The 72,089-nt window shown below is 26.7% G+C and overlaps 3 protein-coding genes across 3 annotated transcripts; 2 read left to right on the top strand and 1 right to left on the bottom strand.

Annotated features, from left to right (window-relative positions):
- Positions 1-22,896: 22,896 nt before the first annotated feature.
- On the top strand, positions 22,897-24,331 carry LOC127285816 (uncharacterized). Its single transcript, XM_051312004.1, has 2 exons — positions 22,897-23,231; positions 23,441-24,331. The coding sequence occupies exons 1-2, from the start codon at positions 22,905-22,907 to the stop codon at positions 24,011-24,013; spliced, it is 900 nt and encodes a 299-aa protein (XP_051167961.1). The 5' UTR covers positions 22,897-22,904; the 3' UTR covers positions 24,014-24,331.
- A 7,895-nt stretch (positions 24,332-32,226) lies between these two features.
- On the bottom strand, positions 32,227-46,322 carry LOC127285817 (SPRY domain-containing protein 7). The gene is made up of 5 exons (XM_051312005.1): positions 46,170-46,322; positions 39,405-39,568; positions 38,681-38,958; positions 38,204-38,306; positions 32,227-35,288 (listed from the first exon to the last, which is right to left on the bottom strand). The coding sequence occupies exons 2-5, from the start codon at positions 39,505-39,507 to the stop codon at positions 35,191-35,193; spliced, it is 582 nt and encodes a 193-aa protein (XP_051167962.1). The 5' UTR covers positions 39,508-39,568; positions 46,170-46,322; the 3' UTR covers positions 32,227-35,190.
- A 5,702-nt stretch (positions 46,323-52,024) lies between these two features.
- On the top strand, positions 52,025-70,589 carry LOC127285815 (heparan-sulfate 6-O-sulfotransferase 2). The gene is made up of 4 exons (XM_051312003.1): positions 52,025-52,679; positions 61,572-61,972; positions 65,617-65,796; positions 69,738-70,589. The coding sequence occupies exons 1-4, from the start codon at positions 52,247-52,249 to the stop codon at positions 70,053-70,055; spliced, it is 1,332 nt and encodes a 443-aa protein (XP_051167960.1). The 5' UTR covers positions 52,025-52,246; the 3' UTR covers positions 70,056-70,589.
- Positions 70,590-72,089: the final 1,500 nt, after the last annotated feature.

Genomic DNA, 72,089 nt, shown 5'->3' with positions numbered 1-72,089 from the left:
CAATTATTAAATAAATAATAATAATAATAATAATAACTTTTAAAAAATAATAAAAAGAAAAAAAGAATTTTTTTAAATAATTGATTTTTAAAATTATTCAAATTTTTAATATTGGCTTATATTATTGGTTCTGCCAATAATTTGCCAATCATTGGCAAAATTTTTTGGAACATTGCCAATACTTCACGTAATGGTACAGTAATTCCATTTCCAATTCCACTCCTATATTCATTTCCACTTCCACTTTTTCTAATTTCGATTTCTACTTCAATTTCCACTTCTACTTTTTCAAATTTCCATTTCCACTTCCATATCCACTTCTACTTTTTCTCATTTCCACTTCCACATAAACTTTTTCTCATTTCCACATCCACTTCCACTTCCACATAAACTTTTCTAATTTCCACTTCCATATCCACTTTTTCGAATTTCGATTTCTACTTCAATTTCCACTTCCACTTTTACTAACTTCCATATCCACTTCCACTTTTTCTAATTTCCACATCCACTTCCACGTTTTCTAATTTACATTTCCACATTCACTTAAACTTTTTCTAATTTCCATTTCCATATCCACTTTTTCTAGTTTTCACTTCCACTTCCATATCCACCTTTTCTAATTTACTTTTCCACTTTAACTTTTTCTAATATCCATTTTATATGGAAGTGGAAATGGAAATTAGAAAAAGTGGAAGTGGAAATTGAAGTAGAAATGGAAATTAGGAAAAGTGGAAGTGGAAATTAGAAAAAGTGGAAATGGAAGTTAAAAAAAGTGGATGTGTATATTGAAGTGGAAAAGGAAAATAGAAAAAGTTTATGTGGAAGTGGATGTGGAAATTAGAAAAAGTGGAAGTGGAAATTGAAGTAGAAATCGAAATTAGAAAAAGTGGAAGTGGATATGGAAGTGGAAATGGAAATTAGAAAAGTTTATGTGGAAGTGGATGTGGAAATGTGAAAAAGTGGAAATGGATATGGAAGTGGAAATGGAAATTAGAAAAAGTGGAAGTGGAAATTGAAGTAGAAATCGAAATTAGAAAAAGTGGATGTGGAAGTGGAAATTAGAAAAAGTGGAAGTGGATGTGGAAATTAGAAAAAGTGGAAATGGAAATTAGAAGAAGTGGATGTGGAAGTTAGAAAAAGTGGAAGTGTATATGGAAGTGGAAATGGAAATTAGAAAAAGTTTATGTGGAAGTGGATGTGGAAATTAGAAAAAGTGGAAGTGGATATGGAAATGGAAATGGAAATTAGAAAAAGTGGAAGTGGAAATTGAAGTAGAAATCGAAATTAGAAAAAGTGGAAGTGGATGTGGAAGTGGAAATTAGAAAAAGTGGAAGTGGATTTTTAAGTGGAAATGGATATGGGAGTGGATCGGGATAAGTTAAAGGAATGACAAACATCACTACCTACTTCGAAGCCCACATTTGGAAATGTTTCTACTGTATCTACTGCTGCTAATACTACTGCTTCAACTGAGGATTTTAATATAACTCTAAAAATCTGTCATATAAACATTAATTCACTTAGGTCAAATATTAACTTGCTACGTTCTCATCTTGCACTGAATAAGTATGATATATTTGCACTTAGTGAAACATGGCTAACTTATGACATTGACAGTTGTGTTGTTAATCTTCCTGGTTTTAGTTTTATTCGAAGAGATAGATCATGTAAGAAAGGGGGTGGGGTGGCGATATATGTAAAACAAAATTTTAATTATAAGGTGATATTGTCTTCCCCTCAGGAATTTGATAATAAACCAGAATATGTTTTTATTGAACTCTCTAGTCAAAATGTTAAACCCTTATTTTTTGCTGTAGTTTATCGTAGACCTGGTGGTGAAGATCTTACTGATTTTGAGTATAATTTTAATAGATTTTATAATTTATATGATAATGTTCTAATTTGTGGTGATTTTAATTACGATCTCAGTAAACTATCAAATGATCCGACTTATATTAGAGATTTTTTTGAATGTTTTAATTTATTTATTGTACCGTACACTATAACGCATCATACTGCAAATTCAGAATCTTGGCTAGACTTGTGTGTAGTTGATGATGAGGATAAATTGGAGAAGTTTTCACAATCTAATGTTCCTTTTGTTGCTGGGCATGAACTTATATCTATATCTTATAAATGGAATTTTAACAAAAAATCATGCTCCGCCAAAAGTTATAGAAATTTGTCGCAAATTAATAATGACTTGTTTCTGTCCGCGTTGGATTCTGTTAACTGGTACGAATTTTATCAATTGCGCACTGTCGATGACAAACAATATTTTATATTTGATGCTCTTATTAAGGCATTAGATAAACATGCTCCTCTTCGTACAAGTGTAAAAAGGAAAAAAATATGCCCCTGGATGACGGAATTTATTAGTAACTTAATATGTCAAAGAGATTCTGCTTTTAGAGCTTGGAAGAGGGTTGGGGAAGAGTTGAAACGTAATAGGTATAGGGGGCTTAGAAATAGAGTAAAATTGTTGATGGGGGAGGCGCGTGATGAGTACAACGCTGGCAGGCTTGCGGAAGTTGATGATTCGAGAAAACTTTGTAGTGAACTTAGACGTATAGGTCTTGCAAAAAGCAAAAAGGATGATTCTCCACTAAATTTTCATGTAAATGAAATCAATGATTATTTCTTATCTGTTTGTGGAAACTCGTCCTTTAATGTAACGCCTCTATTTCTTTTGGATCTGTTTAAAGATGATGAGTTTGATGATAATCTTTTCTATTTCAAAGACATATGTCCTTCTATGCTGATGAGGGCTTTAAAAAGCATTAAAACAGAGGAACAAGGAATTGATGGTTTATCTATTAGTGCAATCATGAAGGTAATGCCGGCGTTGTTTTCTCACGTGCTTGATCTTTTCAATTTTTCCCTTCAAAGATCTATTTTTCCTAAAGAATGGAAAAGGGTTGTCATTAAGCCTGTGCCTAAGGTAAAGATACCGCAGCAGCCTGGTGATCACAGACCGGTGGCTATATTGTGTTCCTTGTCAAAGGCTTCGGAAAAAACTGTTCATTATCAATTGATTGAATTTATTGAATCTAATAATGTTTTGAATCCTTTTCAGTCTGTCTACAGAAAAGGATTTAGCACGCAAACTCTTTTGGTTGGTGCAACAGATGATATATGTAAAGCAATTGATCAAAAGATGGTAACAATAATTGTCTTCTTTGATTTTAGTAAGGCCTTTGACATGGTACCTCATACATTATTGCTCTTGAAACTTAAAACTTTTTCTCTGTCCAATTCTGTCTTAAAATGATTTGCTTCATACCTGTCTGGGAGACGGCAGGCTGTTGTGGGACAGAGTGGAGAATTGTCTGATTGGGGTTGTATTGGAACGGGGGTACCTCAGGGATCATTGCTTGGCCCTTTGTTGTTTAACCTTTTTACGAATGATTTGAGAGATGTTTTAAAATATTCTAAACACATGTACTTTGTGGATGATCTGCAAATTTATATTCATTCTAGTTTGGATGATTTAAAAGACAATCTTACTTTAATGAATGAAGATGTACAGTCAGTACTGAATTGGGCAACAGCAAATATTCTTAAAAGAAATTTTGACAAAACCTATTCTATGATAATTGGATCGACTTGGTACATAAATAATATAAATTTAAGTGATTACTCGTCAATTAAAATTGATAATATGATTGTTCCATTTGTTGATTCTGTTAGAAATTTGGGTGTCATTTTTAGACCAACTCTTTCTTGGGAGAAACAAGTTGGTAAAATCTGTAAGACTTTTGTTTATTGGTTGCCTCACACATGTTATTCTAAATTCTAAGAGACCTTTGTATTTGTATGAGAGATTTGTTTTTCGGGAGAATGTAACCTCGAGAGAAGTGAGGTGTCCTGAGTTACTTAGGGCACCAGTGTGCAGAACTGAAAGATATAAAAATTCCTTTATGGTAACTGCAGTTAATTTATGGAATTCTCTTCCTGGCTCTATTTCGACTATTGAAAGTCCAAAAACTTTTAAGCTTAAACTCTATGAATACTTATTTTTATTGGATGAGTAGAATCTCTTTGCGTAGAGTCTTGTCATTGATGACATTTTGTTTCTTTATCTGTGATAATATATATAATTTATTCGAATTTTGTTATTACTAAAAATCTACTGAATACTATCTTAATACCTGCTTATAAATTTTGTAATTTGAATGTACATTGTATTTGAATTGTTGTGCTCAAGGCTTGCCTAGGACAAAATAAAATAAATACTAAATACTAAATACTAATTACATTCATTATATCTGCTTATAGTATTAAGTGCTTTTGCACTAAAGGGCATATTCTTACTTTTTTATTTGTAAGCCCGTACATTGTAATTGAATAAATAAATAAATTATTGGGTGCCAATGGTTTTTTCATTGGTTCCCATCACTGGGCCAATTAATATGCCAATGGTTACTCGTGGCAGTTTCTTTTTGGGTATATATATATATAAATAAACCACTGATCTTGTTGATTATTGTGCAATCTTGCAGTAACCTTACACTGCAATTATTCGGTAACCTTACCATGCAATCTTTTAGTCAGGTGGGACATTTGAAACTTTGAGTAGGCTTGCGTCAAGTTTGCCGTGCAAGCTTGGCAATATTGCGTGGCAAGCTTGACGCAAGGTTGCTGCAAGCTTACGTGCTATTTGGGTAAGCAAAAGAATTGGGCGCGTATGGCGCGATAATTGTGTACTAGTATTTCATTAAGGGGGGGTACTTTATAGAAAGTCAAAAAATTTGTAAATTTCAGGAATTTTTTTCTCAACCCACATAGCACGGCTTCTTGCTGTGAGGTTACTGTAAGGATATATGTAGGGTTTTTAAGGTTACCGTATAAGCCTGCAGTAAACTTGAGGTTAACTTAAAACTTCCGCCTTACAGTAAGCTTACACAGTAAAGCTAAGGTAAGCTTACACAGTAAGGTCGTAGTATATTTACATGTTAAGGTTGTTGTAAGTTTCCCGTAAGGTTACAGTAAGGTTGCTGTAAGGTGAAAATATTTTCTTTCACAGTTGAGATCAGTCTGGAATACTATAAAAGCTGAGAGTCTAACGCAGAAGTAAAATAAACTTTGTTTTGTTTTCAGATGAGTTGCAGTATTATTATTTGATATTTAATCAAATAATTAATAATTTTTTATAAACTGCCGCCTGCATAAAGCAGCCAACTGAAAATAAAATCCTATATCCTTTCCTATATGTTAATCCATGTTAAATCTTAGATTGAAATTTCAGAATCTATATGAAATCTTATATGATTTCCTATGCTTTGATACCGGTCACTGTGTGCGAGGATGGTGACTGGGTCAAAGGGGAATATTTAGTAATGTAGAAGAATTATAATTTCTTATGCAAAAATTTGGTGGTCCTGAAAAGGACCGATTGTTGTAAGTGGGGGAGAGAGTGGGTCGGGAGATGAGCGTGAGTGCGATAGAGTAGCTCTCGAGTTACTCGATCCACCCGAGAGGTGAGACTATCACACAGGCGTAAAAATATAGATTGGGGCATCGATCCTCCAGGTCCTGGGAGAGGGTGATAGTCGAGACGGCGGTAGACACTAGAGTTTGGCAAGCCTTGACCCAACTGTCGTGCTGTCGTACGGATGGGTGAGTCCGATATAACACTACCTCGCCCAGAGGTCGTCGGGTAGACACGGAGGTGTCGTTCGCGACCGAATTCGGGGTTACGACGGCTAGGTCCAGATCCAGCGTCAAGACGGTGGCGCGTTTTCGGTTGTCCTCAACAGGGAACAGAGTACGTCGTGCTAAACTATATTTAGCACGAAGACGGCGGCGCAACCTCTGCACCTTGTGGATTAAAAGTATAAAAATAATATTATAAGAAAATTCATGAGAAAAAGAATTGGAAATAAGGACGCCGGACTGTTTTGGGTTTTCCCCAGTCTGCGTCACCGCTCGAAACGAGACAAGGTTTAGGCCTCTCCAAATGTTTCTTACCCGGGTTTATGATGTTTGTGTTACTTGCTTTTACCTTTTCAGGTAATGTTGGCAAACACAAACATCCAAACACGGAGTAAGTGGATATAACAGCTTAAATCTATTTGTTTTATCATTTGTAAGAATGAACATGAAATCGTATTCCATTTTCCATGTGGATTCCCATATGGTTTCCCATGTGGGGATTTTCAATAGGGCGAAAGAGGATTTGACATGGGAAAATTTTTCAAAAAAATGATAAGGGATTTCACATGTTGTTTGACATGGGATATAACGTGGGAAAATTTTTCAAAGAAATGATAAAGGGTTTCACATGGGAAATGACACGGGGTTTGACATGGGAAAATTTTTCAAAAAAATGATAAAGGATTTCACATGGGAAATGACATGGGAAAATTTTTCAAAAAAATGATAAAGAATTTCAATTAGTATTTAACATGGTATTTGACATGGAATCCCATGTGGTTTCCCATGTGGGGATTTTCAATAGGAAAAAGAAAAACAAATTAAGTTAAATTAAGTAAGATAATATGTACTTCTTGAAATTCTACAACGCACTTAGTTCCACTTGCATTGTAAACACATATCACTACATTGATGATGATGATAAATACGAGACAAAAAATTTGAATTTTCATAATCTGAAATAGAATTTTTAGGAAGTTAAAATAAATACTCTATTGTAAATTCCCATATGAGATCCCGTATAAGATCTCACTTATGGTTTCTCATATGAGATATTGCATGAGATCTCATATAGAATCCCACATAGCACCGAATATTTAATAAATATTTATTAAATATTTATTTTCCATGTTCGCAGTATTTAGAATAAAGGTTTAGTAAAGCTTCTGTAAATATTTAAATCTCCGCACTTGAGCAAATGTTTAGCGCGAACCTTGAGTGAAGCTTTAAATTAAATATTTGTTTAAGGTTCAGCTCGAACCTTGATTGAAGATTTAAATTAAATATTCGTTAAAGGTTCAGCTCGAACCTTGATTAAAGCTTGAAAAAAATATTCGTTAAATGTTCGCCCAGATAGCTGGATTTTAAAATTATCTAATCATAAAGTATTAATTGTATTAATAATAATAATAATATAATTAAAATAATTATATCTTTAATTTAAATCAGATTAATAAATAAATTGATTTAAGATATTTTAGTTTTCAAAAATGAAAAAAAAAAATAATTTCTTAAATTTAGGGACTCATACTTGATTAAATAATTTGTTAGAGACTTTAAATAAAGAAATTAGTTTTGAAAATAAATTTCGGGGGACCGGGGATCGAACACGGGTTCGACAAACGCAATACCTAACCAACCGAGCTATACGAGCAACTATGATTGGAAAAAAAAATCTTGCTCTTAAGCTACAAGTGATTTTATTGGTTTTGCGGAAAACGGCGAGATAATTTAAAATTGAATTTATTGTTTTGACAGTATATAACCAAGCAAAATTTATCTTAACCATCGAAACAATTTGTGCCGTTTTCCGCAAAACCAATAAAATCACTTGTAGATTAAGAGCAAGATTTTTTTTTTCCAATCATAGTTGCTCGTATAGCTCGGTTGGTTAGGTATTGCGTTTGCGTTCGTAGAACCCGTGTTCGATTCCCGGTCCCCACAAATTTATTTTCTAAACTAATTTCGTTATTTAAAGTCTCCAAAAAATTATTTAATCAAGTATGAGTCGCTAAATTTAAGAAATTATTTTTTTTTCATTTTTGAAAACTAAAATTTCTTAAATCAATTTATTTATTAATCTGATTTAAATTAAAGATATAATTATTTTAATTATATTATTATTATTAATACAATTAATACTTTATGATTAGATAATTTTAAAATCCAGCTATCTGTGCGAACATTTAACGAATATTTTTTTCAAGCTTTAATCAAGGTTCGAGCTGAACCTTTAACGAATATTTAATTTAAATCTTCAATCAAGGTTCGAGCTGAACCTTAAACAAATATTTAATTTAAAGCTTCACTCAAGGTTCGCGCTAAACATTTGCTTAAGTGCGGAGATTTAAATATTTACAGAAGCTTTACTAAACCTTTATTCTAAATACTGCGAACATGGAAAATAAATATTTATTAAATATTCGGTGCTATATGTGGGATGGGAATATGTAGTAGGGTAAGTCAGGGGGAGTTGGCCATAGTTTTTTTAAAAGCCTGTAATTATAAGAAGAAAGTGATTTATGTATTAACTTTTATTGCTAATTAAACATTGAACATTTAACTTACAAATAATAATAGAAATGATAGATTTTTTAAATGTAAACAATCTTAAAATTAATATTTTTTAAAAAACACGTTTGGACATCTCTCCCGGAATGTACGAGCGAGATGGCCAATACTATAAAATCATTCTCTAACTTTTCGCTTTATCAGAATTCTTAATTTAAAGTGATTAATGTCTTCTTTTCTTCTTCTGACCACATTTCGAACATTTTTCATTAAATTCAGTGCAATTTTCACGAAGCCAAAAGTGACAATCATTGCACTGAATCCAGTCTTCGATAAGCGCTCTCTGTTTGTCTGTCTCACCAACACTACAAGTCTACAAGGTATTTTTTTGAGATATCAGAGTGGTTTCCAATTTATTTTTGTTTCTTGAAAACTATCCCGGGTTACAAAATTGCGTATCACGTTAGGATTTTGAGTAAAGTGGGGGTAAAAGATTCCAAAACCCGTGTTTTTGAGGGTTTTCAGTATTTTTTTCTCCTAAACCTGACTTGATAAGAGACTTCTAGATAGGTTTAAATTAAAGCTTATATCTTACACTTTAAGACTCATATGCGTAAGGAAAAAAAATTTGAAATTTAAAAAACAAAAATTAGGTTCAAGTCACTTAAAAAGATTTTTGGGGTTTTTACCCACATTTTTTTCAAAATTTTAAATCTTTTTTTAATCCTGCGTAAATGAGTCTTAAAGTGTACGATGTATGTTTCAATTTAAGCATATATAGAAGTGTTTAGCACGTCTGGTTAAGGAATTAAAAAAAAAATGAAAACCCTCAAAAACACTGTTTTTGGAGACTTTACCTCCACTTTATTCAAAATCCTGATGTGATACGCAATTTTGGAACCCGGAATTGGGTTCAACATACAAAAATACATTGGAAACCACTCCGCTATATATAAAAAAAGTCTTATTTTGTATACCTGTGTTATGATTGTTTATAAACGTTTTTAAGATTTAATTACACAATAGTGATTATTTTATTTGATCATATTTAAATTTGAAAATCTTTGTTGGAGTTTCTTGTTGTAATATATGTCATAAAAAATGTAATTTGACACAGAATTAATGTTTTACTTTTTCAATATTTTTCGTGAAGTTTTTTCTTTTAATTGTATTTTGCCACAAAACAAAGCGAACTAATCTTTAATAAGCAATACCTAGCAGCAAATTCTATAAATAAATATTTGAATTGGCCATATCTGTCCCGCATGGCCAACTCCCCCGGACTTACCCTATAGTTATTTTCTAAATAAAATATAAGACTTATTTTAGGTTTTAAACATAATATATGTTTGTTTTATATAAAAAAAGCCAAAAATTTTGTCAGATTTTTCAAGTAATTAAATGAAAGTTTAAAGTTTTTTTTTTAAATTTTCAATATCACAGGTATAGAGGAGAGCCCAAGTAGCACGGAATATTGCTTGAATGTCAATGTGATATTAAGCGAGAATATTCTTGTGACATTTTGGCGATATCATAATGTCCGCTTCATGGGGACATTCCACTGTGATATTCCTGTGACATTCGCGTGATATTCGTATGATACGGAGGAAATATTCCCGTGAAATTCATGTAATATTGAGGGGATATCCCTGTGATATTGAGCGGAATATTCCTGTGATATTGAGAGAATATCGCTGTAATATTGAGAGAATATTCCTGTTATTTATAAAATTCTAAAATGTTGTTTGTTTTTGATTGTATTGAATATTTAAATAAAAAAATAAATAGGGGAGACTGAGGCAAACTGGCCATGTGGGTAAACCGGCCAGGTGTTAGTTTCTCAGAATTGGTCAAACTTTAAAATATGTCAATTATAAATTTGAAAAGACTATATTAAGAATAACTTATTTCTTCAGTTTGACATTTTTTAATTGTGTTTATGCAATTTTGTAAACAAAAGTTTGTTTTTTCGCTTCCGCTAGAAATTTTTACGAATCTGTTCATAAGCAATTTGTGAGAAAATCGTGTAATATTTATTAAAATTTTTTTTTTAGATTTAAAAGGTGCATGCCTCAGTTAAATTTATCGGTATATTATTTAATGATTTTACGAAGCATTTTTTTATACAGGTCTTAATTGTCAAAATGGGCCTGTGGCTCAAACCGGCTTATGTCTGTTTCCCTTGCAACAGAAATTCACGAAGATTACACCGGCACACAAAAAAAAAAAAATTTCGAGTGCGAAGACCGCCACATGGTAGGTTCTCTTCCTTAAGATGTATCTAAAGAGAAAATCCTAGTCCGACCTCGAGTTTGGTTCTTGTTTCATTTTTACAGGCCTGGTGGGGGGGTGTAGTTTGAGAAATTAACATATATGGGAATTTAATTTCTTTTATCAACTGAAAGTGAATGTTTGCTTATTCTAACTGTGAATTTTGATTCAGTGGCACTAATTACATGAAAATTTAATAAATACACAAATTTAAAAATGGCGGATCCAATATGGCGGACCTAAAATGGTGGATTTTTTGAAAAATTTGCTTGGATTTCCTTGAAACTTGTTACTAGGGGGTTTTTCGGGTCGCTGATTACGAATTTGATGTCAAATTTTATAAATTCAATATGGCGGATCCAATTTGGCGGACCTAAAATGGTGGATTTTTGAAAAATTTGTTTGGATTTCCTTGAAACTTGTTACTAGGGGGTTTTTGGGGTCGCTGATTACGAATTTGATGTTAGTTTTTCAAAATTCAAAATGGCGGATCTAATATGGCGGACCTGAAATGGTGGATTTTTGAAAAATTTGTTTGGATTTTCTTGAAACTTGTTGCTAGGGGGTTTTTGGGGTCGCTGATTACGAATTTGATGTTAGTTTTTCAAAATTCAAAATAGCGGATCTAATATGGCTGAAAATTTTCGAAAAATTGTTTGGTTTTTGTAAAAAATTGCTATTTTGGGCTGTTTAGGTTGCTGAATAAGATTCTGACACTTCTTTTTTTTAAATTTTGGAATAGTGAATTTAATGTGGCTGACAATTAAAAGTTTTTTATTTTCTCGATCGTTTACCCTGAATCTGAATTCACCAAAATTTAGTAATGGCTTGATACTGAGGTATCCCTCCTCTGCATCGTAATCTTCTTATCTACTTTTGCCATGAAGGCATATTTTAAACCTAGAAACTTAGCCGAAAATTCGTTGCCCGCCTTCACCACGGGGAGGTGTCCTAGTCGCGAAAATAGAAAAAATAGAAATTAAATCGGAGAAATATTATTTATAAGACAACTAACTTGAGGTTGTATTTTTACAGATATGCAGTTATATTTTGACAACTTTTACATCAAGCCATTACTAAATTTTGGTGAATTCAGATTCAGGGTAAACGATCGAGAAAATAAAAAAATTTTAATTGTCAGCCACATTAAATTCACTATTGCAAAATTTAAAAAATAGAAGTGTCAGAATCTTATTCAGCAACCTAAACAGCCCAAAATAGCAATTTTTTACAAAAACCAAACAATTTTTCGAAAATTTTCAGCCATATTAGATCCGCCATTTTGAATTTTGAAAAAGTAACATCAAATTCGTAATCAGCGACCCCAAAAACCCCCTAGTAACAAGTTTCAAGAAAATCCAAACAAATTTTTCAAAAATCCACCATTTTAGGTCCGCCATATTAGATCCGCCATTTTGAATTTTGAAAAACTAACATCAAATTCGTAATCAGCGACCCCAAAAACCCCCTAGTAACAAGTTTCAAGGAAATCCAAACAAATTTTTCAAAAATCCACCATTTTAGGTCCGCCATATTGGATCCGCCATATTGAATTTTTAAAATTTGACATCAAATTCGTAATCAGCGACCCGAAAAACCCCCTAGTAACAAGTTTCAAGGAAATCCAAGCAAATTTTTCAAAAAATCCACCATTTTAGGTCCGCCATATTGGATCCGCCATTTTTAAATTTGTGTATTTATTAAATTTTCATGTAATTAGTGCCACTGAATCAAAATTCACAGTTAGAATAAGCAAACATTCACTTTCAGTTGATAAAAGAAATTAAATTCCCATATATGTTAATTTCTCAAACTACACCCCCCCACCCGGCCTGTAAAAATGAAACAAGAACCAAACTCGAGGTCGGACTAGGATTTTCTCTTTAGATACATCTTAAGGAAGAGAACCTACCATGTGGCGGTCTTCGCACTCGAAATTTTTTTTTTTTGTGCCGGTGTTACCTAATGGCTAGAAAACTTCGTGCACGCTTTCGTGAATCTTTGTCCACTTTTTAGAGATTTACGAAGTTTTACAAAGCTAAACAATACATTTTAAGGTACATGTGTCTCTAGGAAAAAGTTGCGCAATTAGATGACCTTTCCAACAAGCTATTATAAAAGGTTTTTCATTAGTTTCTTTAGTTACTAGAGGCTTACAACTGTTAACATGGCCGGTTTGCCTCAGTCTCCCCTAAATGGAAAAAAAATAGAAAAAATTTTTTTTTTGAATTTTTTAAATTATCTCATCAATATCACTGAAATATTCCATCAATATCATAGGAATATTCCGCTCAATATCACAAGGATATCCCCTCAATATTACATGAATTTCACGGGAATATTCCCTCAGTATCATATACGAATATCACCGCGAATGTCACCGTGGAATGTCCCCAGGAAGCGGACATTATGATATCGCCTGAATGTCACAAGAATATTGTCGCTTGATATCACCATGACATTCAAGCAATATTCCATGCTACTTGGGAGTAGGGCAAAACCGGTTACTTTTTTGTAATTCTCGGTTTACGAAGAATCTATCGAAAAAATTAGTTCAAGTCTCGTTGAAAATTCTTCCTTGAACATTAGAGAGAGGCGCATGAATATTGCCCAATTGACATTTGACATAAATGTCAATTAACCGAAATGCATATGACACACATGTCATTTGACCATAATGACATGTTACAAAAATGATATTTGACATAAATGACATTTATCAAAATTGACATTTGACAAAAATGACGATTATCATAATTGTCATTTAACATAAACGATATGTAACAAAAATGTCATTTGACATAAATGACATCATACAAAAATATCGTTTGACATAAATGAAATTTATCAAAAATGTCATTTGACATACATGACAATTATCAAATTTGTCATTTGACATAAAAGACATTTATCAGAATTGTCATTTGACAGAAATGACAATTATCAAAAATGTCATTTGACATAAATGACAATTATCATAATTGTCATTTGACATAAATGACTATTATTAAAATTGTCATTTGACATAAACGACATGTATTAAAAATGTTATTTGACATACATGACAATTATCAAAATTGTCATTTGACATAAAAGACATTTATCAGAATTGTCATTTGACAGAAATGACAATTATCAAAATGGTCATTTGATATAAACGACAATTATCATAATTGTCATTTGACATAAATGACATTTATCAGAATTGTCATTTGACATAAATGACAATTATCAAAATTGTCATTTGACATAAACAACATTTATCAGAATTGTCATTTGACAGAAATATTCCTGCGCGAATTTCAAAATTGACCAATCACAATTTTATAATAGCTTTTTATTGGTCAACTTTAAAATTCGCGCTGGAATATTTATGTCAAAAGACAAATTTGATAAATGTCATTTATGTCAAATGACATTTATGTTACATGTCGTTTATGTCAAATGACAATTTGGATAAATGTCGTTTATGTCAAATGACAATTTTGATAATAGTCATTTATATCAAATGACAATTATGATAATTGTCATTTATGTCAAATGACATTTTTGATAAATGTCGTTTATGTCAAATGACAATTTTGATAATTGTCATTTATGTCAAATGACAATTCTGATAAATGTCATTTATGTCAAATGACAATTATGATAATTGTCGTTTATGTCAAATGACCATTTTGATAATTGTCATTTCTGTCAAATGACAATTCTGATAAATGTCTTTTATGTCAAATGACAATTTTGATAATTGTCATGTATGTCAAATGAAATTTTTGATAAATTTCATTTATGTCAAACGATATTTTTGTATGATGTCATTTATGTCAAATGACATTTTTGTTACATATCGTTTATGTTAAATGACAATTATGATAATTGTCATTTATGTCAAATGTCAATTTTGATAAATGTCATTTATTTCAAATATCATTTTTGTAACATGTCATTATGGTCAAATGACATGTGTTTCATATGCATTTCGGTTAATTGACATTTATGTCAAATGTCAATTGGGCAATATTCATGCGCCTCCATTAGAGAATGAGAAAATAATGTCGATGGCATTAAAAAAAAATTTTTTGATCAATTTAAACCAGATTTTTTTAAAAAATGCATAGTAGCCTGTTTTACCCCGTTGGTGGGGCAAAACCGGGTACTATCAAGAAAATATATAAATCATGGAATATTCTTCATTTTATTCAATTATTATTATATATAATTTAAATTATAGAAAATAATTACTATTCAATAAATTTAATCAAAATATATTATGTGGTGAGGATGGTAATTTTGTTTTTGAATTTAATATTGTAGTTACGATGGTAAATAGGTTTCTCCTATTAAGTATTTCATTAACCTAATCATATCTGATAAGTTAGAAATTTTATTGACCAACAGTCAAATTTGTATGTACGAAACTCGTACAAATATTTTCGTGCATGGTTTCTGAAAAAAGTAGATCGCCTCTCGCTGATGACAATAAAAACACTCTACGATTCTAATTTTGTTTTCTCTATTGAAATTTGATAACTATTTAACCGAATCTACATGTACCAATTTTCTTGGTAAATGTACGGATTTTTTTATTTAAATCAATGATTTTTCACTTTGATCAATTTGACATGTAAATCTGCACATTTAGCGGACTTCGTACTTTTACCCTAACATATACAGGGTGATTGTTATGTTCCGGACCCTCTAAAATTTTTTTTTTAATCTCATTTATTTTGTTTTTTAACCCATTAACGACCGCCAGGACGAAAAATTTACCTTCATTTAGCAGCTGTTATTTTATATGAAAAAATAATTCAAAAAATTCAGGATAGCCCATTTCTAACGTAAAATTTATCGCTCTTTTCGATTCTGAAGTCCAAATTTAATTATAATTAAATCCTTAATATTTATAACAATTTTATTGCAAAAAAACATGATTTAATGCAACAAAATTTTTATTCAAAAAATATTTTGACATGGAAAACGACAGTTAATTTGCTCCGGAACCCAAAATTTGTAGGCTATTTCGGATCCGCCATGTTGAATTATTGAAAAGTAACTTCAGATTCATAACCGGCGACCCGAAAAACCCCCGAGTAACAAATTTCAGATAAATCCATTGAGATTTTGAAAAAATTGTCCACCATATTGGATCCGCCATTTTGAATTTTTGAAAACTTATACCGTATTCGTGTTTAGTGACCCAAAAAACATAAGTATATGGTGCAGAAATAAAAATAATTCATCAATATATTATTTTTGCAAAATAGTATTTTTTAAATCTTTTTTAGTGGAAAATCGCCATTTTGTCGTCCGCCATCTTAAATTTTGAAATTCGCAACTATACAGTTTTGTAGCTGGGTATTAGAGGACGCGATATTTTGGGTTCCGGAGCAAATTAACTGTCGTTTTCCATGTCAAAATATTTTTTGAATAAAAATTTTGTTGCATTAAATCATGTTTTTTTGCAATAAAATTGTTATAAATATTAAGGATTTAATTATAATTAAATTTGGACTTCAGAATCGAAAAGAGCGATAAATTTTACGTTAGAAATGGGCTATCCTGAATTTTTTAAATTATTTTTTCATATAAAATAACAGCTGCTAAGTGAAGGTAAATTTTTCGTCCTGGCGGTCGTTAATGGGTTAAAATATAAGATAATTAATTTTGATTCAATTTGATTTTCGGTAAGATTATAATTATTATAAAAATTTTACAATATATAAAAGACATTCATACGTTATATTCCTACCTTTAATTTACCTTCTTGATGCGAGACAAATACTACAAACACTATTAACTCCATCGTGTTATTTTAAAGCGTATATATATGGTTTCGAAAGATATAAAAATGTAATAAATATTTAAAAAAAAAAGATAAAATAAAATACAAAACTATAATTCACGTGTAATTAGCAAAAAATGATGTACGATGTTACTTTATGTTACAAATTATTAAAAATATCTAACAAGGAAAACTTCAAAATAATGAATTATTACTTATATTAATTATCCAGAGACATTTTTTATAATTTTATCTATCTAATTTTCATAAAATGAGCAGCGCAGAATATTTTTTCTACATGTTATTATTATTTTTAAATTACTCGACTGATAAAAACCGAATATGATTTATATTGGGGGCCGTGCACATAATACGTCACGCAACTTTTGACTCTTTTTGACCCCCACTCTCCCCCCATGTCACAAACTTTGAACACCCCCCTCCCCCTACAACGTCATGTCACAAACGTAACAATTTTTGGATACATTATTAGACGTTAGCATATTTATAATACCAATACCCAGGTGCGAATTTTCCGTCGGCCCATGGTTGGGCCAACTTTGCAAAAGTTGGGACAACTTCACCTGCCAAAGGGTGGGCCAACTAGCGAAATGATAACGGTTTACCACCCATTGGCATCGATGGTCGGCCCAACAACTCGTCCCAAGTTTGGTCCAACTCTAAAAGTGTATGTTACTATAATTCTCATTGGTTGGCCCGACAATTTGTCCCAAAGTTGGTCCGACAACTTGTCCCAGAGTCGAACCAACTTTAAATGAGTATATACCAAAAATATAAATAATTAAAAACATGAATTAATTATACAATTAACACTCTGGTAAGTTCTGAAGAATTTTACATATGTCCTTACTTATTAATATTAAACGCAATCTCCTAATACATTTTTGAAAATATATAACGCTCGCTGGGATCGAACCCCTAACCTAACGCATCGCAGTCTTATACGCTAACCATTACGCTACGCTTACATGGGATTATTTTTCAGAAATGTATTTGAAAGCTGACTGAAGAAAATAATAGCTTAGGCAGCATTAGAAGAATAAAGAAACAATAATGATGCGGCACGTCATACATATTTTAATAAAAAATATATTTAACAAAATTGATAAACGTTATTAAAAAATGAAATATTTTAAAACTAATGAAATGAGGATTATTCTGAATTTATTAATTAAAAGCTTATCAAATTCTGCATTTAACATGCCTATTATATGAAGTACTTTGAATTAACGAATTGTTAACAAATAATTAATAAAAACAATTTGGCCAACCATAGCGTTTAAGTCTTTTAAACTACGTTTGCCGAAGTTTTGACGACGGTCGGGCCAACTCTGGTTTAAGTTGGGCCAACGGTAACCTTTACTCAGCATACCATAGTTGGCATGCACAGAAAAAAAGGTGGGTAAAAAGTTGTAAAGATAGAGGATAAAAGTCGTTAGGATACAGGGTAAAGGATAAATTTGTGATGGATAAAAATGTTACTAAAATATTACTAGAAAAATGGATGTCATATTTGAGTAAACTGTCTAATTTTAATAAAAATATTAGTAATTTTACACTTAACTTATTAAATCCACAAATTTTATATAAATACCCTACCGAAAGAGTGGTACTGGAATGGTACTGAATTGGACTTGGCTTGAGTTCCACTTCAGTACCACTACCTGATAACCCATAAGAAGACATTTTTAAAGTACTTTAACAATAGTTTTAAAGGTATATAAGATCAACAAACCGTCTCTCACGATATACGTGTAAAACAGCAAAAAAAAAACATAATAGTTTGTAGAAAATTTCTGTTAAGTTTGGAAATTATATTGCAATCCCTCCTTGAACAATAGATCCCTAGGTCCTTTGTTGAAGGATTAAAATTTTAACCCGAGTTTTATTGCTTAAAAAATTTGTAATTTTAATAACTCAACTTTAAAAAATATATATTCAGATTCGTTAATATTTCCAGATTATGAATATCTAAAATTTATCATAAAATAATTACATTTAGAAAAGTTATAATTTATCTCGTATACCTTAAGTTTGATAAAAAAATGGACATCATTTTTGAATTTAGCTGACAAAGGAAATATCATATGCATAATAATGTATGAAAATAATATAAATCCATGAAAAACAAATATAATATTGAAATAAATATAAAATTTTAGTTTAAACATATTGAAAAAGCTAGTCGCTTTTCACTTTTATGAGGGTATTAACGGTAACTCGACCCTTTTCGCAGGTAAATTTCCCAGTTCCATTTCAGTACCAAAATGCACCAAATTAGTACTGAGTTGGTACTGAGATCTCAGTTCCAATTTCCCAGTACCAATCCAGTACCACCCTTCCGGTAGGGTAAGTAATTGCATGTGGAAATATTTTGCCTATAATTATTGTCTATTAATAAAAATATCTTTGACTAATAGAACTGACAGCTGACGACAGTGCGTAAATAATCAGAACTGGGAAATTACAACTCAACGTCTGTATTGTTGCACGAAAGCAGAGTTGGGTAGTAACTGAATTTTTTGTGCATATTAGGCTGTGTCAGTTCATCGAGATATTTCGAGTTCAAGATATGACGTCAGAGGCCTGGAGAGACAACAAACAGACGACACAATGTTATTCTTACGGGGAAGAAAATTTGTTTCCACTTTCATCAATTTTATTGATACTTTAAACACGGAAAACGCTTGTTGACATATAATAAAATTAAAATGTGTGTTGATAATTAATTTTGTTATATATTTGATTCATTTGCATTGATAGATTCTCTGAATTCGTGATAAAATATAAATTTTGAGGTTAGGGGTGTTTGTTTACTAACATGAAATCTTTTACTGCTGTGGTAGTTCCCACTTAAAATATATATTTTATATCTTTTTTAATAACATGCATACTGGATATTGTTTAATAATGTTAAAATGAAAAATGTGATTAGTAAACAAACTTTTCTAGCCTCAATATTTATATTTTATCACGAATTCAGAGAATCTATCAATGCAAATGAATCAAATATATAACAAAATTAATTATCAACACACATTTTAATTTTATTATATGTCAACAAGCGTTTTCCGTGTTTAAAGTATGAATAAAATTGATGAAAGTGGAAACAAATTTTCTTCCCCGTAAGAATAACATTGTGTCCAGTGATGGGTGCGTATAATACATGACGTATAATACGTGGTTTTCTACGTGTATAATACTACGTATATTACGTGCCAAGTTTTCTACACGATGTATATTACATTTGTTCACGTGATTTAAGAGCGGCAATTTTAAATTCTTCATTAAAATACATCATTCATTACTTTACACTATTGAAAGAGAAAGTTGTTAATATAAACAAAATTTAGGTAATTATTAATTATTTTAACAATTATAAAACAAAATTTTTAATTATTGAAATGTTTTTATATCGGTTTTATTTCTAAGTTGGTTTCACAGATAAGAGTGAACACCGGGCCACGTGCATAATAACATAACCTGTATTTTAAGTATTATATTGTCAGTCTAGTCGTTTGGTATCTCCCAAAATAAACAATTTTTAAATAAAATCTTTATAAACAATAACAAACAATAATAATACGCTTATAGCCAGTGTTTTTCATAATGTTTTGACAAATTAAACATTTAGCAACATTTTTATCAGTGCCTATCTCTTTCATCCGCTCAAATTCCATTTTTTCCCAGGGCAAACCCTCTTTAAATGATTTTCTTTTACTTTTTCTGACCATTTCTATTTTATTTTAAGACTTTAATTTAAATAGAATGATAAGAAAAATTCGTTATGGCAAAAATCAGAGGATCATATACAGATGTCAAAATGTCAGTGGTTTTCTACATGGTTTTATACATTTTATACGTATATTACGTCGAAAACGTATTATACGTACAAAACTTCGTGTGACGCGTCACAACCCATCACTGATTGTGTCGTCTGTTTGTTGTCTCTCCAGGCCTCTGACGTCATATCTTGAACTCGAAATATCTCGATGAACTGACACAGCCTAATATGCACAAAAAATTCAGTTACTACCCAACTCTGCTTTCGTGCAACAATACAGACGTTGAGTTGTAATTTCCCAGTTCTGATTATTTACGCACTGTCGTCAGCTGTCAGTTGTATTAGTCAAAGATATTTTTATTAATAGACAATAATTATAGGCAAAATATTTCCACATGCATAATTACTTATTTATATAAAATTTGTGGATTTAATAAGTTAAGTGAAAAATTACTAATATTTTTATTAAAATTAGACAGTTTACTCAAATATGACATCCATTTTTCTAGTAATATTTTAGTAACATTTTTATCCATCACAGATTTATCCTTTACCCTGTATCCTAATGGCGCACTCACACCTTTTTTGGCTGCCTGCCTGCCTGCAGGTTACCATGGCAACGCACGAGTGTGAGTGAGACAGAAAATTTGAATATTCAAATTTTTAAATTTTCTGTCGCACTCACTCTCATGCGTTGCCATGGTAACCTGCAGGCAGCCAAAAAGGTGTGAGAGCGCCTTAACGACTTTTATCCTCTATCTTTACAACTTTTTACCCACCTTTTTTTCTGTGATATGTACTTTTGATATATGCAATTTTGTTCAACAAAAAAAATAAAAAGCATATTGATAATTAAAAACATTTTTTTCTGCACTGCCTGTTTTACATTATAAACCACGCGATTAAGAACAAAAAAATTTTAAATTAAAAACAGAAATATAATTAAAATGATTTTCATTAAAAATTAATAATTATAGAAAAATGGATATCATCTTACATTCACAAATATTTATAATTGCAGGAGAGACTTAACGAATTACATGAGATATATGTGACTCTTTTTTTTTAAAATTTCAAAATAATAAAAAATTGTCCGCCATGGAATTTAATGGTTGAAAAATGCAATGATGTAATGAATGATATTAAATTAAAGATAATAAATATTAATGAAAATACAGATGTTCAAGAGAGTACAGTTAATTTGGAAAACTTATATACATTTCAAAGATGGTGGTCCCTCGAAAAAAACAAAACTTGTATGAGTCTGAAAAGAAACCTAAGTTTGAATCAGAACAAAATATGGGTTAGTTATAATAGTATATTGTGCACCAAGTACCGAAAGAAGATGTTTTCCGACAAGTGCAAAATTTGCACAAAGTCGGAAAATGTTCTTTCGTACGCGTTACACACAGTACTTTGTGCGATATCACTTTAGAGAAAATGCTTTTTATTAAATAAATAACAAGCTACAATTTAAATTCATAAAATATGTAATAATTTCTATATAATTAGTTTTGTACACAAATTCAACTGCCAATAGAGAGCAAAAGTCAAAGTTCTACTTTATTGATATTTTATTATATTTAATTAATTTAATAAATTATATTTATTACCCAAGCAGCACGGTATATACCCTGAATATCCGTTGAATACCACAGTGGAATATTCTCATGATCTTCTAGGAAAATCAAAATGTCCGCATCATGGGAATATTCCATAGTGACATTCAGGGTATATTCCAGTGACATTGAGGGAATATTCCTCGGTGAAATTCATGGAATATTCCAGTGACATTGAGGGGATATTCAGGTGATATTGTGGAAATATTCCAGTGATATTGAGGGAATATTCCACGGTTACATTGAATTTTTTTTAAACATGTGTTTTTAATCTTCCTGCTTATTCAAATAACAATTTATAACATATTTCTATTATTTCAACATTTAAAAAAAAATTCAATATAACCGTGGAATATTCCCTCAATATCACTGGAATATTTCTTTAATATTACCCTCAATGTCACTGGAATATACCCTGAATGTCACTGTAGAATATTCCCATGATGCGGACATTTTGATTTTCCTAGAAGATCATGGGAATATTCCACGGTGGCATTCAAGGGATATTCAGGGGATATACATAGTGCTGCTTGGGTATATACATACTTGTAAACATCCTTCAAAGTACTTTTCTGCACTAGTACAGCAAAGTAATGTTTTCCGACTACTTTACAAGCATGTAAAGTAATGCCTTTCTTTAAGGTGTTGCACAAAGAAAATTAAATTCCTAATGTAAAAAAAATATGTTATGTTTTGTAAATATCAAAATTGTTTTCAACTTTCATTAATATAATTTTATAGTCAATAATTCTTAATACAAAAAGAAATATTGCATTAAATACGAACAATTGTTAAAATAGTAAATATTTTCAAAAAATAACATATTTTAGTGCAGATGATAATTTTTTTGGATTTTTTTAATCTAGTAAAAATGTTAAATGTTTTTTGTTTAAATCCACTATTTATTTTTAAAATTCACAATTATTATATGAGGTTTCGCCCGTCAACGTCAAGCCTCATCAGATTTAAATACTGGAATTAAATTTAAATTTAAAAAAATTCAGAAATTTGTTAGCGATTTTCGGTACATTTTCTTAATTTTTTTTTATTGAATTTTTTATAATTTTATGCTGCTTATTTTTGTTGACAATGCTTTTGTGACGAAATCATTGTTGTTTTTAGTTAATTTTGACACATTTTTATTAGAAAAGTAAAATGGGTGATTTTGTCACAATAATTTTTTTAATATTGCATACAAATATGATTTTTTTATTTCACTAATAAAAAAATATTCAATATGTAGTTGCAGCAAAATACCTCGATGGAAATTAAGAACCTGCTTATAGATGCTTTTAAGGCATATTTATATCATTTAAATTTATATTTTACAACAACTTACCCTTGTTATATTGAGACCTCAAAAGTGACAAATGGAATACATGATTTTAAAAATTATATTAAAGAATTAAATTCAACGGTGCCCTTGCTTAGAAATTTTGATTCCAACGGATTTGATATTAATTTTAAGCTTGGGAAAAGTTTTGTATCAAATTTCACAGATTTAGTAACGCGTATGAATAATAATTCTGCAGGATGTAAGGAAAAATTCGAAGAATCTGATTATACAACTCATATTAAAATGAATTTGGTAAATAAAATTTTCAAACTAACTAACTGGTTACTCCTAATTTGGTTTATTGTAATTTTTTTAAATATAATCATTTAAAAAACTTATTACTTTTTTTTTTTTCAAAAAAATTTTAATTTATATTTTAACAGTTTGTAATAATTTATAATATTTATTAAGATTTAATATAATAAAACTAAAAATAAAATTTTTTAAATATGTAATTGCAGAAAAAATTTGAAGACTGTGTAGTTGACATTATAAAAGATCTAATGAATAAAAAATATTTTCCACAAGTCTGTAAAATAAATGTATTTGAAACTGCAACAGTCTCTGAAACAACCAAAGGATTAGAAACTACAACAGTTTCTGTAAGAGACAATGGAATAGATTCTGAAACAACCAAAGGATTAGAAACTATAACAGTTTCTGTAAGAGACAATGGAATAGATTCTGAAACAAGCCAAGGATTAGGAACTACAACAGTTTCTGTAAGAGACAATGGAATAGATTCTGAAACAAGCCAAGGATTAGGAACTACAACAGTTTCTGTAAGAGACAATGGAATAGATTCTGAAACAAGCCAAGGATTAGAAACTACAACAGTTTCTGTAAGAGACAATGGAATAGATTCTGAAACAAGCCAAGGATTAGAAACTACAAAAATCTCTGTAACAGTCAGTACAGACTCTGGAATAGTTGTTAGCAAATCTGCTCAAAGTGTTTTTTCTTTTGTGCCAATTTGGGGTATTCCATTACTATTACTATTCTTGTTCATAATCTTTGATTTCAAAGTTACATGAACGTTCACTTAGTTCTAAGTTAAAAAAAACTTTTAAAAAATTCCAAGTTTAAAAAAATAAAATTGTTTCTTAAAACATTTACAAATAACTTGTTGAGTTTAAAACAATGAATCAGCCATGACAAATTCACTAAATCAGTAATAAATTTTACAAATATAATAATTATGTATACATATAACAAAACGATATTGACAAACAGATTTTTCTTTTATATTTTTCACATATTTTTCATTGGATTTTTGGACCCATCTTTTAATCTAATTGCGTAATTATTTTATGATTTTATTTTTCTTTATTTCAATGGTAATAAAAATAAAAAACAAATTATGTGATGTATCTTCTTCTTTTATTAAAATTAGAAAAACTTAATTGTTTTTAGAAAAAGAAACACGGAGAGAAATAGATGGTAAGAAATTATGATCTTAAGATGGTTAAAAGTAAATGGTATCCGGTACAATCTATATGCTACTCGGTACCATCTAGATGATAAAAAAGTGAGGTTATGTTACCCACTTTACAATCAAGATGGTACTCCGTACAATATGTATAGTATCCCGTACAATCTAGATTCCTGTCTACAACAAAAAAGAAGATGTTTGCAACAAAAATGAAAATCATCCATCGGTCCCTTTTTGAGAAAATTGATTTTTTCTACAAAATCGCATAATATCCCTGGTGGATTCGATTTGCGTAATGTCTACTTAACTAAGCGGACTTTAGGTAGACATTAGGTAGACATGTAAAAAAACGTATAAAAAAGCTATTAATCGACTTATTATGATAAAAAAAAGTTGATAAAAGGGTAAATGAATGTTTATAGAGTAAATTCGTACAAAATTTGTAATTAATAAAGCAATTAATAATTAATAATGAATGGAAATGTGCGCGAGGTACCTGATCAGTTCAGCTGTACAATTATTTTCGTGCTATTTTCATGAAAAGAATATAAATTAACTGCAAAAACAATTGATATTTATAAAAAAGTGTAAAATTGATTTAATTTGAGTGTTTGCAATACGAATTATTAAATAATAATTAAGTTTTTATCAAATGTGAATAGTGTTGTGAAAACCTGTGAAAACTAATGAGTTACTACATTACCGATCGCATATGATAATAAAAAGTTCTCGATGAGTGTAACAAAAAAGCTGCAATCATGTCCGTAATTTTGGACGAGAATTAATTATGAAATCAATAATTATTTGTATAACTTTATTCTGCATTTTAAAATTCACTTTTTATTTTCTTTCAAAGCAAAAGCTTGGAAGAAAACATGCTCGCACTGTATTGTAAAAACTGGTGGCGCCATCTCTCATATGCGATCGGTAATGTAGTAACTCATTAGTTTTCACAGGTTTTCACAACACTATTCACATTTGATAAAAACTTAATTATTATTTAATAATTCGTATTGCAAACAATAAAATTAAATCAATTTTACACTTTTTTATAAATATCAATTGTTTTTGCAGTTAATTTATATTCTTTTCATGAAAATAGCACGAAAATAATTGTACAGCTGAACTGATCAGGTACCTCGCGCACATTTCCATTCATTATTAATTATTTATTGCTTTATTAATTACAAATTTTGTACGAATTTACTCTATAAACATTCATTTACCCTTTTATCAACTTTTTTTTATCATAATAAGTCGATTAATAGCTTTTTTATACGTTTTTTTACATGTCTACCTAATGTCTACCTAAAGTCCGCTTAGTTAAGTAGACATTACGCAAATCGAATCCGCCAGGGATCTCGCTTTTGAATAGTTTCATGCAAATAATGTTTAAAATTGCATATAATTTTATATATATATATATATATATATATATATATATATATATATATATATATATATATATATATATATATATATATATAATCTGTTCCAGGAGAGATCGATATTTTTCTGCAGATCTTGTTGTTAAAGGGTGTATTTTTAGGTAAAAAAGGCGTTTTCTAGATTTTTTTCTGAAAAACATAGCCAATGATATGAAAAGGATTGTAACATGTGTTGCTTTTCCTAAAACTAAAATCAAGCAAACATATTTAAAATTTTTGTGACCTGCGAGCGTGGTCTCCAAAAGGCAGTCGGAAGGATCTTTTATGGTTTTATGACTTTTCATTGCAAAATTAAAAAATGTTGGAATTTAAAAAAATAATTATATAAATATTATATTTGCAATGTACAGGTTAAAACAATTACAACGGTATAAATTTTTTTGCAAATACTATAAGATTAGAGTTTGTGCATATGTAAATCATGAAATTGTATAACTTTTCCAAAAGCAAATTTTAATATTTAGACGTAAAAATTTATATCGTTGGAATCGTCAAAATCTTCAAATGGTAAATTTAATATTTAAAAAATTATTTCTTTGGATTTAAATATTTTTTATTTTGCACCAAAATGCCATAAAATCTAAACGACCCTAAAATGGATAAAAAAATTTAGTTGTCAATAAACATGTTTCTTCAAATTTAAAAGAAAGTGAAAGAGAAAGCTTATTTGCTGAAACGGAAAATAATATACTCCTCCTTTTATAGTTTTCTGCGCGTAAAGGGCCCAAATTCGTCCTGAAAAATATCGATCTCTCCTAGAACAGAGTATATATATATGCAATTTTAAACATTATTTGCATGAAACTATTCAAAAGCGAGGAATCATGCAATTTTGTAGAAAAAATCAATTTTCTCAAAAAGGGACCGATGGATGATTTTCATTTTTGTTGCAAACATCTTCTTTTTTGTTGTAGAAAACATCCCAAAAGAAAAATCTTGGTTATTTTGACTTTTCATAATAATCGCTTAAAACCCACCGTGAAATGCATATAAAGGTAATTAAATAAATCGAACTTGAATTAACATAAAATAAGAAATCTATTTATTCATACAACCCCCAAAGTGTATACATTCAATTCCCCGATTAAATCTTTAATATAAAAATGATTACAATTAAAAACAGATACTACTTTAAGCTATTTGAATTTTAAATTCAAGTCTCACAAAAATATCATTTATTGTAAGTACAATAAATGAAAATAACCAATAATAAAATAAAGATTTTAGCAACAAGAAAATAATTAGTGTAATTAGAGTAAGTGAGATTGTGTGTGTTTATGAGATTTGGTAATTTTCAAATAGTGTATATAAATTCAGAACCACTCACATAAATAATAACAATTAAAATGATATAGAAAAGTATCACATTACTTTTCTAACTCTTTGAGGATTTTAAAACTCTTGGTTGTCATACGACTCCGTGGTATGAGGAAGTCGATCTTTTTACCTTCCTTTATTTTATATCTTTGCTTTTTAACAAACTTGTATTATTCTATTGTCCTTGAACAATTATTTCAATATTTCAATTTCTGTTCATTAAAAATTCAGGATATTGGGTTCACCAATTCTGAATTTATAAACAGTTAAATTGAAATATAAACAATTGTGGAGATAACAAATAATAATAATTTATGAATTTAGGATTCTGCACTTTTTATATTGATAACAGTTTATACTTGGTAAAATAATCTTCCTTTTTCAACGAACTTTTTATATGATAGACGACTTCACAAATTGTGGAATATTTATAATTTCAGAATAATTTGACAAGCTCTACCCTTACTGAGGGGAGTAAATAATTCAACCACCTTTAGTGGGCACAAAACTTTATAACAATTCTTCCGCCTTCTCGCGGGAAATACAAAATAAGACTCTCTGAACAATAATTTGGTGGCAACGATCACACCCTGTTAGTATATAATTTTAGGTGGTGGGAGGGTTGATTTTGCAATCAACACCTCGTTGTTTCCATGCAAGTTTCAGCAAAACTTGCATTTTAATCGTGGCGTGATCGGTTCAACCACCTGAATTATCGGTATACTTTATATGTTTCCTCATTTTCCCAAAATAATGTGGCAACTTCTATACAGTGTAAGTCCCACAACTTGTGCAATCGATCGATAATTTAGTTCAAATTATTTCGCAATATGAGGTTCAATAATCTGAAATCATTTGCGAAATAAACTTTGATTTAGAAATTAAATAAAATAAAAAAAATGAAATTATAAATATTTATTGAATTAATTAGAAATATTATTTGAATATTCTAGTGTCCGAAACTTAGTATGTGTGTGTGTTTGTGTTGTATAGATGTAGGTATATAATTGACAAAGTATTTGTAACGTTAATTATATAAATATTATTTTTAATAAATAATATTTATCGCCCAAAAAAAATTTTAAATATTACGGAAATCCGACCGTAACAAAAGTTGTCAGGAAATGTTGAGGCTACCCTGTATTAAAAAATAAAAAAAATTTAATGATTATAAATAATAAAAAATATTGCTTATTTTTAAGTTGTTTAAATTCCACACATTTCAGATTTTTTTATATTGATATAATATTATGTATACCTTCATCAGATCAGGTTGACTTTCTTCGATTCTTGGCTTTCCTTTTACTTCGCGGGGTTTAAGCTTAAGGTGCTTTTATACCTCAAATTTCGATCAGATGAACATTATTTCTGGACCGTGAAAATGCGTAAAAAGTCTTTTTTACGGCGGGTATTTTTGAATTGTTTTAAACAAAAAATGTTTTTTTAAGAAATATAATATTAAATAATTGTTTTAATATGTAAGAACACTTTAAAATAGTGATAGAAAGATGATTTGAGTGAAAAATTTAGCAAATTTTGCTTTAAAACGTTTCTGCTACAAGAAAGTGTAAAATGACGATGTTTTTAAAATGGTTTGTACAGTGTACATGTGTACATGTTTCTTTCAGTTATTCGAAACAATTAGTTGAATTTAAATTTATTTGATAAACATTTAAACTTACCGATTTATTTTCAGCACTCATTATTTATTACAAGTTAAAAAGAACCGACATAACATAAACAAAACTCTGAGAGACACTCACAAGGAAGAAGCACTGTACAAACCATTTCACAAACATTGTTATTTTACACTTTCTTGTAGTAGAAAACGTTTTAAAGCAAAATTTGCTAAATTTTTTAATCAAATCATCTCTCTATCACTATTTTAAAGTGTTCTTACATATTGAAACAATTATTTAATATTATATTTTTTAAAAAAACATTTTTTGTATAAAACAATTCAAAAATACCCGCCGTGAAAATGACTTTTCACGCATTTTCACGGCCAAGAAATAATGTTCATCCGATCGAAATTTGAGGTATAAAAGCACCTTTATCTGCTAATTCAGGATGTTCATCTAAAAGTTCAGCCATTTTCAATTTTTTGGAATCACACAGTTTTTGTTGACGTTCAGCAGCATCTTGTTTCCGTTTTAAAAATTTTTTCTCTTCCGTCAAAGCTTTCTTTACCTCTTTAATTGTCTGATTCGTGTCCGATGTTTCTAGGCCTGATTCTCATCCAGCCACACAGTGGTCTGAAACTCGAATCTAGGTGGACAAAAGTCAATAAATTGAAGTCTTAAAAAAAAAAATTTTCAGTGGTTTTATATTCTAAGGTATCTAAAGTGTCTGTTTTACATATTTTAACCAATAAAAAAATTTTATTTTCCTGTGTCAACTTGTGAAACATCAAGACTCACGCATAATTGTTTTTTCTTGAAAATCAAGACTTAATTTGAATATAGCCAAAAACCTATTAAATCGTCACATTTTGACAAACCCAATATTTTTTCAATAGGTTTAGTTACACACTTTAAGGAAAAATAACATTTATCATTGTAAATATAAAATTTTATATTTTAAAACCATCAACAAATGTAAGTATTAACATACTCCTATATTATTATATTCAAAAGGACAACAGTTAAATTCTTCAAATTTCTTTAAATAATTATATATGGGGAAATGTTCGTAAAGAAATTGCCTTTCAGCAACCACAAACATCTTCTGACACTTTTCGAGATATTCATATTGAAAGCGTGCGTCATAGAGTTCTGAATAACAAATATAGGTGGACAAAGCTATAGTTTCAAAATTTCTTACATAAATTTTGTTGCAACTTGTTAGCCAAGGGTTTTCAAGATTACTAGTTACGAATTTAAAGTCAGTTTTCAAAAATTCAAAATGGCGGATCCAAAATGTCGGACATTAAATTTGAAAATTGAGTGGATTTAAATAAAACATTGTATCTAAGGGTTTTCGAGGTCGTTGATTACGAATTTAAAGTCGGTTTTCAAAAATTCAAAAAGGCGGATCAAATATGGCCGACGAAAAAAATTAAAAATTACACAGTTTAGCTTAAAAATTGTTACTCGGGGTTTTCACGGTGGCTGATTACAAATCTGTAGATGGTTTCAAAAATTCAAAATGGCGGATCCAATATGGCGTACATCAAATTTAAAATTCAATGGATTTGAATAAAATAATGTATCTAAGTGTTTTCGAGGTCACTGATTACGAATTTAAAGTCCTCTGGATACAATATTTTATTCAAATCTCCGAACTTTTTAAATTTAATATCCGCCATATTGGATCCGCCATTTTAAATTTATAAAAACTAACTAAAGATTCGTAATCAGCGACCTCGAAAACCCTCAGATACAATGTTTTATTCAAATCCGCTAATTTTTTATACTTGATGTCCGCCATATTGGTCCCGCCATTTTAAGTTTTTGAAAACCAACTTCAGATTCGTAATCAGCGACCTTGAAAACCTTTAGATACATGATTTTTTTCAAATCAGCTAATTTTTTATATTTAATATCCGCCATTTTGAATTTTGAAATTCTGTCATCGGATTTGTAATCAGCGACCTCGAAAACTCCCGAGTAAAGTTTTTGAGCCCGATTCATCAAAGCAATTTCGAGAAAACAGTTTTGTGCACCTAGATGCGGGTTTCAGACCACTGTGAGCCATGACTAAACTATTTAGATGACTTTCAAGTATGTTGACCTTTTTTTGAGACAATTCTTGAGATGGTTTTTCACGGGACTTTTTCAATGCATTTTCTTTTGGTTAGTCGTCGAAATTAACAACATCAACCTATTATACAACAATCAATCTTAATTGAAAACTACACTTTAAAACATTACTAATATAAACAAAAATCTCGCAGTTCGATTTTTTTAGCGGTCTTTAAAAAATATTTTTCAAGATAAAACTCAAATCATATACCCACATAGCACGACTTCTTGCTGTGAGGTTACTGTAAGGATATCTGTAGGGTTTGTAAGGTTACCGTGTAAGCCTGCAGTAAACTTGAGGTCATCTTAAAACTTCCGCCTTACAGTAAGCTTACACAGTAAATTAAGCTAAGGTAAGCTTACACAGTAAGGTCGTGGTAAGTTTACATGGTAAGGATGTGGTAAGCTTACACGGTAAGGTTGTTGTAAACTTCCCGTAAGGTTACTGTAAGGTTGCTGTAAGGTTACTGTTAATATAAAGTAATATGAAAATATATTAAAAATAATTATATTATAATATATATTATACTATAAATTTTTTTGCATAAAAAATTATATATTTGGTAAAGTACTTTATGAACCCCAATAGGGTTTGTCAAATAAAAGTTACTGCGCAGCCGTATGTGCCATAGAAAACTACTGCGCATAAATATTAATAAATTTTATTTATTAACAAAATTCTATGTTTACAGTAACCTTACATCAACCTTATAGTAACCTTAAAGGAAGCTTACAACTACCTTACCGTGTAAGCTTACCACAATCTTACCATGTAAACTTACCACGACCTTACTGTGTAAGCTTACTGTAAGGCGGAAGTTTTAAGATGACCTCAAGTTTACTGCAGGCTTACACGGTAACCTTACAAACCCTACAGATATCCTTACAGTAACCTCACAGCAAGAAGTCGTGCTATGTGGGTAGTACTTTAAATATTTTATATTATATTTTATATTTACCTGAGAGATACTCGAGTCTAATGACTCTATATGAGCCGCCGGAAAGTAAAAGGGCGTATAAAATTCGTACGGCCGTTCGAGTTGGCCCCTGACGCTTGAAAAATCGATTTAAAAAAAAAATTTTTTTTATTACTACATTACTGGAAATTTTATGCCGCATCTTTTTCCTTCTATGAAAAAAATCTCTATCTTTTTCGGTTTTCGAGTAAATCGAAAAAAACTGGATTTTTAGAAAACACAAGTTTAATTAAATTTTTCACTTCAACTCGCTCTAAAAAACAAAGTTATAAATATTTTTTGACAAAATTCACAGGAATTATAGTTTAAACTATTCTTAAGACGACAAACTTTGTATGAATGTGATTTTTTTATTTCGAAAAAAGTTATGAATTTTTTTGTTTCACAGTGACAAATTTACGTGTATATGGCACAAAAAATATAGCGAGGATGATTGGAGTGACACTTCATTATCGACTCTCAATATGCACGAATGTATATTTTAGATATTTCATCTATCACCCTAAATTCAAATCACTTATCGATAATAATAATAATAAAAAAACACAAATACACAAAAAAATATTTAAAAAAACCTTTTTTAAAAATATAAATAAATACATAAATAACGTAATAATAAATAAAAAAAATAAAATAAAGTACCATTATAAATTAAAAATTATACGAAATATTTCGTTGCAACTTCAAAATTAATTTACAATTATAGAAACCTTCAATTTGAAGTAAAAAGGTTTACACTTATTTAAGCATAAAAATTTTAAAAGAATTCTGAAATTTTTTTTCTCATAAAAGAATAATAATAATACAGATAATATATTTTTTATACATAATATTGAATTAACGATAAATTATCAAGACAGGCAAAATCTAGCAATAACATAAAATTTATAACTCTGTATTAAATAAAATTACAATATCTCTGCGTAAAATGTTTAGATATTAGTAACAACGCTACATAATTATTATATTTGGTTAAAATTAAACAAAAAATTAATGTAAAACTTCTCCAAATTAGTACTTCGATCGATATGAAAGGACTCATTACCACGATGCTTACTGTATTGGCGGAAGTTTTAAGATATGACCTCAAGTTTACTGTAGGCTTACACGGTAACGTTACAAACCCTACAGATATCCTTACAGTAACCTCACAGCAAAAAGTCGTGCTATGTGGGAAGTATTTCTTGCATTGAAACGAATCGATTCGTATATATAAAGTATATGTTACACATAAAATTAATTAAAATTTTCTTAATTTGTCAAAAAATTTAATTAATTTAAAACAGTTTGCAACTCGAAATATTTTAAATCAATCAATTGAATTGAAGAAATTCATTGCTTCCACCGCAAAAAAGCAAATTGTTTATAAAATAAAGTGTATTGAATTGAATGAATTGTAATACAAAAGACTTTTTTTCTAAAACAGCAGGGTTAAAATGTTTAAGAATTGAAACATGTACAATAATCAGTTAATAATTAAATATACTTTAATTAATTTAAAATTAATTGATGAATAAAATTGTTAAACTCGTCTTATTATCTCTATCTATAATTACACTGGGTAACAAAAAAAATGGTCATATTGTGTTTATTTCAAAATTCCTGTGTTTATTGAATATTTGGGTGTCAATGAACAAGAAAATACAAAAAAAAATTTTAATTTGTTCAGTTCCCTAAAAATTGAGATTTTTAAGATAAAAAATTGAAATGACATGCAATAATTGTAGGGAGCCTGTATTTAACGTATAACTCATATAATGTATCATTGAATTTCTAGTTCAAATCTTTGGGAATGTATGCTTGATAAAAAAAATCGGATTTGCTTGAGTCTTGGAACTCGGGGGTTTTTGGGGTCCCTGATCACGAATTTGAAGTTAGATTTTCGTAATTCAAAATGGCGGACGGATTTCTTAGGAAGCGTTTAAATTATCTTGAGTCTTTCTACTCAAAGGTTTTTGGGGTCACTGATTAAGAATTTGAAGTCAGATTTTCGAAATTCAAAATGCCGGATCCAATATGTATAGGAAGAATAATTTTAAATTTGAAAATTAACTGGTTCTTTTTTAAAATCATTTATAAATAAAATTACATAACAATAAAATTTTAACGCATTCCAGTTTGGAAAATTGAAATAAAATTTTTTTAGCTCGTAGTGTCTGTTTGAATAAAAAAAAAAAAGAAGAATTTTTAAAGTCTCTTTTTAAATATAAAAAACTGATATATTCCAAGGTAATACTGTCAGGCTAAAATCCATTGTGAAATATGTGGTATATATTATATAAATTACATATTATATGAAAAAAGAAAACAATTAAAAAATTATCAACTTTAAATGAAACTTATGAACCTTAAAATCCTTTATAGCGTACAATATTAGCTCTTTCTTTTATTATTATCATGCGACAAAAAATACTAAAAATCGGACTTTAAATTCGTAATCAGTGACCCTAAATACCCCCGAGTAGCAAGAGAATTTAAACTGTTTTTAAGAAATCCGTCCGCCATATTGGATCCGACATTTTGAGTTTTTGAAACCTAACCTCAAATTTGTAATCAGCAAACCAAAAAACTGCTGAGTGACAAGTTTCAAGCAAATCAGGTTTTTTTTTATCAAGCATACATTCCCAAAGATTTGAACTAGAAATTCAATGATTCGTTATGAGTTATGCGTTAAATACAGGCTCCCTACAATTATTGCATGACATTTCAATTTTGTATCTTAAAGTTGAAGGATTAAGCTTTCTTTTGAGCCTTATGAAAGCTTTCTATGCCCTCACGTTTTCGTTTTATAGTACTTCAAAAAGGGCCAAAAAAGCCATTTTTCGACACTTTAACCTCAATTTTTAGGAAACTGAACAAATTAAAAATTTTTTTTTGTATTTTCTTGTTCATTGACACCCAAATATTCAATAAACACAGAAATTTTGAAATAAACACAACATGATCATTTTTTTGTTACCCAGTTTTATCAATATATAATTATTCTCTGTTTATTTACAATCGTGGATTTCAAGAAAAATATTAATCGTCGAAATTTTACTGCTTATTACGTATAATAATGTATACATTTAGGGTAATTGTATATTATAACATTTGTTTTTTCTTCACACGGACACTGTTTATAATATATATATTTTTTATTCTCACACATCTTTACATTAATTCCTTTCATTTAATGAGAACACTCATTTGACTGACACACACATACACACAATTCACACTATATATATATAATATAAGTATTCAATTTGAAAATTGTTGTTGATTGGAAGAAAATTATTAAAAAATAATCTGCTAAAGTAATGATTGTTCCAACATTATTTTATCGAAACCTATTGGAGGTGCGTGAAGAAAGTCATCGAGGATTAAATCCAAAATTGCACCATCATCGACTGGAAAATATTTTATGTATAATTTTGAATACATGGTTTTTTTTCTGTTTCAATTTTATACTGATAAAAAAGATTTTTTTTTTATTTTTGGTTGAAGAAAAATTTATTTTAAAAAATAACAAAAATTCTCTTATATACCAGTAGCGGGCACAAATTAACAGGGTGTCCAGCAATCAGGGAAGTCAGGGAATTTAATTAAAAGTCAAGGAACTTTTTTAAAAAATTTGCCAAAAATGAAGATTTTTATGAATTTTTTTCGGTGCAAAGACAAAGTTTATAATAGGGGAATAGTGTCAGGGTTGGACACAGTTTTGATTTTTTGTTTATAAATATTTTGTTTAGATAAATTCAGTCAATTGTGGTATATGGGTGGAAAGATCTACAAAAGAGGAACACTTTTGCTGTGGATCGTAAATTGATTGGTCCAAAATTAAAAAAGTTATAAACATTTAAAAAAAAATATCTAGTCAGGGTTGGACTTTTCAGTCAGGGTTGGACTTTTCAGTCAGGGTTGGACACTTTTTGAAAATCGAAACGCATTATTGGTAAAAACGTAAAATAACATTTGTAATGTTTTTTATTCTTATTTTTCATGTTTATCTTTACTTATTGTTTACAAATTGTAAAGCTTCATAAGTTTAAAAAAGGAATGAACTCAAATTACAAAAAATAACGCTTTATTGTTCCAAATAACTCAATGAAATGATGAACAAAATTTATACAATTTAAGTATTATTTTTCTAATATCTTTGGCACAATTTTGCACTGAAATATCAATAAAATAAAATTTATTTATAAATTGTGTCAAATTCATAATTAATGTGGGTGTTCAACCCTAACTGTATAAAGTGTCCAACCCTAACTAGAAGCATCATTTTCGAATTGTGCTAACCATAACCAGACATGTGTCGCGATTCGATTTTTCACTTTTTTTCTTCTTAAATTATGTACCCCACAATACATTCAATAAGCTTACCTTGCCGAATTCTTGCTTTTTTACACATTTTTTAGGTTTATTCACAAGTCAAACAAAACTTTTTTTGTCTCTTCGATTGCACCGAAGTCACAGGAGACGCTACTTTTGATTCTCAAAAAATGTAATGCCACAAAAAGTTAGGTTACACTACTAGAAGATTCGTCACGTACGCACACAGGTGGCGCTAGTGTTCTTATTTAAAAAAAAGCCAAGTGTCCAACCCTGACACTATTCCCCTACTAATAAATAAAATGTTGTTTATTATTTAAAAATACTTTAAAATTTGATACTTTCCATTCTTTTAATATTAAATTTTTTTTACAGAAAAGTGGGAAAAAGGTTAGAAAAAAGTAAGGGAATTTTTTTTTTTGTACTTTTTGCTGGACACCCTGATTCAATATTCTTATCGAAAATATTCTTTACTATATAGACAATTTACCGAGGAAAAAAATTGATGAGTATTTTAAATAATTTAAATTTAAAGATTTTTATTAAAATATCCGCCATTTTGTTATTTTTTAATAGTTTTAATATTTTCTACTGCATTTTTAAACTGGAATGGAAGCTCTTTTAAGCTACTTCTACAATAGCTAAATCGTATTGTCTTAAAGACGAATTTTTAGAACGAGACGATGCGCACGCATCCATTTGCTAACTGTTGACAAAAAATTTATTTCATGTGTACTAAAAATTACAGGGTTGCCACAAAACCTTAATTATAATTTTACCTGCGACTTTTGAGACTATAGAGAGATATTTTGAGTCAATATTTTGTGTTTTTCACTAATATTTGGTTTTTTCCATCCAATATGAATTATATTAAAAAAAAAAAAAAACAATTGTGATAAATGAAATTGAATTTATAGTTTAAAATTTTTTACAAATAGAAAAAGTCAAAACTTTTAATTGCAACACTATCAATATTGAATTATTTCTAAATAATTCTTTAATAAATCGAAATTACATTTTTTCAAAAGATTTTTATTTATAAAATTTTTCATACTTTTAAATTTGTTCTAAATTTTAAATTAAAAATCTTTTAAAATTTAATTTATTAACAAACAAATTTAACTGATAATCTGCAAAAAATTTAATTAATTTCAAAAATTTATAATTAAAAATTCTTTAAAACTCAATTATTGTTAAAAATTTGTAAAAAAAAAAAAAAAACTTCAGCAATTGAAATTTACAAAAATTTTCAATTTCAAATCTTCTTAAGGGTGTGTCCTGAATTAGAAAGCATAAAAAAAGCTGTTTTTTGGAGAATTTTTTTAGAAGGGAAAAAAAAATCTCAGCCTATTTAAACTTATAAGGTACATTAGTAATTTTAATAGTTCTTTAAAACTTTAATTATTTAAAAAAAATTTTAATAAAAAATTCTCTAAAATTTAATTATTTTCTGAAATTTGAATAAAAAAAAAAATTCAGGAGTACGAATTTACAAAAACTCTCAATTTAAATTCGCCTGAAATTAAATTATTTCTAAAAATATAACAATAGTTAATCTTTTAAAATTTTGATACATTTAAAAAAAATTGTACATATTTGTGTGCTAATAATTGTAAAAAAATATGTCTGTTTGTTATTGGAAATCAGAAATTTAGTAAGGCAATTTGGATGAATTTTGACGATGAAAGACTAGCAGTCTGGTATTTTAAACTCTAAATTATATTATTTTATAGAATTTTAATAATTTAAGCTTTTGTTATAAAATTTTAAATGATTAAAATATTTTCAAGGTAAAAAATATAAATTCAAGAAGAATCGTCTTGTTCTAAAAAATCGTTGTCTAAAAAAGCCAAACAAAAAAATATATTTTTTTCAAAAAACTTTGATAAAACAAAGAAAAACTTGATTTTTAGCTCCGACCATGTTTAGCCCTGCTTAATTTGAAATGAATAAAATGAAATTTACTATAAATATATGTAAATAATATTACCATAGAGAACTGGAAACATTGTGCCCTTTACTCCCATAATCGGTGCCTCTAGGGATTTACCGTTAAGGTAAAAATTTAATTCAATATGATCAAAAGCAACTCCCTGTAAAAAAAAACTTAATTTGTTTTCTTTTTTTTTGCGGGATATTATTTATAAATAAATAATTAATAATAAATAATAAAGTCCGCAAATCTATAAATAAATTTAAAAAAAGGGGAATTTTGAAAACATATTTAAAAATATCAAATTTAATTTTCATGGACAAAATTAACAAAGATGTATTAATTTTTGTCGATTTTATATAAAAAAGAATTTTTGATTTTCATACAGATTTTTCAAAATAAACAAATTTTTTATGAATTTTTCTAAACTTTAAGGTAATTAACAATTTTTTTTTTGTTTTGAAAAAGGGGCTTATTTTAAGAGTAAATTTTATATTTATTATTATTTATATGTAAAAAAATTATTATTCTTACAATAATATCGCCCTCCTGTGCAAGATCTTGAATTTTGTGTAATTCCTGTTGATTATGCCTTATAAATCCATCGGAATTTAAAGCCCAACTTTCAGTATCTAAACCACCACAAGCTGTATTGAGATCTGCAGATCTTGTTGCTAATCCAACGGCCCAAATACCTCCCTGTTGAACTTTTACCTCAAAGTAACTTTTACTTTGTACTAAAGGTGCATTTGTTAAAGCTCCACCTCTGCCGCAAACTCTCAATCCATTTTTTACTATTACAACTTCATGGCCTTTATGGTATTTCAAAAAAAAAAAAAAAAATTCAAAAGTTATATAATAATAAATAATAAATAATAATAATAAAACAAAAGAATTTGCGCATTTTGTATCATAATATAGCCCCGGTTAACGGTAATTAAAAAAAGAAGTTGATTGAATAAAAAGTCCAAAATCTTGAATTAAAGACAAATGAAAAATTTTAAAGAACAGTTTTTCATTCATATTTCTAAGATCATTTAAAATTCTTGTGATTACTTCCCGTGGAATTGCTATATAGAAATTTTATTCAGAATTAATCTGTAAAGTTTCAAAAAAAAAAGTTCTTTCAAGATCAAAAAAATTTTCTACCATAAAACAAAACTAAAATTAAATTAATTTTGGGAATTTAAAAAAAGAAATTTGTAATTTTTTTCAACTTATATTTCTAATTTCATTAAATATTAGTAAAAAAAAATACCCATATGAGTTGTATCGAGAGCGATGAGATTTCTTTCTTCTTTAGATATTTGGCCAGTAGAAAAGCCAAAACTATCAAAACAATTTCTCAAGCAGCAAAACATTTTTTAACATTTGATTATTTTCAATCATGAAAATACATTCTTATCTGTTCCGATGAATTTTCTGCAACAAAACGTTTATAATTATCTTCAGACAATTTGAAACATAAATCAATAAAAATTTAGATGATTTTGAAATTTGAATCGATTAATTATTAGATAGATTAAAATTCCGTTAATTTTTAGTTTCTCAATCTATTGAATTTGCATATTTAATTAATTTATTTTCAGCAACAAAAATTAAAAATTATTTAACTTTATCTTACTTGAAATTAAAATTTAGATTAATTTGATATTTGAATGAATTAAAATTTGGATAAATTGAATTTTAGAATAAATGAATTGATGTTTGATAAATTAGAATAAATCTAAATTTAGATTTATTGAAATTTGTTCCAAATAAAATTTGTAAATAATTTTTAAATCGAATAATTTTGATAAATTCAAACTTGTGTCTTTAACAGGGTGTCTAATAGGAAAAAAATTCCCTGACTTTACACTAACTTTTCCCTGACCTAAATTAAACTAAAAAAAATTTTATTTCGATCAAATAAAATTTATTTTGATACAATTAAATCATTTACCTGTCTATTATCCACTAATTTCATATGTAATTTCAACCAAATAAATAATGTTTCGTAAAAAATAAAATATTTAAGTGAAATAAATAAACTAATTGGGGACGTATTTATATTCTCAACATTTAATTTAAAAAAAATTTTTACGGCGTCGAATCTTAAATTATCAAATTTTTATTTAGTAAAATTATATAAAGCAGATTTTCTAGTACATCGAATTTCAAATTAATACAATTTCAATTTAACGGAATTTATGTCAAGAAAATTTGCACAAAAAAAAATTGTTTAACAGAATTGTTATTTTAGTAAATTTCGATTTATCAAAAATATTTACTTAAGAGAATTGTCATTGAATAAATCCACAATTAACAGAATTTCTATTTAACAAAATTCTTAATTAACAAAGTTTTTATTAAAGAAAATTTTAATTCCGAACTAATTCTTATTTAACAGAATTCTCATTTAAGGCCAGGTCCAAGTGAGGCAGCGCCATCTACATTGAAACTAAAATTTTGGAAAATTTTCAACAGCCTTTTCTTGAAAACAAGAAGGTAAAATGCTTTTTCCTTTATGGATAATTGATTATTGGCAAGATATACACCAGCTAAAACTTTTTTTGAGTTAAAATAATAAAAAAAATTTCATGTCAATAAATTAAATATGAGCACTTTTTTCACAAAAACTGTAACAGTACTTTCTCAGAAATTACAATCAAAAATGCAATTTCCATTTGGAAAATTAATAAACGCTAAAAAATACACGACCTAAGATTTACCAATCACGAAAATAAGAAAAAAAAATTTTATTAAATATTTAACATATTGATACTGCTTTACTGATTGTGACAGCCCTTTGGTAGATTATGTATTTCAGGTGGTTAGCAACAGCGCCAATCTCCTCCTTTCGGCAAAACTGCGAAACGTCTGGTGACATATATAACCTGCCAAACGGCTGTCATAATGAGTAAAATATGTTATGTTAAAATACTTTTTTTTTGTTATTTTCGTGATTGGTAAATCTTAGGTCGTGTATTTTTTGCGTTTATTAATTTTCCAAATGGAAATTGCATTTTTGATTGTAATTTCTGAGAAAGTACTGTTACAGTTTTTGTGAAAAAAGTGCTCATATTTAATTTATTGACAAGAAATTTTTTTTTATTATTTTAACTCAAAAAAAGTTTTAGCTGATGTATATCTTGCCAATAATCAATTATCCATAAAGGAAAAAGCATTTTACCATCTTGTTTTCAAGAAAAGGCTGTTGAAAATTTTCCATAATTTTAGTATCAATGTAGATGGCGCTGCCTCACTTGGACCTGGCCTTAAGAAAAATTCTACTCAGTTCTTTTTTTGGCAATTTTTCTAGACATAAATTTCGTTAAATTGAAATTATATTAATTTAAAATTTTAAAAAAGTATTAGAAAATACTTTATATAAAAGCTTCATAAGAGTTTTGCTAAATAGAAATTCTTTGAGGTAAATGGGAACAGGGGGTAAATAAACCTGCAAATATTACCTTTTAAAGGAAGAAACTTACGTAATTTGTGAAAAATAGCGATTTTGTCCCCATTTACCCCAACTAACCCTGAACTTTAAGTCTATCAAATTTTCAAATTTTTTATTGATAAAAATAATACATTTTAATTATTAAATAATTATTAGTGATTAAAAAGTCAATTGAAAAGAATACCTGCTCAAAATTTTAACCTTTCTTACTTTTTCTGTGAAATGCAATGTAAATTATTTTTTATTTCAAACCTAAAAATTAGAACAATAAAGTTACAAATGTGTTAGATCTTTTAAAACTGAATATAACAATTCAATGTTTTGAGGGTCCAACAATTAATTTTTTTTTTTTTGTTTTCAACTCACAAAAAGGAATATTTTGGAACACGGAGAAAATCTGAAAGCACTGAGTATTTTTTCTCACATCACTGGCTACTGTGGAAACCAAAAAATTAAATTCCAAAACTCTGAATGTTTTCTGCACAGCACTCAATGCTCTGCAGAAAATAATCACTATTTTTTTCACACACTGAAAGAAAATTCATACTACTAAGTATTAAACTCATATTAGAGTTTAATATAAATGTTACAATTTAGGGAAAAAGTGCACCTATACTGATTACTATTACAGTTTTTATGAAAATATATAATGAATTTAAGAGTAACTATTATTTTAAGAAATAAGAATTAGTATATTTATTTTAAAAATTAGTATTTTCTTTATGAATTCACAGAATACGAAATATTATAATAAATAATTTCACAAAATAGTAAGAAAAATAACATATATCCGTATACTTATTTCACATTTTGTAAAACTTTATATTAAAAGTCACGGATTTTCCCGAGAGACTACGAATTTAACCGAAGTTCTGTCTGTTTGCGGCTTCGTGTCCTACTCGAACTTCTACGACTTGATCCGATTTTCGAAAGTGTTGTTAACCAGCAGAACGTACCTATCAACTGTCAACACACGTGTTTCAAATGTTTATAGTGCCACAGAAAACATTTATAATTATTAAATTTATTATTATTTTTTATTTTTTGATGTCATCTTTACAATTATTTAATTTTTATTTGCAATAAAAATTTTTATAACAATCATAATTTTTAATCTGAAAAAAAAGAAAAATCTATATAAACAATTAATAATAAAAATGAACCCAGCGTAACCTCTATAAAATTACACCATTGGCACTAGTAAACTATTTTTTATTATTAAGTTATTATAAGTAAACTTCTTTCTCGCAAGTGGTAAAAATATTCAGTAGTTAGTATATAAGAAAACGATATATGCCGACCCCCAGCGAAATTTATCGTTATGCGTATAGAATTGTAAGTGTAGGTTTCGTTGCGAAATTTATCGTTATGCGTATAGAATTGTAAGTGTAGGTTTCGTTGCGATCGTGTAATGTCTATGTATAAGCGAAATGAACGTGCGTGTTCATTAGTATGTGTATTAACCTGTATCGTAAGTGTGAATGTGTTGTTCCTAGTCTCACTCCTCTTCCTCCCGAGAATTAACGGAAACGTCCGAGTTTCCACTTTTTTTCCCTTTTCTTCCGACATTCTGAATTTTTCGTATAAAGTTTTACAAATATTAGAACGCTACATTCCATATAATGCAACAACTCTATGAGAATTTAATATAATATTTTCAAATATTGGTAATCTTTTTACGTTCTTTCTACAATAATTATTAATATTTGAAAAAAGATTTTAAGTTGGAACTTTAATATAAAGTATATTGAATTTTAATAAAAAGTACACTTTTCCCTAAATTCTAAAAGAATATATTAAAATGTAATACGCATTTTGTTATTTTTTCCTATGAAATTTCTTTCAGTGCAGTTATTAGAATTTCGGTTTATATTAATGGACAACAGAGTTTTCAAAGCTAGGAATATAGCAATATAAATTCTTCGCTCGAAGTCGTGACTGCTTTCCTCACAGCTCTGAGTACTGTGTGGAATTATTTTTTAGGATTAAAAAAATAAAAGAACATTTAACCTTTAATAAAAAAATAAATAACAATTTTAAACAAGCGTTCAAGACAATTTTAATTAATTTTAGATGTTTTCTTATATTTTTATGAAAAATTATTTATATTTAATTAAATAAGAAGTAATAAACTTTAATAATATTAAACAAATTACTTTTTATTAATAAACGTAAGAAATAATAATTTTTATTACTTCACGAGATAAATATTTAAAATAATAATGTTGAAACTTAATATTTTTTAATCATAATTATCTTACTAGCGGCGTATTCCTCGCTCGCTAACGGTCGCTCGGGTGAAGTTTAACCATATGATACGTACTGAATTTATAAAATTTCGTTACGTTTTTACGTTTAATATAACGGTTAAGAAATAAATATAAAAATGTAAAAAATATTTACAACCGATGTTTGTTTTTATATAATAATAACATAATAATAGATATTTTATTATTATATTATATTATAAATATGCTGTTATAATTTTTTGTCTGCCTTTGTTTGTTTATTAAAAATATTTACATTAAATAAAAATATGATTTGTGATATTAATTAATTTTTTCAAATAATATGTTACTTGAAAGGCGCTGCTGATTATTTGTAGCGCTGCCTTCTGAATTTTGGTATTGAAAATAATTAATTGTATTCCTTGCATGAAAACAAATCGATTAGTATATATAAAGTTTACATTTGAGGTAAATTTAATAAATTAATGAAAGTTAAAAAATAAAAAATTCACATTTTAGCTAAAAATTGTTGTATTTATTTAAATTCAAGTTTAAATATAAAATGATAGTGTTCCTTGCATTGAAACAAATCGATATAATTGTAAATAATTATAAATTATATATTATTTTTCATTAATTTTTAGAAATATCAGCTAAAATGTGAATTTTTGGTTTTTTAACTTCCATTAATTCTTTTAATTTAACTCAAATGTTTATATTATTTATGTATGTTTATTTGAATGTTAAGGTTTTCTCCACGAGGAAGCAAATTTTTTTTGCTGATCGTAAGAGGAAGAAAAATGTTCATGTAATGAACATCTGAATTTACAAATTTTTTAAAAGTTATCGTTATTTCAAAATTTTTCAAATATCTTCTATTATATTAAAATGTTTGTTTTGTATTTCGAAATTGTCCACGAAAACCGTTAAATTTGAATAAAAAAACATATTAGGATGAAAAAACCAGTATTATGACGATTTTTCTGATAGATTTCCTTGAAATCTATGAGACATAGGGATATAAAAAGAAACGGTTAAAAAATAGAGAAAAAAAAATCAAAAATTCGAAACAAATGCAATACATTCAAGACAAACTAAAAAATATATTCCCAAACGATGACATCCCTTAATCAAGGGATTGGCATCAAATTTGTAATTTGTTGCTATTTTCTACAATTATAAAATAAAATGTGGTCATTATTGAAAATTTGACAAAAAAATTCGGTATTTCGGTCCATGAAATCTATGAGACATAGCGATATAAAAAGAAACGGTTAAAAAAATAGAGAAAAAAAAAACAAAAATTCGAAAATTCCGACAAAATTTCGGAATTATGATTTTAATATAATAGAAGATTTTAGATTAGGTTGTAATTTGATATTAGCTAAGAAATCTTAAAATCTTAAAACTTGTGAAATACAAATAAATATTTAAAATTTACCTATAGTAATTCATTTTAAAAATAATTATTTATTATTTCATTATTGTATAAAACTTTATTTGCTATATAACTGAAAAATTAAAAAAAAAACGATAGTTTTTAAAAAGACTTTTTTAAGTCTTCATTTCTTTATTTCTATTATTCATTAACTGTTTATAAACATGTCAATTAAAATCAATATTTGAAAAGAAAAAATAACCATGGCTATCTTCTTTTTAATTGACGTTAAACGTTCCTTTGTTTTCTAAATTCTAAAAAATAATTCTACACAGTACTCAGAGAGCTGTGAGAAAAGCAGTCACAACTTCGAGCAAAGAATTTATTGCTACATTTTTGTAGTTCTGAATAATCTGTTGTCAACTAATACGAAACAAAACTCTGTTTACTGTCAAAAAAAAGTTGTGATTATTTTCTGCAGAGCATTCAGTGCTGTGTGGAGAACATTCAGAGTTTTGAATTTTAAGTTTTTGGTTTACACAGTAGCCAGTGCTATGAGAAAAAATACTCATTGCTTTCAGATTTTCTCCGTGAAGAATCACTCACATATTTGTATGTTATTTTTAAAATTTAAACAGAAGATTATTAAAAAAACAATTCATTTAAACATAAATTTTACAATTATTTTATTATTATACATAAATAGAATATACGTATTTAATTAAATTAATTATTTTAGGTATCAGCATATATAATAAAAATTAAATTATTTTTACACTGAGAATTTAAATTATATAAACAATACTTTATAGAAAAATTGAATACATTTTTAAAAAAAAAACATTCTATTTAAAATATAAATGTATATGATAAATAAAAATATATTTATACTGTACATATATGTAAAAAAAAAATGTAGACGTCACAGAATTAATTTAATCAATAATTTATTAAAAGATTATATATTAATCATACCTGAAAATATTTAATATTTCAAATGAAATATACTATCAATTTTTTTTTGTTTAAAATACAAATATTTCTAATTTTTCTTTGTTGTACTTTTAAAACAAAACGCCACTAAGTTTGAGGTTAACTCTTATTTTCCATATATATATATATAATAATAAGGTAAGGTTAGGCATATTTTAAAAATCGTAAACAAAATTTTCCAACAAAATTTATAAAATGAGAAAAAGAATAAAAATTTTACAAATTATAAATAAAATTTATAATATTCAAATCGATTTATGTAATTTCTTTCCTTCATTCAAATGACTTTAATTATTTTTAATTTGAAAAATATATTCATAGAATTGCGGCCAATCAATGGCCGCATTTCCTGTAAGACAATTTGTTTGGTAGGCGAAACCTCTTTAAATTTTAACCAATGCCAAAGTGAAAAAAAATTATTTTTTTAAATAAAGATCTGCATGTTAATTGGATAATAATTAATTATACTATTAAAGAAAACTGAAATTTTATATTATTTTTTTTTTTCAAAAGAAATCAACAGATATTTTTATTCTATTTCGAATTGCAATATCAAATTTTAAGGTACATGCACACGAGTGGCTGCCTGCAGCCGGAAAATTGGGGGAAGATTTAAATGTGAGTAATATTGTATTTTTATTTTTTAATGTCAATTGAGCTGTTCGGAAGAAGAACTCGCTCTTCGCTCGGAAGGGACAATTTCATAGCAGTTGTAGGCATAAAAATAGGAAAAAAAAAAATTTCAAAATTTTTATTTTTAAAAAGTACTACCTTGTATAAAATATTAAAGCGCATCTTTTTTTTCTTTGAAATTTTTTTGTAGAGCGAATATTTTAGTTAATAATAACAAAAAACTGACAAATTTTAATTCTTAAATTTCATTCAATTTTAAAACATAAATTGTCATATCTTCGACAATTATTAATGAAATTACTTGAGAATTGATATCCTAACACATTGAAGTATAGAGAAAAGGATAACATAATAAGAATGTTCGAAATCATCATTTGTTTAATAATTTTTAATTGTTATTTAAGGGCATATTGATAATCATGTTTTCTTACCTTTGCCGACAAAAAGTCTGCGGGGAAGTTCCGAGTTTCAAGAACTTCCAGTGAGACATTTGTTTATCAATGTGTAATAAAGTTTTTTGTAAATTTACAAAACGATTTATTAAATAGTTTAAAAAATATTGAAGTTTTAAAGAAACGCGTGCAGCCGCATATCACATCGCCACGTAGAGTAGAGTCTTATTACGCTCTCAGGGCGTGAAAACATCATCTTCCCATTACTTTTCAATAATATTATTTGTTATTTTCATAATATTGTTAATTAAATTGTTATAAATTATGAACAATTAATAAAAAATTAATTAACAACATTATTAAAAATAATTAAAAAAAGTTTTAAATATGTATATATTGTATCTAAATTTTTATTAAATAATATATTATATTATTAAATAATTTTAAATTTTATTACAATTAAATAACAAATTTATTAGTAATAATTATTAAAGATGAGGGATAAAGAGCGTAAAATTATTACTATTACTATTTTATTTTGATTTTCTGCGTACACCTTCTCAAGGTTTTTACGCTCTTTATCCCTCATCTTTAATAATTATTACTAATAAATTTGTTATTTAATTGTAATAAAATTTAAAATTATTTAATAATATAATATATTATTTAATAAAAATTTAGATACAATATATACATATTTAAAACTTTTTTTAATTATTTTTAATAATGTTGTTAATTAATTTTTTATTAATTGTTCATAATTTATAACAATTTAATTAACAATATTATGAAAATAACAAATAATATTATTGAAAAGTAATGGGAAGATGATGTTTTCACGCCCTGAGAGCGTAATAAGACTCTACTCTACGTGGCGATGTGATATGCGGCTGCACGCGTTTCTTTAAAACTTCAATATTTTTTAAACTATTTAATAAATCGTTTTGTAAATTTACAAAAAACTTTATTACACATTGATAAACAAATGTCTCACTGGAAGTTCTTGAAACTCGGAACTTCCCCGCAGACTTTTTGTCGGCAAAGGTAAGAAAACATGATTATCAATATGCCCTTAAATAACAATTAAAAATTATTAAACAAATGATGATTTCGAACATTCTTATTATGTTATCCTTTTCTCTATACTTCAATGTGTTAGGATATCAATTCTCAAGTAATTTCATTAATAATTGTCGAAGATATGACAATTTATGTTTTAAAATTGAATGAAATTTAAGAATTAAAATTTGTCAGTTTTTTGTTATTATTAACTAAAAAAAAAAAATGTCAAATGGACAAAACGTCGAATAGCAAAACGTCGAATGGATAAAATATCGAAAAGCCAAACTGTCGAATGGACAAAATGTCGAAAAGTCAAGACGTCGCATAGTCAAAACGTCGAAAGGTCAAAATGTCGAAAAGCCAAGACGTCGAACAGACAAAATGTCAAAGAGCCAAAACTTCGAACAGACAAAATGTCGAATAGTCAAGAAGTCGAATGATTGAAACGTCGAATAGCCAAGACGTCGAACGGACAAAATGTCGAAAAGCCAAAACGTCGAACGGACAAAATGTCAAATAGCCAAAACATCGAATCGCCAAGACAAACTGGTGCATTATATAGAAGGGAAACTCAGAGCAAAATAACGTCTCGATATTTTGTCCATTCGACATTTTGACCATTTGACGTCTTGACTTTTCGACATTTAGTCCATTCGCAGTTTTGACTTTTCGACGTCTTGGCTTTTCGACATTTTGGCTATTCGACATTTTGTCCGTTCGACGTCTTGACGATTCGATATTTTGTCCGTTCGATGTTTTGGCTATTTGACATATTGTCCGTTCGACGTTTTGGCTTTTCGACATTTTGTCCGTTCGACGTCTTGGCTATTCGACGTTTCAATCATTCGACTTCTTGACTATTCGACATTTTGATAACTCGACATTTTGGCAATTCTATATTTTGTCTGTTCGAAGTTTTGGCTCTTTGACATTTTGTCTGTTCGACGTCTTGGCTTTTCGACATTTTTACCTTTCGACGTTTTGACTATTCGACGTTTTGACTATGCGACTTCTTGACTTTTCAACATTTTGTCCATTCGACATTTTGTCCTTTCGGGGAAAAGCAGTCGTCTCTCGCCACGTGTTCAACAAGATTTTTTTCAACAATATTTTATTGTTAAGTTGCTTATAGTTACGGATGAAGAAAAAAATCAATAAATACTCACTACAAAACAATAAGCACAAGTCACTAGAAACACATTTGTTTCAATTTGTTTGAAAAAATATCTTGTTGAGCACGTGGCGAATACTGAACAAAGGCAACTTGCATCTGACGAACACTTTTGTAGGTTAGAATATACCTTATTATACATATACTAAAACACAATTAATTTTTTTCACTATATTAATTAACCATTAATCATTTGATTTTAAAATATTAATTTTGCGCTACTTTTGCTCTTATTTTTACTTATTTTTATCAATAATTGATATTAAAAAATAAAAATACAATATTACTCACATTTAAATCTTCCGCCAATTTTCCGGCTGCAGGCAGCCGGAAAAACGATGAGTAAAACATAAAGGCGCTCTCACACCTTTTTGGCTGCCTGCAGATTACCATGGCAACGCATGAGAGTGAGTGCGAAAGAAAATTTAAAAAATTTGAATATTCAAATTTTCTGTCTTACTCACACTCGTGCGTTGCTATAGTAACCTGCAGGCAGGCAGACAGCCAAAAAGGTGTGAGTGTGCCATAATTTTTTTACCTCGAATAAACATTTAACTGAATTTTCTTTTAATGGATTTTCTAATTATAAATATAAATTAGTATAAATTTTATTTTCCGAAGTCGCGAAAGTAGATATTTTATTTATTCACAATTATTATACAATTAATTGTCTTTCGAATTTTATTTTCATCTAATTGTTCCCTATTTATGGTGTTTTTTTTATGATTTTTATCATGATAATCAAATTTGCGACAATTTTCACTATCATTTTCGTAATCAAGGCACCAAAATACGTTAGGGCGCACTCACACCTTTTGGCTGCCTGCCTGCAGGAGTTGTCATGGCAACGTGTAGGAGTAACAGAGAAAGAAAATTCATTATAGAAAAGGACAAAAAAGTGTAGGCATATCTGGCCACGAGTGAACATATCTCACTATCTCTTTCTTTCTCATGCTTTCCGCTTTTACGTCGGCGTTTAAAGGTGCTTTTATACCTCAAATTTCGATCAGATGAACATTATTTCTGTACCGTGAAAATGCGTGAAAAGTCTTTTTCACGGCGGGTATTTTTGAATTGTTTTAAACAAAAACTGTTTTTTTTAAGAAATATAATATTAAATAATTGTTTTAATATGTAAGAACACTTTAAAATAGTGATAGAAAGATGATTTGATTGAAAAATTTAGCTAATTTTGCTTTAAAACGTTTTCTGCTACAAGAAAGTGTAAAATGACGATGTTTGTGAAATGGTTTGTACAGTGCTTCTTCCTTGTGAGTGTCTCTCGTGTCTCTCAAAGTTTTGTTTGCTCACAAGGAAGAAGCACTGTACAAACCATTTCACAAACATTGTCATTTTACACTTTCTTGCAGCAGAAAACGTTTTAAAGCAAAATATGCTAAATTTTTCAATCAAATCATCTTTCTATTACTATTTTAAAGTGTTCTTACATATTTAACCAATTATTTAAGGCCAGGTTCAAGTGAGACAGCGCCATCTACATTGAAACTAAAATTTTGGAAAATTTTCAACAGCCTTTTCTTGAAAACAAGAAGGTAAAATGCTTTTTCCTTTATGGATAATTGATTATTGGCAAGATATACACCAGCTAAAACTTTTTTTGAGTTAAAATAATAAAAAAAATTTCATGTCAATAAATTAAATATGAGCACTTTTTTCACAAAAACTGTAACAGTACTTTCTCAGAAATTACAATCAAAAATGCAATTTCCACTTGGAAAATTAATAAACGCTAAAAAATACACGACCTAAGATTAACCAATCACGAAAATAACAAAAAAAAAAGTATTTTAACATAACATAGTTTACTCATTATGACAGCCGTTTGGCAGGTTATGTATGTCACCAGACGTTTCGCAGTTTTGCCGAAAGGAGGAGATTGGCGCTGTTGCTAACCACCTGAAATACATAATCTACCAAAGGGCTGTCACAATCAGTAAAGCAGTATCAATATGTTAAATATTTAATAAAATTTTTTTTTCTTATTTTCGTGATTGGTAAATCTTAGGTCGTGTATTTTTTAGCGTTTATTAATTTTCCAAATGGAAATTGCATTTTTGATTGTAATTTCTGAGAAAGTACTGTTACAGTTTTTGTGAAAAAAGTGCTCATATTTAATTTATTGGTATGAAATTTTTTTCATTATTTTAACTCAAAAAAAAGTTTTAGCTGGTGTATATCTTGCCAATAATAAATTATCCATAAAGGAAAAAGCATTTTACCTTCTTGTTTTCAAGAAAAGGCTGTTGAAAATTTTCCAAAATTTTAGTTTCAATGTACATGGCGCTGCCTCACTTGGACCTGGCCTTAATATTATATTTCTTAAAAAAACATTTTTTGTTTAAAACAATTCAAAAATACCCGCCGTGAAAATGACTTTTCACGCATTTTCACGGTCCAGAAATAATGTTCATCTGATCGAAATTTGAGGTATAAAATCACCTTAACGTTGTCATTGGATGGTGCTTTTACGCCGGCGTTTTATGCTGTCATGTGGCGGAGCCTTTATATCATCTCAACTTTTCGATTACAGCGCCCAATGGGAAAACAAATGAAACTACTTTGTCCGTGAATGTAAAAAAGTGTCATGGCGGCTGCTAGCTGTCAGGCACTTTCAGAACATAAGAAGATGAAATTAAAACTTACATTTTCAATTTGTTTTCAGTGATAATATCGCGTAATATAATATATATATACAGTAACTGCCCGCGTGTGTGTGTGTGCATGTTGTTTTTTTTAACGAGCAGTGCTCGTTTAAAAGTTGAAAAAAATAATGGGAAGAGATGGGGAGACGTCTAAACGAAGACGGTATTAGCGATCGTACTGAATTACTGTTATCAACATTATCGCAAGAAATAACATATTCCGCTTCCGCCGCAATGGTGGAATCGCGGTCGCGTGCAACTCGTCTTCGTGGAATTGTCGGCATTTGTCTTCTTCTCGCATTAACTGGAATCGTTTATCTTGGATATTTTTGTCCCGATCACGTGTGCGCGCTAACTAATCGCGATCCTAAAGAACCCGCGAGAATTATTGGTATAAATCCATCGGCTGAAATTATTAGCAATTCTATTGGAATTTTAGAATCGCGCACAAATTTTCGTCTTCAAAGCGTTCCCGGTAGTCTTGGTTATGATGATCTTTTTACCAATGATTCCTCACAATTTGACATTAATGCACACGACGTTATGGTTTTTCTTCATATTCAAAAGACTGGTGAGTTTTTATTGTTTGTTTGTTTTTTTTTTTGTCTCAAATGATAAATATTAAATTTTATTTACGATTAACAAATTAAGGAAAAAATTGATAATATTTACTAATAAAATTATATGATTATAATAATAATTAATAGTATTTTCACATGTTTTTGTTTGTGTACATTTCGTTATGTGTGTGTTTTTCTATGCATTTTTATTATTATCGAATTTTTGAAATATTTCAGATATCGTATTGTACGACTTTTTTCAACTTTTTTTTGACTTTTTCAAAAAAATTTTAAATAAAATATGACTTTTTTTTAGTGTACAATGCAGCTCTTCCAAAATTTAATAACTTAACAATTTTTTAACTAAAATTCTTCACCTAAATTAATTGTTTTTAATAATTAAAATTAATTTAATTTTTTTTTTAAATTAAAATAATAATATTTTCAATTCTTTAAAAATTCAATTATATGAAAATATTTTTCATTTAAATATTTTTAAAAATTCAATAATTTTATAAAAATTTCTTTAAAAAAAAAAAAAATAATTTCAACAAATAAAATTACCAAAAATTTTATTTAAAATCATATAAAATTTAATTATTTTTAAAAATCTAAACTTAATAATTTGATAATCAGATTTCACAGTGTTTCCCCTATTCCCTTATTTTTTCCTCTATTTAAAAAAATTCCCCATTTTTATGAATATTTCCACTTTTTTTCACTCATTTCCCCTATTTTTTTGTAAAAGCTCGAATAATGGAATATTTCATAAAAATTCAAATTTGAACCAAAAACAATTTGTCTTTTTCAACTTTTTTCAATAAAATATAATTTCATCACAATTTTTTGAAAATTTTATTATTTAAAGAAAAAATTCTCAATACAAAATTTTTCTAAAATTTATGTTATTGTCTAAAATTTATAAAAAAAAAAAAATATTCAGCAATTTAAATTTATGAAAATTTTGATTAAAAATCTCCTGAAATTCAATTGTTTTCAACAATTTTAACTACAACTAAAAATTTAATAATTTTTCAAATTTTTAACTTAAATTTTTTGTTGAATTAATTATTTCTGATAACTTTAATCAATAATCTTCAAAAAAATTTCATTAATTAACACATTTCGCAATTAAATTTTTTTTTTTAAATTCAATTATCTTCTGAACTTTGTAAAAAATCTTTCTCAATTCAAATTTACCAAAATTCCGTTTTTTTTTTGTATATCTCCTGAAATTTTTAATAATTTCTGAAAAACTTAAATATATATCTTCTCCAAATTTGATTACTTCCAAAATTTTTATCTAAAATTCCTCGCTAAATTAATTATTTCAATCATTTTAATTCAATTTTTCAAAAATTCAAATTTTTTTATTAAAAATTTTAAAAAATTCAATTACAGTAGAAAAGGGGTGAAAAAGCCGCTTTTTTAGGGTTCCGTACTTGGTTCGGAACCCTATTAATATCGGTTTTTTTTCATAAATCGTGTACCCCCCCCCCCCTAGCGGCCACACGAATTTATCTGGAGGGCTGAAATTTGGTACACATATGTATTTTCGCGTGTAGATTACAGGAAAAATATAGCGAACCTGATTGGAATTGATTATCATAGCGTTGTCAAGAAAAAACCATGAATTTCTACGAAAAATGACTAAAAATAACTATGTACCCCCCCCCTCTCTAGCGGCCACATCTTTTGAAAAATATAGCAAACTTGATTCGTATCAACACTGAAAAAAAAACTAGTAGGTTTTACTACTTTTTAACTACTCTGAGTAGTACAATAGACCCTCAACTGAATTTAAACGATTCTATTAACTATATAAAAATAGTTAAACCAATTAAAAAATGTAATTGGTAGAATGACATTTTGTGATTGTAATAACTCAATTTAAAAATGTTAAAACAACTCAAGATGTAAGTAGTAGATTTTACTACTTAAAGTGGTTCAATAGGCTTTAAGAACATTTTTTTGGTACATTTAATAAATATTTTCCAATTGAAACTACTACTTTAAGTAGTAGATTTTACTATTTAAAATAGGAAAATAAAATTATTTTTTATTTATAATTGTTTATTATCAGTAGAATTGACTTTTTCATCCTCTCTCCTATACTGACGCTTATTTTATGCGATTATGTACCTAACAGAGAAAATTTCTAACCGACGGGAATCGAACCCTCGACCCTAACGCTCGCAATCCGATACCTTAACCGACTAACCACGCACGCTCGCTACGACAGTCTGCAAACTACTCGAAGACTACTTTCTGCTTGTCCAATTGCTAATTTAACTATTTAAAGTAGTCATTTTTACTACTTTTATTAGTTGCTATAACTATCCTTTTTAAGTATTGACTTGTAAATTTTTCATCTTTTAATTATATTATAAGTTGTTTAATTGCATAGTGCAGTAAAATCTACTACTTAAAGTGATAGTTTTAATTGCAAAGGATTTTTTAATTCTACGACATAAATGTTCTTAAGGCCAGGTCCAAGTCGTGTCAGCTGTTCCATTGAAACTTCAAAGGAACAGCTGACTCGACTTGGACCTGGCCTTAAAGCCTATTGAACCACTTTAAGTAGTAAAAGCTACTACTGAAAGTAGTAGTTTTAATTGGAAACGATTTGTAAATTTTACAACAAAAACGTTTTTCAAGCTTATTGAATTAATTAAAATAGTAGAAAATACTACTTAAGGCCAGGTCCAAGTGAGGCAGTGCCATCTACATGGAAACTAAAATTTTGGAAAATTTCCAACAGCCCTTTCTTGAAAACAAGAAGGTAAAATGCTTTTTCCTTTATGGATAATTGATTATTGGCAAGATATACACCAGCTAAAACTTTTTTTGAGTTAAAATAATAAAAAAAATTTCATGTCAATAAATTAAATATTAGCACTTTTTTTAATAAACTGTAACAGTACTTTCTCAGAAATTACAATCAAAAATGCAATTTCCATTTGGAAAATTAATAAACGCTAAAAAATACACGACCTAAGATTTACCAATCACGAAAATAACAAAAAAAAAAGTATTTTAACATAACATATTTTACTCATTATGACAGCTGTTTGGCAGGTTATATATGTCACCAGACGTTTCGCAGTTTTGCCGAAAGGAGGAGATTGGCGCTGTTGCTAACCACCTGAAATACATAATCTACAAAAGGGCTGTCACAATCAGTAAAGCAGTATCAATATGTTAAATATTTAATAAAATTTTTTTTTCTTATTTTCGTGATTGGTAAATCTTAGGTCGTGTATTTTTTAGCGTTTATTAATTTTCCAAATGGAAATTGCATTTTTGATTGTAATTTCTGAGAAAGTACTGTTACAGTTTTTGTGAAAAAAGTGCTCATATTTAATTTATTGACATGAAATTTTTTTTATTATTTTAACTCAAAAAAAGTTTTAGCTGGTGTATATCTTGCCAATAATCAATTATCCATAAAGGAAAAAGCATTTTACCTTCTTGTTTTCAAGAAAAGGCTGTTGAAAATTTTCCAAAATTTTAGTATCAATGTAGATGGCGCTGCCTCACTTGGACCTGGCCTTAAAGTGGTAGTTTTAATCACAAAGGATTTGTTAATTCTACAACAAAAATGTTCTTAAAGCCTATTGTACCACTTTGAGTAGTAAAATCTACTACTTAAAGTAGTAGTTTTAGTTACAGACGACTTGTTAATTCTACAACAAGAATTTTATTGAAGCCTATAAAATCATAGAAATTAATAAAAAATTGACTACTCAAAAAGCAGTTATATTAATTAAAGAAAATAATTCCTTTTACTACATTTCATATAACTGCGGTGAATAGTAGTTGGATTTACTACTCTTCAAATTTTGAGTTGACTACAATTCCACTTGTTTTTACTACCTTAAGAAAGTTAATTTTACTACCGACCTGTAGTTGTACTTTAACTACATATTTGTGTAAAATCAACTATTACTTATTAACTTCTTAAAAATAGTTACATTAACTACATCAACATGATTAGATTAACTAAAAAAATAGTTATTTTAACTAGTTTCTAGTCAACTACCCAATGGTAGTTGAATTTCTCGGCAACATTTTTTTCAGTGAATTTACATAGCGTTGGCAAGGAAAAATCAAAAATTTCAAAAATATGGTTTATTCTCCCTAGCGCACACAATATTCAACCCAGACAGTTAATATTTAGTATATACAAATGTAATTTTACGGGAAAAATACAGGAAAAAAAATACAGGAGCAATATTAAGAAACTGTAACATTGAAAATAAATAAAATTAAGGTGTGATGTCCATCTTAGGACCAATGACCCCATTTTTTTGGCGCAAATAAAAATTACTTACAAACACAGTGTCAACCGAATCATTTTAGAATACTATTATACGATAAATAAATAAGGTTATTACGATATGCACCTATTCGAAATCAAAAATATAGATAATTTTACCGACTGAAATAAAAACTGTTACAAAACTTTTTAAAATGAAAAATCTACGTGATATGTCTTACAGGAAGAAAAATAATTCTTTCCGATCCGTGTTTATATAAAAAGCTTCATCTAAACAAACTAAATCAGTAAAAAAAATCACGAGGCGATATATATACTTACACGGAAACTTTATATCAAATGTCCATCTTGGTGCTATAATTAATCTCAAAATTAAATCAATTTAAAAAATCTACATCACACACGTATTAAGAATAGTTTTCTCTTTATGTGCAAACGTTTACTTTTATTTTTCATCCACTTGAACGAGTCGTAATATGTTCGGAAAGCTAACCATAATTTTGTATCTAAAAGATCACAAAACTAAATTTTACAAATAAAAACTATAATATTATAAATACGATGGCCAAACTAGAATCAAAAGTTGCGTATTACCTAATTGAATTTATATTCTAAATGGCTGATAAAACTGTTCAATAGTTTTAATATAAAACCCAAATGGCTCTTTTTCCCTTTGGCTTTTTCACCACACTCTACTCTACTGTTTAAAATTTTGTCAATAATTTTCAGCAATTTAAATTTACAACAATTGCAATTAATAAATTAATTTTTTTCAATAATATTTTAATCGATTTTTTTGAAAATTTAATTATTTAAAAAAAAGGCCAAAATTCTGAATTCGAATAATTTGTACAATCACTTGGAATTTTTTCTTCTTTTAAAGTAACATAAAAATTATTATTTTTCAAAATTTGTCCTACTGAATTGAAATCTTGAAAATTTGTCATAGTTTAATTCTGAAGTTTAAAAAAAAAGTTGATTGAAATGTTTCTTTGATACATTCTTATTATAAAATTAGAAAATAGTATTCAATTATTTTACAAAAGTTTTTTCTTAAATAAATTGTTAAATTGTCATCCAATAACTTTCATCAAAATCAAATATACGGGTTGTGAAACCTCGTACGTTGACATTCCGTCTATAAAAAGATATGGAACTTTTTTTACACTTAAAGCAAAACATTTAGCTGGCCAAATGCCAATGAAATTATTTTAAAAGAAACAATACGTCTCCCATTTTTGAAGGTATATTGTGTCGCCAAATCGCTGAATTATTCATTTAAACACTTCTTATAGTCTGTGGGTTGATAATTGTAAATGAGCATGCGTAGTTAAAAAAATGTTTGTTTAGAAAAAAAAGTTATTATAACTTTTCTCTCTCTTTCTCTCTTCTTTTAAAATCATTAGTTTCGAAATTTAAAATTGCGGTATTTTGAAAATTAAAATTATGTTTATAATTATAATTTTCTACATTTACATGGAATTTTATATATGAGACTAAAACGTTTGAGAATTTGAATTAATTTATAAAGTATAAAGTGGATTTTGTATTATGAAAAATTTTCATATCGAAGAATTTGCATTGAACTAAAATTCGAATTAAATTTTTTTTTAATAAAAACTTTGTTAATTAAGAATTTTGTTAAATAGAAATTCTGTTAATTGTGGATTTATTGAATGACAATTCTGTTAGGTAAATATTTTGATAAATTGAAATTTACTAAAATAACAATTCTGTTAAAAAAAATTTTCTTTGTGCCACTTTTCTTGACATAAATTCCGTTAAATTGAAATTATATTAATTTGAAATTCGATGTACCGTAAAATGGGGTAAAGTCGGCGTTTGCGGGTAAAGTCGGCCGGCATTTTAAACACTTAAATATTGTATTTCATTTATTAATTTACATTAATTCTAACTACATTTTTAATAAAACTCGGATTTCTTCTGGAAAAAAGTAATAGTTAAACTTTAAAATGATTTAAAATGCCGGCCGACTTTACCCTCAAACGCCGACTTTACCCCATTTTACGGTACCAGAAAATCTGCTTTTTATAATTTTACTAAATAAAAATTTGATAATTTAAGATTCGACGCAGTAAAAATTCTTTTAAATTAAATGTTGAGAATATAAATACGTCCCCAATTAGTTTATTTATTTCACTTAAATATTTTATTTTTTATGAAACATTATTTATTTGGTTGAAATACATATGAAATTAGTGGATAATAGACAGGTAAATGATTTAATTGTATCAAAAAGAATTTTATTTGACGAAGCTGAAGTACGCAACGTTTATGATAAACGATTTTTAAGGAAATAATTTTTTAAGATGAAAAATTCTATAATTTTTTGCTCAAAAAATATTTTTTTATAATTTGTTGATTAATAAAAACTGTAAGAAATATTTTTTAGACGAAAAATTATAGAATTTTTCATTTTGAAAAATTATTTCTTTAAAAATCGTTTATCATAAACGTTGCGTACTTCAGCTTCGTTTTATTTGATCAAAATAAATTTTTTTTAGTATAATTTATGTCAGGGAAAAGTCAGAGAATTTTTTTCCTAGCAGTTGTTAGACACCCTGAATAGTTCAAAAAAAATTTTTTAGCTATAATTGAATTTAAGGAGATATTTAATGAAAATTTTCGAAAATTGTAATTTCTTTAGATATTTTATAAGCTTTAAACAATGATTAATCTTTGCAGGCCACGGATTATACGAGTTTTTCGACTATTTCCGACTTTTTTTCAAAATTACGACTTTTTTTGACTTATTTTAATAAAATGCGACTTTTTCGACATTTTTCACATTTTAAAAAAAAATTTTTAAATAAAATAAATTTTTTTTAGTATAAAATGCAGATCTTCTTCAGATTTTCTTTATTTCAATTATTTAACAAATTTTTAACTAAAATTCTTCACTATATTTATTTAAGTATCAGCGGGCTTAGCTTATATTAATTATTTTTAATAATTTTAATGAAATTCATCACAAATTTAATTATTTCAAATTATTTTTCAATTAAAATTTTTATGAAATTTAACAATTGTTTATAATTTTAAAAAAATATCAAATAAAATTACCAAAAATTTTTCATTCAAAATCACAAATCAATTCAAAATCAAATAAAATTCAACTATTTTCAAAAATTTCAATTCAACATCAACTAAAATTCAATTATTACCCAAAATTTCAATTCAAAATTAATTACAATTCAATAATTATTCAAAATTTCAATTCAAAATTAATTATTATCAAAGTTTTCAATAAAAAATCAACTAAAATTTAATTATTATCCCAAAATTTCATTTAAAATTCAATTATTTCCCAAAATTTCAATTCAAAATCAAAGAAAATTCAATTATTTTCAAAATTTTAAATTCAAAATCTTTTAAAATTCAATTATTTTCTAAATTTTCTATTTAAAATCAAATAAAATTCAATTATTTTCCAAATTTTCAATTCAATATCAACTAAAATTTAATTATTCTCAAAAATTTCAATTTAAAATTAATTATTATCAAAATTTTCAATCAAAAATCAACTAAAATTGAATTATTATCCAAAATTTCAATTAAAATTCAATTATTTTCAAAAATTTGAATTTAAAAGCTTCTAAAATTTAATTATTTCTAAAATTTTCCATCGAAAATTTTTTGAAATTCAATAATTTTAATTATAACTCTACGGAAATTCAATTATTTTTATCATCAAAAAAATTTTAATTAAAAATCACTTGAAGTTCAATTAATTTCAAAAATCTCAATTTTAAATCTTTGAAAATTAAATTAAATTTAAAAAATGTTTTCCAAAAATTGTTTGATACATTATTTTTAGTTCTGTAAAATTTAATAATTGTTTGAAAATTAACAATATCTTTTGAAATTTAATAATTTCTAAAAATTTCAACTTTAACCCTTCGAAAAGGATTATTATTAAAAAAAAAAAATTTTATTTAAAAATCTGTAAAATATTTTTGTTAAAATAAAAAAAATCGACTTTTTTGGAATATAAATCGACTTTTTTTGTGCCTTTAAGTCGATCCGAGGCCTGTCTTTAGAGAATTTTGAATTGGAAAATGTTTTAAATAATTGAATTTTCGAAAATCTTGATTAATATTATTAAATTATTCAAAAATTTCAATTTTAAATATATTTATAAATAATTGAAATTTAGAAGTGTTCGAGTTAAAATTTTTAGAAATAATAATTGAATTTCAAGAGATTATTAATTAAAATTTTCATTTGGAATTGGTGAAATTTTTTTGAAAAACTTTAGAAAATAATGTGAATTTTCAATTGAAAACTGTTTTAAATCATGTAACTTTCGAAGAATTTGTTTTAAATTATTGAAAATAATTGATTTTGCAAAAGAATTCAAGTCAATATATTTTTTTTAATAATTCAATTTGAAAAAATAAAATAAAATCGAAAAATTTGTGCAATCCGAGGCCTGTTATTAAAAACCTCTTGAAATATATTGAAAAAATTTCAATTTTGACAGTAAGTAAATGAAAATTTGGAGAAAAATAAAATAATATATTTCTTTGTCAACCCCGATTTGATAAAAAAAATTAATAAATAAATAAATAAATAAAGACAGCAATATTTTGTTAATTTAAAGGTGGAACATTATTTGGCAAGCACTTGGTGCGAGACTTGGATCTTCAAAGACAGTGCTCATGCCAAAGACGTCGTAAACGTTGCTTTTGCTTCCGTCCAAATCGAAATGAAAATTGGCTATTCTCAAGATATTCCACTGGATGGAAATGTGGACTTCACGCTGATTGGACTGAGTTGACCGGATGTGTTGATAGTGAATTAAACAAAATCGAAGGCAACGTGAAAAGACGTTATTTCTACGTGACAATCATCAGAGATCCGGTGGCAAGATATCTTTCTGAATTTAAACACGTCCAAAGGGGTGCCACGTGGAAAGGGGCACGTCATTGGTGTGCTGGAATACAAGCAAATATTCCCCAATGTTACTCGGGTCCTAACTGGGACGGAGTTACATTAGATCAGGTAATTTAAAAACAACAAAATTTTTTTTTTGTTATAAAATAATTATATAATAATAAAATGCTTGGTCTGTCCTTCTGTTCTAACTTGAAGTTGGCCATTTCTGATTTCACGTGTTTTTTTGAATAGTAATCTTATGACGTGTCAAATTTTGACAATTCTTTTTCTCATTTTTGCCAAAGTTGTATAATTGTGTTTCCAAATTTCGGAATAAGTTTCTTTAAAATTCCAAATTCCAAAATTCAATTCACGAAGCTGAAGTACACAACGTTTACCAACGAAATTTTTTTTAAAGTTGTATATTCATTCAAAAATTCTATACAAATACAAAAAATTTATGATGAGAAAAAAGATGCGCCAGGAAATTTCGTACAAGATAGTAATTTGAAAAAAATTTATTTTTAAAAATTAATTTTGAAGGTACCAGGGGCCAACGAATACCTATTAAATATTAAATATTAATTATAAAAACACAGGCCTCGAATCAACTTAAAGACACAAAAAGTCATTTTAGTCGATTTATATTCCAAAAAAAAGTGGATTTGTTTTTTATTTTAACAAAAATATTTTACAGATTTTTAAATAAAAATTTTTTTTTTTAATAATAATCCTTTTCGAAGGGTTAAAGTTGAAATTTTTAGAAATAATTAAATTTCAAAAGATATTGTTAATTTTCAAACAATTATTAAATTTTACAGAACTAAAAATAATTTATCAAACAATTTTTGGAAAACATTTTTTAAATTTAATTGAATTTTCAAAGATTTAAAATTGAGATTTTTTAAATTAATTGAAACTTTAAGTATTTGTAATTAAAATTTTAGATTATTTCACTAAAAATTTATTAGAAAATGCGGACAAAATACAATAATTTGAAAATCATTATTAATTGAAAAATGGTTTCAAATAGTTGAATTTTCAAAGAATATTATTAAAATAGTTAAAAATAATTGAATTTCCTTAGAGTTATAATTGAAATTATTAAATTTCAAAAAAAAAAAAAAATTTCGATGAAAAATTTTAGAAATAATTAAATTTTAGTAGCTTTTAAATTCAAATTTTTGAAAATAATTGAATTTTAATTGAAATTTTGTATAATAATTCAATTTTAGTTGATTTTTGATTAAAAATTTTGATAATAATTAATTGTGAATTGAAATTTTTGAGAATAATTGAATTTTAGTTGATTTTGAATTGAAAATTTGAAAAATAATTGAATTTTATTTGATTTTAAATAGATAATTTAGAAAATAATTGAATTTTAAATAAAACTTTGGATAATAATTAAATTTTAGTTGATTTTTCATTGAAAACTTTGATAATAATTAATTTTGAATTGAAATTTTGAATAATTATTGAATTGTAATTAATTTTGAATTAAAATTTTGGGTTATAATTGAATTTTAGTTGATTTTGAATTGAAATTTTTGAAAATAGTTGAATTTTATTTGATTTTGAATTGAAAATTTGGAAAATAATTGAATTTTATTTGATTTTAAATAGAAAATTTAGAAAATAATTGAATTTTAAAAGATTTTCAATTTAAAATTTTGAAAATAATTAAATTTTCTTTGATTTTGAATTGAATTTTTGGGAAATAATTTTGGGTTATAATTGAATTTTAGTTGATTTTGAATTGAAATTTTTGAAAATAGTTGAATTTTATTTGATTTTGAATTGAAAATTTGGAAAATAATTGAATTTTATTTGATTTTAAATAGAAAATTTAGAAAATAATTGAATTTTAAAAGATTTTCAATTTAAAATTTTGAAAATAATTAAATTTTCTTTGATTTTGAATTGAATTTTTGGGAAATAATTGAATTTTCTTTGATTTTGAATTGAAATTTTGGGAATTAATTGAATTTCAAATAAAATTTTTGATAATAATTAAATTTTAGTTGATTTTGAATTGAAAACTTTGATAATAATTAATTTTGAATTGAAATTTTGACTAATTATTGAATTGTAATTGATTTTGAATTGAAATTTTGGGTAATAATTGAATTTTATTTGATTTTAAATAGAAATTTTGAGTAATTATTGAATTGTAATTGATTTTGAAATGAAATTTTGGAAAATAATTGAATTTCAATTCATTTTGAATTTAAAATTTTGGGAAATAATTGAATTTTAATTGAAATTTTGTATAATAATTTAATTTAAGTTCATTTTTGATTGAAAATTTGGATAATTAATTTTGAATAGAAATTTCAGAAAATAATTGAATTTTATTTCATTTTAAATTGAAAACTTGGTAAATAATTAAATTTTAAATTGAAAATTTTTGATAATTATTGGATTTTTAATTGATTTTGAATTAAAATTTTGGGTAGTAATTGAATTTTAGTTTATTTTGAATTGAAATTTTTAAAAAATAATTCAATTTTATTCTGATAATTTTTTTTTTAAATTATAAACAATTGTTAAATTTCATAAAAATTTTAATTGAAAAATAATTTTGATATAATTGAATTTGTGATGTATGTCATTAAAATTATTAAAAATAATTAATTTAGTGAAGAATCATTTTAGTTCAAAATTTGTTAAATAATTGTATTGAAGAAGATCTGAAGAAGATATACATTTTATACTAAAAAAATGTATTTTATTTACATTTTTTTTCAAATGTAAAGAAAAATGTCGCATTTTATTAAAATAAGTCGATAAAAGTCGTATTTTTGAAAATAGTCGGAAAAAGTCGTATAATCCGAGGCCTGTAAACATATAATTTTCATTATTATCATTTAATATGTAATAATATTCTAATAAATTAAATTATTATTGATAATATTAATCTTTAATTTCTTTATAACAAACAATGAAATACTCAATTTGGCGCGCTTGCGCGCGTTTAATTTTGCTAGTTTGAAAATAAAAAGAAAAGAAGACAAGATATAAAAGTGATATACACACTAAGATTAAATTTTTAAAAAGTAAAAAAAAATATAACTAAAAATTTATGATGTGTATATTTTTTCTCAGATCGGGCGGTTGAAAAATAAATTTTAAAAAATTTATAGGCGAATATTTGAAATTATATTATACATAGTTTTATCTAAAAACTTTTTTTTTTTTTTTTTTTTTTATCGTCAACCACTCAATGATCACACAATCGTTCACTTAAATTGCGAAATATTTATCTCGTTTTCAATCCTTTCACTTATAGAAATTAAAATTAACGACGATGCAACTACACTTCATTCATTCACTTAATAAACATGTACTGAGCTACTGATTGTAAATAATTTTATATTGATGATGTTAAATTATTATTGAAATTTCATATTGTAATATAATTAATCGTTTTTATATTAGCAAATATTTCTTTTTATTGTGATTCTAATAAAAGAATGAAATTAAAAAATTTATTTTACAGACTTTTGTTTTAAAATTATAATTTAATTTAGAAAGAGAAAATATTTAAATATATTTATATTTAAATATTAAATTATTTTACTGAACGAGAATAATTACAAAAGTTTATAAAATCATTTTATTATTTAGAAAAAGCGTTAAATATAATTAAATTTTTCTTCTACTGTATTATAATTGACCTTTAATTTCTTAAAGACAATGAAAAATAAATCTTCTATTATAAACCCTCTTTCATAAATTATTTACAAATATTTTTTTTTTGGTTTCAGTTTATAGCTTGTCCTCACAATTTGGCGAGTAACAGACAAACAAGAATGTTAGCAGATCTTTCTTTAATTGGCTGTTACAACTCGTCAATGAGTAGTGCAGAGAGGGATCGAATTATGTTAGATAGTGCAAAGCACAATTTGCAATTTATGCCATTTTTCATGCTCACTGAATATCAAAAGGTAAGAATTTGTTTAATTCTATAAATTCAATTTTAAAATTTCTTTTAATTATATTTTTATTATTTTTATTAAGGTGAGACTCTAGTGAATTTTTCATATCTAATATTTTCAGTATCGCAAAATTTTCGTAAAAAAAACAAAAATTATAAAACCTAAAAACTTAAACTAAAAATAATTTATCTTTTTCGATTGTTTTTATTTATTTTCATTTGTATGAAAAAAAAAATTTTTTTTCACTCTATTGCAAAAATTTTCAAAATATTTATTCTCTTTGAAATATTTAAATTTTTATTTTACATGATAGTTGAAAGAAGTAAAGCTGTGAAAAAAAGAGTTGAATTTCATTTTTTTGGGCTAAACTGACAAAACAGTAAACAACTTGACTTTAAACATAAACAGCCTCATTTTGGGTATATTTGGAATTGTAAAATATTTCCATAAATATTTAACAGAAGCTCTGTTCCAACATCTGTGAATAATTAAATTTAAAAAAAAAGAACTCTTCTTCATTTATTTTTATTTGAAATAAATTAAACTTTCGAATTCTTCCCATATAGATTTATTTATGTTCAATGTGTTAAAAAATCTATAGAGTTATAATAGTTTAAAATTTTAAATATATTAAAAAAAAAACTGAAAATATGTTTTTTTATGAAATCTGTAACAAAAAAAAAAAAATTGTTTTTTCTATATTCGTTTAGACTGTAAAATCCAGGCTTCACAGTAATTCCCCTTTTCCCCTAGTTTATGTTGAAACTCGAATAATAATATAAATGTCATTTTTTCCACTTTTTTTTTACAAAAATATACTTTTATCAAAATTTTCTATAAATTTTATTATTTAAAACACTTTCTCAACACAAATTTTTCTAAAATTCAGTTATTTTTTAAATCTTATAAAAAAAAATATTCAGCAATTTAAATTTATGGAAATTTTGATTAAAAATCTCCTGAAATTAAATTGTTTTCAGTAATTGTAACTGCGCAACTATTTTAAAATTTAATAATTTTTCTAATTTTTAATTTAAATTCCTTCTTGAATTAATTAATTATTTCTGATAACTTTAATCAAAGTCTTCAAAAAATTTCATTAATTAACACATTTCTCAATTAAATTTTTTTTTAAATTCAATTATCTTCTGAACTTTGTAAAAAAAATCTTCCTCAATTAAAATTTTTCCAATTTTTTTTTTTTTATATCTCCTGAAGTTTTAATTATTTCTAAAAAACTTTAATATATCTCTTCCAAATTTGATTACTTTCAAAATTTGTATCTAAAATTCTTTGCTAAATATTAATTATTTCAATCATTTTAATTCAATTTTTTCAAAAATTCAAATTTTTTTTTTATTAAAAATTCTTTTTAAATTCAATTACTGTTTAAAATTTTTTCAATAAATTTTAGCAATTTAAATTTACAATAATTTCAATGAATAAATTAATTTTTTTTTCAATAATATTTTAATCGATTTTTTTGAAAATTTAATCATTTAAAAAAGGCCTAAATTCTGAATTCGAATAATTTGTTCAATCACTTGGAATTATTTCTTCTTTTAAAGTAACATTAAATTATTTTTAAAAAATTTGTCCAACTGAATTGAAATCTTGAAAATTTGTCATAGTGTAATTCTGAAGTTTAACAAAAAATGTTTATGGAAATTTTTCTGTGAGACATTATTATAGAAGAATTAGAAAAAATTTATTTAATTTATAATAAATAATGTTAATAATAATGAAATATTTATTAACTAATAAAATTTATTAAAAATAAAAAATATCGATTTTTGTTGTAATAAAAATTGACTAAAACGACTTCTTTCTTTTTCTGAAGTCAATCGGAGGCCTGAATTAGGAAAATTGGAATTCTTTTTTTTTTTTTAACAGAATATTAATTTTGAAATTTAATTTAAGGAGGTTCAAACCCATTAACATAACCTTAAACTAAAAATTGTTTTTAACAACAAATAAAACTATAAATAAAATTAATTTTATCAAATTTTGAAAGATTCATAGTTGTACAATTTTCACAAAATAAAGTATTTTGTTCAAAAATTTGTTGTTAATTAATAATTATTTCACTTTTTATATTTGTTGTTTAAAGTTAGTGAATAATTGTGTAATTTTTATGCAATTCTTACAAACAATAGCTCATTTTGCTCTTTGAAGGATTTACTACAATTCTGTTTGTTGAATTTTATTAAAAATATTTTATTCAGAAGTTAATAAACAAGTAAAAATTTTATTTTTTTAACAAACCATTATATAACAAAAACACAAGATTAGAATTGTAGAGAATCTTTCAAAGAAAAAAATGAGCCATTGTTTATAAAAATTGGTAAAAAATTAGAATTGTTCACCAACTTTTAAGAAAAACTACAAAATGATTATTAATTATTATTTGACAACAAATTTTAATTAACAATAATTTTTTTCCAAAATTATATATACAATTGGATCTGTCGAATTTGGGTGTAATAAATTTTTAATTCTGTTAAAAAGTACTTTTTAGTTTGATGTTATGTTAATGGGTTGAACCTCCTTAGATAAATTCAAAATTTCAGTTTCTTTGAAAAATATGAATAAAATCAAGTTTTGTATATTTTACAAGATGTTTTTCAGTTTAATAAAATAATAAATTACTTGCATTTTTCAAGAAAAAAAAACTAGTTCTAATTTTCATTCTGTGGAAAGTTAATTTTAAAATAATTTAAAAAAAATAAAAAGCGTTTATTCATTAGATTTATGCAATTTAAATTTTAATAAAACATTGAAAATGACATTTTAAAAAAAAATTAATTACTCTACTGGGAAAATCTCTTCTTTATATCTCACTTTTCTCTATAAATTTATCATCTTTTAAAAAATTTGGAAAAAATTAGATTTTACCCTATTTTCCCCTTTTTACAAATAAAATTTCCTCTATTCCCTTTTTTTTAAAGCAAATTTTATGCTGTGAAGCCTGAAAATGTTATTATTTAAATTTATTTTTCAAACTTGATAATTTTTTTAAAATGTAGAATGTAGAAAATGTAGAATTATAATGTAAGTAGGTTTTAATCGTTGAAGCAGAAAAAGAAATTAAGTTTTTAAAAATAATATTTATTATATATTTTGAGTTGATTTTTCAATTTAGAGTGATTTATTATTTATTTATTTTTTATATATAATGAGATTTTTTATTTATTTATTTATTTACGGGACTTTAAAATAAAGTACTTTAAAAAGTTTCAAATTTTTCAGAATTAAAAAAGTTTTTAAACAAAAAATTTCAATTTTCTTTTACTGACAATAATAGTTATTGTTAAATTATTTTTACTTTTATTTCATAAGTTGTAATTTTAATTTAACAGAGTTTTCCTTTTAATATTGAATTTTCATTTTTTGAATTTTTATTTAATTGAATTTAAATTCAATCAAATTTTTTATTTAATAAAATTTTTATTTTCCCTAATTTCGCGCATTATTCAACTTTTTATTTAAAAGAATTCTAAAATTGAATCGCTTATTTTAATATAACAAAAATCTCATATTGATTCTAATTATTTTTAAATGACACAATTTCTAATTCATTGATTTTATTCATTTGTCTGAATTTTAATTTGCACAAATTGTCAATTATTGAAATTTAAATTTTCAAAATGTCAAATTTTCATTTTACCGAAATTTGTTAAAAAAAGACCAAAAAAGAAAATTGAAAAGAAAGATTTTGGCGCGAATTTTGAAAATTGACAAACGACAATGAATTTCACGTTTATGATAAAAACATTTAGAAGAAAAAAAAAACTAATAGCAAATTATTATAATTTTCTGGTCGAAACTAATTTGCTAATTTGAAAAAAATGAAAATTCTCTAATAATAAAAAAGCAGACGTAAATATTTATTATAAATTTTTAATATTTTTTTCATTACTAATTTAATTTATCAAAACAAAAATTTACAGGTTGGCCAATATTCATTTGAAGAAACGTTTGGAATGCGTTTTGCGGTGGCTTTTGAACAGCACAATACAACATTAAGCGCATCAACATTATCAACATTAACCTCAATGCAATTAGAATCAATTCGTCGTCTAAATAAATTAGATCTTGAATTATATGCTTATGCAAAAACTGTTGCTTTCCAACGTTTTCGTCAATTACGCGATCGTGATCCACATTTTGTTCAAAGATTTCAACATTTGGGTGAGTTACCCTCTAGACAAAGTGTTACCGAATTTAACTGGGACTCAGTTATCGAAGAGACAACGGATAATGACTGAAAGCTTCTAAGTGATTCAAATTAGAATTTTTTTTAGACTAAGAAAAATTTCAAAAAAAAAAAAAACCCCGGCAAAATTTCCAAATTGAAAACATTTTTTCTTTTTTTTTTTTTCAAAAGAAATGTTTTACTCTCTGGAAATTAATGCCATTGATTGATAACCAAATACCAAAGAGTCACGAACAAATTAAAAGAAAGAGAAAAAAGAAAATAACGTGACTAGTTGTAGCTTCGTAGATTTTAAGTGTTTTCTCTTTATAAAATTAATCTCTCGACACGTTATTAATTTTTCACCAGTGTTCTTCCATATACGACATATCTTTATTCGTTTTTTAGTGATAATAATTGTTAAAAGAAAATTTAATTTTCTTTTTAATAATCATTCTTTTTAAATTAATATTTCGATTTTTTGTAATCGAAATTAAGTTCGATTGGTAATTTACCAACAATCGTTTTCTAAAGTAAGTTATTAAACTGACGATAAAAATATCCACTTTTTAGGGATAATAAAATCGGTTTTGTTATTTTTTTTATATATATTTTTTACGTGCCTTCATTTAAAAAAAAAATAAATAAATTTTATCAATTGCCCGAAGATCTCAATTTTTTTTTTTGCAAAGGATTACTTGACTCTCTATTTTTTTGCTTTATTTATTTTTTATAATTAATTTTCTTTTTATTTATACGTGTAAAATGATTTTTTTTTAAGTATCGAGTCAGTTATCATTGCGTGAGATTTATCTATAAATTATTATTTTGTACATAATTTTTAAAAGTAAAAATGATCTTTTTTATTAATTATACATTTTTTCCGGATAGAGAATAGAGATCTGAAATATTATGACAAGCTCCAGTTGTTTGTCTAACTAAAACAACGTGGTTGAATTACCGAATTATTAATCTACATTACCGGCTGATAATAAAATAGGACAATGAAAATATATAAAAATTATCGACATAGAAATGTACATTGAGGACTGATGGTAAAGCAAGAAATTGATAATATATAAAAATTACCGATATAGAAATCTACATTACCGACAGATGGTAGAACAGGAAAAATGATAATATAAAAAATACAGACATAGAAATCTACATCAACAACTGATGGTATAATAGGAAAATGAAATTAAAAAATTACCGACATAGAAATCTACATTACCAACCGATGGTATAGAGGAACAATTTTTTAAAATTTGAAATTTGTTTAACCATCAGTCGGTTATATCGCTTTCTGTGTCAGTAATTTTTTATATCAGAATGTTCCTGCTCTTACCATCAGTCGATGATATAGATTTCTAGATCGATAATTTTGTATATCATTTGTCTACTTTTACCATCAGTCGATAATGTAGATTTCTATGTCGATAATTTTTATACAATCATTTTTCCTATTTGTACCATCAGTCGATAATGTAGATTTCTGTGTCGGTAATCGATTTTTATTTTTAAAAAAATAAGTTTCAGATCTCTATATTTTAAACGAAAAACGTTAATGGATTTCCTTAACATGAAAACAAATGGATAAATAACAATTAATATTAATAATATTAATAATAAGAATAATTGATCAGAATTTTTAAACTTGGTCGTTTAAAATCGAATTTGCGATTTTTATAAAAATTCATAATTTCAAAAGGAAAAGATAATTAAAATAATTAGAAAAAGCGGTTTAAAAAATATTTTTAACAAATTTTTACTGAAACGTATAAATATTCTATAATATCTATTAGTGAGAATTTTTATTTGAAAAAATTCGACATTAAGAAAATTTTTTTTTCTAATTAAATTTTTTACATCACCGATTTTTATTTAAATAAGAATATTTTTTTCTTTCTTACAAATTTTTAAATACACAATTCGATATTTCGATCACAAAAATCGATTTTAAATGTACCTGGTAAAAAAATTTCGATTAAATTTAATAATAGTAATAATTAAATTTCATTTTTTCAAATGAAAAATCATCTATTGATAATAATAAAAAAAAAAAAAAATTACAGTCGGTAACAATTTCCGATGGACGGTAAGTTAC

This window comes from Leptopilina boulardi, unplaced genomic scaffold (assembly GCF_019393585.1).
Source record: "Leptopilina boulardi isolate dan_hultmark-lab unplaced genomic scaffold, ZJU_Lbou_2.1 LbouV2_341, whole genome shotgun sequence".
In the NCBI taxonomy this organism is placed as follows: domain Eukaryota; kingdom Metazoa; phylum Arthropoda; class Insecta; order Hymenoptera; family Figitidae; genus Leptopilina; species Leptopilina boulardi.
This window is presented reverse-complemented; position numbering and strand designations above follow the sequence as displayed.

What these genes read in the sequence shown, in the direction of transcription:
- LOC127285815 (XM_051312003.1), top strand. Translation starts at nt 52,247, where the DNA reads ATGGGGAGACGTCTAAACGAAGACGGTATTAGCGATCGTACTGAATTA. An exon ending in ACGGAGTTACATTAGATCAG is followed by an intron (nt 61,973 to 65,616) that starts GTAATTTAAAAA and finishes TTTTGGTTTCAG; the next exon opens with TTTATAGCTTGTCCTCACAA. An exon ending in TGCTCACTGAATATCAAAAG is followed by an intron (nt 65,797 to 69,737) that starts GTAAGAATTTGT and finishes AAAAATTTACAG; the next exon opens with GTTGGCCAATATTCATTTGA.
- LOC127285817 (XM_051312005.1), bottom strand. Translation starts at nt 39,507, where the DNA reads ATGTTTTGCTGCTTGAGAAATTGTTTTGATAGTTTTGGCTTTTCTACT. An exon ending in TCTCGATACAACTCATATGG is followed by an intron (nt 38,959 to 39,404) that starts GTATTTTTTTTT and finishes AATACCATAAAG; the next exon opens with GCCATGAAGTTGTAATAGTA. An exon ending in AATGTTTCCAGTTCTCTATG is followed by an intron (nt 35,289 to 38,203) that starts GTAATATTATTT and finishes AATATTTTCCAG; the next exon opens with TCGATGATGGTGCAATTTTG.
- LOC127285816 (XM_051312004.1), top strand. Translation starts at nt 22,905, where the DNA reads ATGGAAATTAAGAACCTGCTTATAGATGCTTTTAAGGCATATTTATAT. An exon ending in CTCATATTAAAATGAATTTG is followed by an intron (nt 23,232 to 23,440) that starts GTAAATAAAATT and finishes ATGTAATTGCAG; the next exon opens with AAAAAATTTGAAGACTGTGT.